Raw genomic sequence first — 69,231 nt, forward strand, 5'->3', positions numbered from 1 at the left:
TTGAGGTCAGGAGTTTGAGACCAGCCTCGCCAACATGGCGAAACCCCGTCTCTACTAAAAACACAAAAATTAGCCGGGTATGATGGTACAGCCTGTAGTCCCAGCTACGTGGGAGGCTGAGGCAGGAGAATCGCTTGAACCTGGGAGGCTGAGGCAGGAGAATCACTGGAACCCGGGAGGTGGAGGTTGCAGTGAGCTGAGATCCTGCCACCGCACTCCAGCCTGGGTGACAGAGTGAGACTCCAACTCAAAAAAAAAAAAAAAAAGAATATATATATATATATATGCATTTATATATGTATGCATTATATATATAAATGCATACATATATATGCATTTAGGCCAGGTGCAGTGGCTCATGCCTATAATCCCAACACTTTAGGAGGCCGAGGAGGGAGGATCATTTGAGCCCAGGAGTATGAAACCAGCCTGGGCAAGATGGCAAGATTCCGTCTCTATTTTTTTTTTTTAATGCATTCAGAGCCTTCTCCAAGTGGGCTGAGTTGGCAGTGAGAGGCATTACCCGCTGAGAAGCCAGAAGCCACATAGCTTTTCTCTCCCAAGGGAAGCCAGCCTGCTGGAAGAGGACCTGCTCAGCCAGGCCAAAGGCCAGAGGACTCATCTTACGACCGGGAGATGAAGACTAGCTCTGCAGCATGGGGTCAGCTGTAGGTCTGAGGCATGCACTGTCCCCAGGGTAAGAGGGGCCCCCTCAGTTCCCTTGCTGCCCCTGCAGCCACTCAGTCATCTGTTCCACATATTTTACTGAGGGTCTCCTATGAGCCAGGCACAGGCAAAGATGGATAAGACATGATATCCAATAGTTATGATGTAGCCAACTCAACACTGCTGCAGACGGATGGTCCAACTGGGGGCCTAGAAGAGCAGCCTCAGAGGCTGGACCAAAAGGAAGCAGCATTTAAACTGGGCCTTGAAGGATAAATAGGAGTTTTGCTGTCAAGTGGGGTCTGGTAATGCAGGGCATTCTGAGCTTACTTGGGAAACTGGAAAAGATTGGTGGGTTGTATGCTGGGTGACAGCATGGGAAAGGGAAGGAAGTGGCAAGCCAGGAAGTTGGAAATTGGTTGGGGACAAATTGTGAAATAGGCCACACAGAAGAGACAGCTTCTGTCCTGTCTCAGTAGGGGAAGCAGTGTAACAAACATCAGGTCTGTCTTTTAGAAAGATGTCATGACCTGGCTTGGTGGTTCACGCCTGTAATCCCAGCACTTTGGGAGCCAAGGGGGACAGATCATTTGAGGTCAGGAGCTCGAGACCAGCCTGGCCAACATGGCAAAGCCCTGTCTCTACTAAAAAAAAATACAAAAATTAGCTGGGTGTGGTGGCACTCGCGACTGTAGTCCCAGCTACTTGGGAGACCGAGGCAGGAGAATTACTGGAGCCCGGGAGGCGGAGGTTGCAGTGAGCAGATTGCTCCATTGCCCTCCAACTTGGACGACAGAACAGTACTCTACCCCACCGCCCCTCATCCCCCCAAAAAAAAGAAAAAAGAAAGATGCCATGGGCACAAAGGTTGAGCATGAAGGAGAGAAGAGAGACTGGCGGTAGTTACCAGTTTCCTGGTCTGAACCCAGGTAAGCTTCATTCCTCCTCAGCAAAATGAGAGGGGAGTTGCGTGTATCTCTGTGGTTGCTCTGAGGGTTAAATGAGAACGCAGGTAAAGCGGTCGCACGGAATAACAATAATGTAAAGCATCGTTAGCCTCCATCACAGGCAGTTAGGCCTAGTAGTTAAGTCCGTGGGCTTTGCTTCCTCTTGGCCCTGGGTTTGTGTCCCAGCCATGTTAGGTAGCGTATTTTGAATCTGGGCAAGACAGGAGGATGCCAAGGAAGGGTTGGATAAAAGAGGGTGTGGACAATAAGCTTGTGCCGAGTGGGACGGGTGGCGGTGCCTCTGGTGGGTGATGGACTCTTACTCCGACACGGGGAACTTGGACAGCTTTGGACAGGACAAGGCGGGCCCTGGCAGGAGACTGCGGCGTCCAGGTGACAGTGGATGTCAGTTCAAAACCAGCACTGCTCTCCTCCCGCGCCCAGAAAGAGCCCAGAGGCCCGGTGTGGGCGCTATGGCAGGAAAGAGGGAAAAGGAGGAGGCAGGGCGAGTAGGGGCGGCCCCAGATGTGGCAAACTTGGCGCAGCAGCGCACGGGCGGGCAGGGCGGAAGGCCCTGCCCTGGCCGGAGGACGAAGGAATCCGAGCTGGGGGCCTGGCGCGGAGGGGAAAGTGGGGCGCCAGGGTGGTGAGCGAGATGGAAAGAGAGATGGCAGGAAGCCGGGAGAAGCGCGCGGGGGAGGAGACAGCCGAGGGGAAGGGGAAGGGAAAGGGGCGGGTGGGAAGGGTGGAGAGCGGGAGAGAGAAGGCGAGGAGGGCCGAGGGGAGGAGAGAGTAGAGGAAGGGTGGGGAAAGGAGGAGAGGAAGAGAGGACTAAGAGGGGAGCAAGGCGAGGAGGCCGCGGCGGGCGCAGAGGGCACCTGGGCCGGGCTGCCCCCGCGAGCAAGGCGCCGCCATTCCGCTGCTCGGGGCGCCGCCGCCGCCGCCACCGCGCCCGGGGGCCATGCTCCCGCCGCCCCCGCGCCAGCCGCCGCCCCAGGCGCGTGCGGCCCGCGGCGCGGTGCGCCTGCAGCGGCCCTTCCTGCGCAGCCCGCTGGGCGTGTTGCGGCTGCTGCAGCTGCTGGCCGGCGCTGCCTTCTGGATCACTATCGCCACCAGCAAGTACCAGGGCCCCGTGCACTTCGCGCTCTTCGTGTCCGTGCTCTTCTGGCTGCTCACCCTGGGCCTCTACTTCCTCACGCTGCTGGGCAAGCACGAGCTGGTCCCCGTGCTGGGCTCGCGCTGGCTCATGGTCAACGTGGCGCACGATGTGCTGGCGGCCGCACTCTACGGCGCAGCCACCGGCATCATGAGCGACCAGATGCAGCGCCACAGCTACTGCAACCTCAAGGATTACCCGCTGCCCTGCGCCTACCACGCCTTCCTGGCGGCCGCCGTCTGCGGCGGCGTCTGCCACGGCCTCTACCTGCTTTCGGCGCTCTATGGCTGCGGGCGTCGCTGCCAGGGCAAGCAGGAGGTGGCGTGAGGCCGCCCGCGCCCGCCGCGGCCCCGATCGGGGCGGGGGAACCCCCGGAGACCAGCCTCCTTAATCCCTCCCCCCGCCGCCGCCCCGCGCGGGTGCGCCCTGGCACCCTCTCCCTGCCCTCCAGCGTTTCCACTGTCGCCCGCGCCCAGGGACCCTGACGCTCAGCTCCTGCCCGACGGCAGCGCCGCCGCCGCCCAGAATCCCGACCGCCGCGCCGGACGCGCCGTCTCCCGGGACAAGCGCAGGCTGCGATCCGAGGGGCGGACACACACTCGCAGACGAGCCGCCCCGAGGCGAAACCTCGCGGTTCCTCTTCCCTTCCCTGCTGAGACTAAGACGTGGACAGGCGCCGCGCAGATCCGGGGGAGGCTCCCAAATTGGAACCAGGCTTCTGGCTGCCCCCTTCCCTCCCGCCCCGTGGTCGGAAGAGCACTCCCTTCCCCGGCCCCTCGTCCAGCCTCCGGTGCTGTAAAACGCAGGCGCTGGGCCGCGGGCGGAGCTGAGGACAGGCCTTGGCTGGTCCCAGGATGAGCGATGAGTTTGGTTTTAGCTGGGGATTGTGCTGGCATCCTGCGAAGCCGCTCCCAGCCCGTCACTCTGTGCTCGGTTGTCTTGGGGTGGGGCCCATCCGCCGAGGTGGGGACCGATAGGAGAAGCCGGTGGGCTATACCCTTACACTTGTGGAGTCTCCTCTTGCCTCTACCTACTCCGCCTTTGTCCTTAAGGTTTTTGCAGGCCAGTCCCAAATACACACTAACTGTCCTGGCCTCTCCGTGACACAAGTCTCTTCCCAGCCTTCCTCACAGGCTTCTGCCGCCCCCCTCATCCCCACCCCCCCGTATCTGTTTGCATTAGGAGTTCCACGACCATGGTGGAATGTTAAGGTGAACCCCACCCCTTCTTACAGATGGGGACCCAGAGCCTGCTCTTGGGAACAGCCAGAGTAAGATTGGAACCCAGACTTGCACTCCAGCGCTGTTTGCATTAAAAGGGTGGGTGAGTCAGGACCCCTGGCTCAGGAGCCGCCTCTGCTAAAAGAGGGTTTCAAGGCCAAATGGGTTTGTCAACGGTGCTGTCTCCCTTTCTTGGAGATGCTCATTAGCTTATCAGAGACTCTGAGAAGTCCCGCTGTTACAGAAATAATTTAGTTTACTGTATTAACTGCTCTTGGGCCTGGAGCAGTATTCCCACCTTGAGGTTCCCAGCATCCCTGTGCTGTCCGGGCTCTCATTCATGCCGAAGGGCCCAACCCATTGGCTGTGTTCTGTTTGAAGATTTGGGGGGCGCCTTCTCTTTCTTCCCCAGGGAATTTCTCTAGCAAAGGGAGGGGACCCACCCCAGTGAGGAAGTAGATTGCTGCCTCTAGCCAGAGACCCGAACTGGGGAATTTGAACATTCCTTTACATTGTTGGAGAAATGAAGCCAAAGTTATTCAGATGGTTTTCCCAGTCTAAAGGAAAGTCACCTGCAAGAGATGCCGGCACTGACCTGGAGCAGCTGGCAGGGTGGGTCTCCCTTACCAAAGAGAAGAACCACTCTCTGGCGCTGGGGTGACCTGCTGGCTGGGCCTGTAAGGTAAGACGCTTCTTGGTTTTCTGGAAGGGGTCCTGGGCATTTGAATAAAAAGCACAGAGCCTCCTCCTTTTCCAGAAGTTAAAGGGTTTTTATTCAGAGCAAGTTGGAGAGGTGATAGTAATAACCACATCTATGGAGTTGTGAAAATTCAACCTTTTTGCTAAACCCTTCAATGGTCTGCTCTTTTATTTTTTCTTTCTTTTTTGTTTTGTTTTTGAGGCAGTCTTACTGTGTCACCCACCCTGGAGTGCAGTGGTGTGATTATGGCTCACTGCAGTCTCGACCTCCCAGACTCAAGCGATCTTCTCACCTCAGCCTCCTGGGTAGCTGGGACTACAGGCACATACCACCATGCCTGGCTAGTTTTTAAATTTTTGTAGAGACAGGGCCCCATTGTATTTTGCATGCTGGTCTCAAACTCCTGGGCTCAAGAGATCCTCCTGTCTCAGCCTCCTAGAGTGTTGGGATTACAGATCTCAGCCACTGTGCCTGGCCAGGTCTGCTGTTGAAAAGGTTCAACCTTCTCTGGATTAGAAACTAGAAGAGGGGAGGCCGTGTGTTTTTGTGAGCTTGTTTTTAAAGCTTAGGTGTACAGGTGTTAGATTTCTCTGTGGAGGTTGCGAAGGTGTAGTTTCAGGGTGTGTGAAGCATGAATGTAGTTCTAGATATGTTGCCATCAGAGCACCTATGTAGCTCTATTATGTGGTTGGCTACACATAATAGCATTTTACAGGTGTCCATTGATTCTCTCAGTAACCCTATTGAGATGGGTTCTAATGTCATTCCCATATTCCAAATGAGGAAGATGAATGCCAGAGAGGTTAAATACCTTGCCCAAGGTCTCCCAGCTAATGAGTGGTAGAGGTAGGATTTGAACCCTGGCAGCCTGGCCTCTTCATGACCAGGCTATACTCTATATAGTAGGGTATCAATACATGTTAGATAGTGTTAATGTAGCTATTTTTTAAATTGTGGTAAAATATACATAAAATTTACCATCTTAACCATTTTTAAGTGTATAGTTCAGTGACATTAAGAACATTCACAGCTAGTTGCAGTGGCTCACGTCTGTAATCCCAGCACTTTGGGGGGCCGAGGCTTGAGACTAGGAGTTCCCTCAGCCCCAAGTGCTGGTGCAGTGAGAGCCTGGGGTGAGACACTTGGGGTGCCTTGGAAGCCCTTTGACTTTGGTTCTCCTGTTGCAGGTTTCCATGTTGCTGAGGCCATGGAGATTCCCAGAGCTGGTCACACCGACCGTTCTCAGGGCCCGCTGCCCTGGGCTGGCAACACCATTCTGGCCTTGACCTGCAGAAGCTTTCAGAGTCTTCACTGGCAATAGGGGGAGATGGGGAGAGGAATGACCTCTGCCCAGCCCCTTCCTTTCCGCACCATGCAATGGAAGAGCCCAGATGGGTGAAGATTGATTTTGCCTTAACTCAAGAGAATTCCTGTTTTCCTTGTGCTATGATTTGGACACAAGATTCTGGACACCTGGAACTTAGCTGTGTACTCCTGTACCCTAAACAGTGGGTTTGAGTTCCAGCCTTTATTCTTTTTTCCTTTTTTCAGATCACCATCTAAGTTACATCTTTAGCTCAGGTCCATCCTTCTCAAGATCTCCTTCTTAGCCCCCCAGGCCCTGGTGCTGTCTGTGGTCAGGTGACCTTACTCAGGAGCAGATATCTCCTTGGCCGCCATGGAGCCTCATCCATCCACACGTGCCTGTAGCATTCCAGAGCTCGCTGCTCTTCTAGATGTGCCTTCCCGCTTGGCTTCCAGCAGCTTGTGCTCACTCTGTCTGCCAGGTACGAGAAGGACACGTAAGACTGCCACCACACTCACCCTCCCTCAAGGCCCTGTGCCATGGGGGTGGCCACCCGACTTGCCCCCAGAACTTTTGGATACTGGAAGCAGTTGCATAGGCCTCCCTCTCTGGGCACCAGGACTCAGTCCAGCCCAAGACCACTCTGGGCAGCTCCCAGACCAGTCTGGGGCCATTTGCAGACTCAGGAAAGAATTTCTACAGTGTTCTATAAAAGCCAAAAGAGAGAGTGGGTTTGGGAAGAGTGAGGGTGGTTGGGGAGAGGGGACCAATGTTCCTCATTGTTGAGTGGTGATTACAAATATGCTTTTCTGGATAAAGTTTGGTTGTTTGCTCTTGGTGTTTGTGTCTTCTGTCCTGGTCCTCCATAGTATCCCTCCATGTGAGGTCCTCCCATTCTGTCTCATTGTGCCTCACGCCCTGCTGCTGGCCTCGTTTCGGCCTCTCTGGCTTCCTGTTTCCTTCTAGGAGGGAAAGAGAGTGAGTTCACAGATCTCTAGTGCAGTTAGGAGCCTGGACCAGGGGTTGCCTGAGGACAGAAACCAGAGGGAAGAAAACTGCGGGTGTCCCTGATGGAGGCTGGAGGGAATTCCAGAGGCTTTAGTCCCTGCTCTCAATGGGCCCTCTGTTAGGGAGCTCCACTGCCTCTCATTCTGTGTGCAGAAAGACCGTGGTTGTGGAGCTAGAGGGTCCTGTTCTAGTCCATCCCCATCGTTTTACAGAAGGGGAAACGAAGTCCAGGGCGTGGTGGCAACCTGCCTGATGCTACACAGCTGATTAGGGGCAGAGTTGGGGTCTCCTGTAGCCAGGCCCTGTTTTTTTTCCCTGCACACCACTGGTGTTGCCTCCTGGACCACACCCCACCTGCCTTTCCCCCGATTCCCCGGAGATTCTTTGTCCAGCCAGCTGCTGGCTGCTGACGGATGCCCTGGAAAGGGTGTGAGGGCAGAGTTAAGAGGCTTCCTCCCAGGCTCCTCCTCCCTGTGCCCTGGGCGTGACATCTGCAGCCTGGAAAGAGGATTTTTCAAAACTCACCTGGAACACTCCTCCTCCCTGTGCCCTAGGCGTGACATCTGCAGCCAGGAAACAGGAAGATTTCAAAACTCACCTGGAACAGCTCCAGGCTGGGATCTGATGCCACGTGTGTGCGCCACACCCACTGTCTTCCAAAGAACCATTCCAGTGCCTGCGCACACAAACATACACACAGGCACACACACTCTCTTCATAATTTGGTTTGTGACTGGAGAGTGGGCGGAGGAAAACACCATCAGCTGCCAAGGCCCCTCCCCTACTCCCTTCTTCCTTCTCCTGTCTGTTGGTGAATTTCAGGCAAAGTAAAAAGTGGCTCCGCTTTCTGCAAAGGCTGGTAAGCCCCTGCTCTACTCTATTTTAGCAGTGGAGCGTTTTGCAGTTGAAAATGTGCTTCCCCCTGCATTAGCCTATTTGATCTTCTCTGTAGTCTTTTGTTTTTTTTGAGATGGAGTCTCGTTCTGTCACTCAAGCTGTAATGCAATGGCATGATCTCAGCTCACTGCAACCTCCGTCTCCGAGGTTCAAGCAATTCTGCCTCTGCCTTCCGAGTAGCTGGGACTACAGGCGCGCACCACCACGCCCTACCAATTTTTGTATTTTTAATAGAGACTGGGTTTCACTATGTTAGCCAGGCTGGTCTCAAACTCCTGACCTCACATGATCCACCCGCCTCGGCCTCCCAAAGTGCTGTGATTACAGGCGTAAGCTACTGCACCCAGCCCCTTCCCAGTAGTCTTATGGGTTGGCATTGTTGCCCCCCACATCTCCCACCTCATTCAGTAGAGGAAATGGAGCCCAGAGAATGGAAAGGCCTTATCCGTGGTCACACAGCTGGCTTCCAGGGACTGGAAGGCAGAGGTTTCTTTAAGCCCTGTGGTCCTCTGGCAGGCTCTAGAGCTTATGGGGAGTTTGGTTTTCCTTCCAGAAGACCAGGTGTTTAGGAATGGCCTAATCTGGCATTTCCTGCTTAGTGCACTTTGAAATAAGACACTGCATCTCAGTGACATAATGAGCTCCTATGAGTGGGAAATCTCAGGGTTTATGTCTATTACTTTTCCTGCTTTTCTAGGGATGGAGGTGGGGTGGTCAGTGGTAAAAAATGAGAATTAATAAATGAATATTTTCAGCGATAAAAGGAAAAAGCAGGAACATGAGAGAGAAAAGTTTGGTTAGCATGATTTATTTACGTGTTTTTTGTTTGGTCACAATAGTTATTTGTAAAATAAAATAGTAATATATATCCATGAAAATATAATACCAATATGCACCATCAAAAAGCGTAAGCAGTATAGATTTGTAAAAAGTAAAAAGAAGCTGGGCCAGGCTCAGTGGCTCATGCCTGTAATTCCCAACACTTTGGGAGGCTGAGGTGGGCAGATCACTTGAGCTCAGGAGTTCGAGACCAGCCTGGGCAACATGGCAAAACCCTGTCTTTACAAACAATATGAAAAAAATCGGCTGGGCATGGTGGCGTGTGCCCATGGTCCCAGCTATTCAGGAGGCTGAAGTGGGAGGATCTCCTGAGCCTGGGACGTCGAGGCTGTAGTGAGCCATGATTGTGCCACTGCACTCCCACCTGGGTGACAGAATGAGACCCTCAAAACAACAATGAAAAAAACAAAAAGTAAAAAGAGGCTGGGCGCGGTGGCTCACGCTCTGGGAGGCCAAGTTGGGTGGATCACTTGAGTTCAGGAGTTCGAGACCACCCTGGGCAACATGGTGAAACCCTGCCTCTACCAAAAAATGCAAAAATTAGCCAGGCATGGTGGCATGTGCCTGTATTCCCCAGCTACTCGAGAGGCTGAGGCAGGAGAATTGCTTGAACCCGGGAGGCAGAGGTTGCAGTGAGCCGAGATCATGCCACTGCACTCCAGCCTGGGCAACAGAGTGAAACTCAGTGTCAAAAAAAAAAAAATGTAAAAAGAAGTCATTTGACCATTCTAATCTCTCTCTCTCTTTTTTTTTTTTTGACATGGAGCCTCACACTGTCGCCCAGGCTGGAGTGCAGTGGCGCGATCTCGGCTCACTGCAAGCTCTGCCTCCCGGGTTCATGCCATTCTCCTGCCTCAGCCTCCCAAGTAGCTGGGACTACAGGCTCCCGCCACCACACCTGGCTAATTTTTTGTATTTTTAGTAGAGACTGGGTTTCACCATATTAACCAGGATGGTCTCGATCTCCTGGCCTCGTGATCCGCCCGCCTCGGCCTCCCAAAGTGCTGGGATTACAGGCATGAGCCACCACGCCTGGCCTTGACCATCCTAATCTCATACCCCAGAGAAAAATCATTGTGTTTTGTTGTTGTTTTGTTTTATTTTGTTTCGAGACAGAGTCTTACTCTATCGCCTAGGCTGGAGTAACAGTGGCATGATCTTGGTTCACTGCAACCTCAGTCTCCCAGGTTCAGGTGATTTTAGTGCTTCAGCCTCCTGAGTAGCTGGGATTACAGGTGTGTGCCACCACAACCAGCTGATTTTGTATTTTTAGTAGAGACAGGGTTTCACCATGTTGGCCAGGCTGGTCTTGAACTCCTGATCTCAGGTGATCTGTCCACCAAAATCATTGTTAACTAGTAACTCTCCTTCCTCTTTTTACTTTTTGAGACAGGGTCTTCCTCAGTTGTGCAGGTTGGAATGCAGTGGTGTGATCATGGCTCACTGTAGCCTCGACCTCCTGGGCTCAGGTGATCCTCCCACCTCAGCCTTCCAGACACACGCCACCACACCCAGCAATTTTTTGGGTTTTTTTTTGTATTTTAGTAGGGACAGGGTTGTACCCTGTTGCCCAGGCTGGTCTTGAAGTCCTAGACTCAAACAATCTGCTGACATCGGCCTCCCAAAGTGTTGGGATTATAGGCATGAGCAACCGCGCTGGACCTCTCTAGTTTTTATAACTAATCAAACATTTATGGATGTGCACGCACACACACACACACACACACACACACAGACTCTTGTACGACTTAACTTTTTAAATGTAACAATAATATATTTCTAACTCTCTATGTCCATAGAAACAGTAGTAAGGGACTGCAAGAATTCTATGGGCTTTCTAGAACCTTTATAATTTTCTTACACTGGTTAACTTTGTTAGTCCCTTGGGTGTTCCCTGTAGAGATCTTAATAAAACCCATAAAAGGAGGTGGGTCCTTTTCTAGTGATGAGGAAGCCGATAGTGAGGGCAAGTGGTTCCCCAGGCCTGTGCCCTTTCTAACCCTTATGCTGCCAAGAGTAGCAAGGATGGGAGGAGCCCTGGAGTGGCTGCATCCCACTCCATAGCCAGTCTTGAGGATAGGAGTCCCAGGGACTAGGGTTAGTGGGGGCAGCTGGAAAGAGATGGGGAGGGCCTGAGACTTTCTGGGCCCAGTGGGGCAATGTATGCTGGGGAGGTGGTCAGAACCCAAGAAGAGCACTTAAGACATGCCTGGCAGGAGGTCTGTGGGACCAACCCAGGCCAGCCTCAACAGCCCATGGAAATTCCAGACTGGTTTCTAATCTGAAGGCCCTTCTGCCCTCCCTAATCCATGGCCTCATGTCCTCATTCCTTTATTCCTTTTTTTTTTTTGAGACCAAGTCTCACTCTGTCACCCAGGCTGGAGTGCAGTGGCACGATCTCGGCTCATTGCAGCATCTGCCTTCTGGTTTCGAGCAATTCTCCTGCCTGAACCTCCCGAGTAGCTGGGATTACAGGCGCGTGCCACCACGCCCAGCTAATTTTTGCATTTTTAGTGGAGACAGGGTTTTACCCTGTTGGCCAGGCTGGTCTTGAACTCCTGACCTCAGGTGATCACCCAGCTTGGCCTCCCAAAGTGCTGGGATAACAGGCATGAGCCGCCACACCTGGCACCTCATTCCTTTTGAACTGGGTGGCTGTTTGGGATCTGGTAGGCACCAAGGCTGTGCCATTCCTTTCGCAGCACAGATGGGGACAGGAAGCTGCTGGAGGCTGGAGGCTGACCCTCCAGGCTTCATACTTGCCTGTCCCTCCAGCTGGAGGCAAATTATCCTTGCTGCCATCTCCAGGACGCCTGAAGGCAGTGCTCTGACATGCAGTTGTGAAGCACTTCTGAGTCAAGGCTGGGAAGAGGGAGAAAGGGAACCAGCTTTAGGAAGGACCTACCATGAACCAAGAACATAATGGGTGCCTTATATAACATCTGTTATCCTCCCATTTCCACGAAGTAGCAAATACCCCCATTTAACAGTCGTGGAAACAGGCTCACAGGGGTAGGATGATGTGCCCTGGCACTTGAATGCGTAGTGACCGAAACAAGATTCAAACTCAGGTCTGTGCCACCATTGCCACCATGCCACTTCAAGGATTTCCTAGCAGACAAGCTTTTTCCCAACCATCCGTATACTTCATCCAAATTTCATCCGAGTTTTGAAATATTTACATCTTGAGCTAATGCAGGAAAGAAAGACTAAAGAATAGGCCAGGAGGCCGGACGCAGTGCTTCATGCCTGTAATCCCAGCACTTTGGGAGGCTGAGGCAGGTGGATCACTTGAGGTCAGGAATTCAACACCAGCCTGGCCAACATGGTGAAACCCCATCTCTACTACACACACACACACACACACACACACACACACACACACACACACACACACACACAATTGGCTGGGCATGGTGGCGGGCATCTGTAATCCTAGCTATTCAGGAGGCTGAGGCAGGAGAATCACTTGAACCCGGAAGCCAGAGGTTGCAGTGAGCTGAGATCGTGCCACTGCACTCCAGTCTGGGTGATAGGCTGGGTGTGGTGGCTCATACCTGTAATCTCAACACTTGAGGAGGCCAAGGCAGGGGGATTGCTTGAGCCCAGGATTTCGAGACCAGCCTGAGCAACATAGCAAGACTCCATCTCTACAAAAAATAAAAAAATTAGCTGGGCATGGTGGCATGCAGCAGTAGTCCCAGCTACATGGGTGGCTGAAGTGAGAGGATTGCTTGAGCCCAGGAGGTTGAGGCTGTAGCGAGCTATGAGTGCACCACTGTACTCCAGCCTGGGTGATAGAGCAAGACTCTGTATATATTTAAAAAAAAGTTATTACAAATCTGAATTATGTCACTTCTCTCTTCCCAGGCTATAATGAAATTAGCTAGTTACCTTTAGGTATAATCAGCTTATTATGCTGAGGTCACTCTCCCATTCCCTGGAGACCGTCCCTCTGTCCACAGGATGTGAGAAGGATATGTCAGAGGGCCTCCCAGCCCCTCCTCCCTCTCGTGGCCCTGTGCCAGAGGTGTGGACACCTGACCTGACTCCAAACTCTGGATACTAAAGCCTCTGCCTTTTGCAATTTTGTCCTGTACTCTGTTCTGTCTCCTTTTGTGTCTCCCAGGCAGTTAGCATGACTCATTCTAATTTTTGGGTGAGCTCAGGCTGTGAAGTCAGAGGTGAGCTCTATCTCTTATTAGTTGTCTAGTCTTAGGCAATTTATGAAACCTCTTTGCCTCTTAGCTTCCTCACTTAGTAAACGGGATAATATTAGTACCTACCTCACTGGGCTGTTGAAAGAGCTTCATGAGATGAGGCGTGCCTGGCAATTTCGTCAGTGCAATTCAGCTCTCAGCAGTATACGTTTGTTGGGAGGATTTCATAAGATATACGTAAAATGCTGGGCTCAACGCCTGACCCACAATGGTAGTTAGTGCTCATAAATGCGAATTCCCTCCTGCCCCATTCCACTCTGGGTCTCCCTGCACCTAAGGAATGATAATCTCACCAGCCTTGGCTGATCCTTCTTTCTCATTGGTGTCTATTGTTCTTTCTTGAATTCTTTCGTGTGTGTGTGTGTGTGTGTGTGTGTGTGTGTGTGTGTGTGTGTGTGTGTGTGTGTTTTGAGATGGAGTTTCACTCTTGTCACCCAGGCTGGAGTGCAATGGAGTGATCTCAGCTCACTGCCACTATGGAGGCTGAGGCAGGAGGCTCAGTTGAGCCCAGGAGTTTGAGGTTGCAGTGAGCTATGACTATGGCACTGCACTCCAGCAAGACTCTGTCTCAAAAAAAAAAAAAAAAAAAAAAAAAAAAAGAGAAAGAAAACATATTCATAATGTCCAAAAGCTTCCCTGTGCTCTTTGTACTCCCTCTTCTTTCCTTCCCATCTCCCCCACACCAGGGAACCACTGATCTGCTTTCTATGATTATAGAATTCTAGAATTTTATATATAAATGAAATGTATACTATGTGCTCCTTTTGGGAGAGGGCGGTATCTGGCTTCTTTCACTCAGCTTAATTATTTTGAGATTCATTCATGATGTTGCAGTAACAGTAGCTCATTTTCATTGCTGAGTGAATATATAGATACACTATAATTTGTTTAGCCTGTTGATGGACATTTGTGTTGTTTCAAATTTTTGGTTATTGCAAATATAGCTGCTTCGAACGTTCATGTACACGTCTTTGTGTGGACACATATGCTTTAATTTCTTTTGGGTAGATAGCTAGCAGTGGAATGGCTCATTTGTGTGGTAGGCTTATTGTTTTTATTATTTTAAAATTGTCTATATCCCAGATGAAATCTGGCGTGTGTGTGTGTGTGTGTGTGTGTGTGTGTGTATTTGTGTTCTTGCTTGGGATTTGCACCAGAGGGGGTGATTCTGGACTCACAGACTAAATTAGGAAGTTTTTCATACTGTTCTATGCTCTGGAATAGTTTAACTATATCATTTTAAAAAATGGGTTCTAGCCGGCACAGTGGCTCATGCCTGTAATCCCAGCACTTTGGGAGGCCAAGGGGGGCAAATCACCTGAGGTCAGCAGTTCGAGACCAGCCTGGTCAACAAGTGTTCAATAAATACATCTTTATGTATTTACTTACTAGACGAATAAGTTTAGTAGCGACCAACCCTGCCTCTCCAAAAAACAGAAAAATTAGCTGGTTGTCTATGATCCAGGCTCCTTCCACCCCATGGCTTGGCCATCTGCTCTGCACTGAGCTCACAGGTGAGGGATGAGAGGCAGGAGAAGGTTTCCTGCCTCCTGCATACCTTGATCTAGAAGTAACAGTCAGCGCTCCCACTCACCTCCTTGGGAGTAACAGGACCTGACCTATAAGCAGAGGATGCTGGGAAATGTAGTCCCTAGCCAGGCAGCTGCTGCTTAGCAACAACTCTATATCATGGTAGGGGGCACAGGACTTTTTGGTGGACAGTTAATCGTCGCTTTCAAGGGAGGCACAAGGTTTTATTGCTGAGGTTTTCATTGCCTTGCTCTGTGAGACTCTTTTAGTGCCAGTGTTTGATGAATGGTTGTTTTCATGGCTGCCAAGAGCTGTTGAGTAAGAATGTAACTGCAGACAGTCATTTCCTTGCTGTGTTTGTCCAACAACCACTGTCTCACAGCTGGAAAACTCATTACTCATGAGTACTTCTTTCCCAGGTACAAGAACATAAAGATGTATTTATTGAACACTTTTTAGGGCAATGACACTGAACTGTTAATCCAAAAATATACACTGGTCAAACGATAAGTTTAAATACTAGAGAAAATCCAAATATTAAGGAGAATTTAAAGATACATACCAGTCAAATATTTCTTTCATTTGTCTATTCATTTTTTCTTTCTTTTTTTGTTTTGTTGCATCTATTCATTTTAACAATGGAAACCTAATTCATATACCATAAAATTTCACATAATATGACATAAAAATTCCCAGTTTTATTTTTATTTATTTATTTAGAGACAGAGTCTTGCTCTGTTGTCCAGGCTGGAGTGCAGTGGTGTGATTTCAGCTCACTGCAACCTCCGCCTCTCGGGTTCAATAGATTCTCTTGCCTCAGCCTCCCGAGTAGTTGGGATTACCACCACCATGCCAGGCTAATTTTTGTATTTTTCATAGAGATGGGGTTTCACCATGTTGGCCAGGCTGGTCTTGAACTCCTGACCTCAGGTGATCCACCCGCCTCGGCCTTCCAAAGTGTTGGGATTACAGGCATGAGCCATTGCATCCGGCCAAAAATTCCCAGTTTTAAAGTGTACAATTCAGTGGTTTTCAGTATATTCAGAAGGTTGTACAACCATCACCACCATCTAATTCGAGGACATTTCCATAACCCCAAAGAGAAACCCTGTACCTGTTAGCAGTCACTCCCAGTTCCTCCCTCCCCCCAGTCTCTGGCAACCACTAATTTACTCTGTCTCTATAGATTTGCTTATTCTGGCTGGGTGCGGTGGCTCATGCCTTAATCCCAGCACTTTGGGAGGCTGAGGTGGGAAGATCATCTGAGGTCAGGAGTTCAAGAGCAGCCTGGCCAACATGGTGAAACCCCATCTCTAGTAAAAATACAAAAAAATTAGCCAGGTGTGGTGGCGGGCACCTGGTAATCTCAGCCAAGATCGTGCCATTGCACTCCAGCCTGGGTGACAGAGAGAGACTCTGCCTCAAAAAAAAAAAAAAAAAAAAGATTTGTTTATTCTGGACATTTTACATAAATGGAATAATATGTGGCTTTTATGTTTGGTTGCTTTCACTTAGCACAATGTTTTCTAGGTTCATTCATGTTGTAGCATGTATTAATAACTCATTTCTTTTTTTTTGTCTTCCAATATGATCTCAAGACTCTTTTTATGGTGAATAATATTCCAGTGAATTGATAGAATATATTTTGTTTACATCATTCACTAATTTTTAATTTTTTTTTTTTGAGACGGAGTCTCGCCCTGTTGCCCAGGCTGGAATGCAGTGGCACGATCTCGGCTCACTGCAAGCTCCGCCTCCTGGGTTCACGCCATTCACTTGCCTCAGCCTCCTGAGTAGCTAGGACTACAGGCGCCCGCCACCACGCCCAGCTAATTTTTTGTATTTTTAGTAGAGACGGGGTTTCACCGTGTTAGCCAGGATGGTCTCAATCTCCTGACCTCATGATCCACCTGCCTCAGCCTCCCAAAGTGCTGGGATTACAGGTGTGAGCCACTGTGCCCCATTTTAATTATTTTTTTTTTTTTTTGAGACAGAGTTTCCCTCTGTCACCTAGGCTGGAGTGCAATGGCACGATCTCAGCTCACTGCAACCTCCGCTTTCCAGGCTCAAGCGATTCTCATGCCTCCGCCTCCTAAGTAGCTGAGATTACAGGCAAGCGCCACCATGCCTGGTTAATTTTTGTACTTTTAGTAGAAATGGGGTTTCGCCATGTTGGCCAGGCTGGTCTCGAACTCCTGGCCTCAAGTGATCCGCAGGCCTTTGCCTCCCAGAGTGCTGGGATTACAGGCATAAGCCACACCGCCCAGCCTCTTAAAATTTTTTTAATTGTAGTAACATACACATAACATAAAATTGACCATTTTTAAGTGTACAGTTTGATGGTATTGAGTCCATTCATATTGTTAAACAACATGGTCTATACTGACTGTTGTGCAACCATCACCACCATCCATCCATCTCCATGACTCTTCTCATCTTGCAAAACTAAAACCCCGAACCATGAAACAATAACTCCCCCTTTCCTCCTCCCCACAGCCCCTGGCAACCACCATTCTACTTTCAGTCTCTGAATTTGACTATGCTAGGTACTTCATAGAAGTGGAATCATACAGTACTTATCTTTTTGTCACTAGCTTATTTCATTTAGCATAATGTATTCAAGGGTCATCCATGCTGTAGCATGTGTCAGAATGTCCTTCATTTTTAAGGCTGAATAATATTCCATCTTCCGTTTATACCGCATTTTGTTTATCCATTCATCCATTGATGGACATCTGGGTTGCTTCCACCTTTTGGCTATTGTGAATAATCTGCAAATGAACATGGGTGTACAAATATCTCTTTGAGACCTTGCTTTAAATTCTTTTGGGTATATACTCAGAAGTGGAATTGCTGGATCAAATGGTAATTCTATTTTTTAATTTTTAAGGAACTGCCACAATGCTTTCTATACCATTTTACATTTTCATTGACAGTACACAAGGGTTCCGATTTCTCCACATCCCCAACTTCTTTTTTTTTTTTTTTTTAAGACGGAGTCTCACTCTGTCGTCCGGGCTGGAGTGGCACTGCAACCTTCTGCCTCCCACGTTCAAGCTTTCTCCTGCCTCAGCCTCCTGAGTAGCTGGGATTACAGGCGTGCGCCACCATGACCAGCTAATTTTTGTATTTTTAGTAGAGACGGGCTTTCACCATGTTGATCAGGCTGGTCTTGAACTCCTGACATCATGATCCGCCTGCCTCAGCCTCCCAAAGTGCTGGGATTACAGGCATGAGCCACCATGCCTAGCCCCCACCAACTTCTTATTTTCCATGTTATTTATTCATTTTTAAACAAGCATTCATTGAGTACCTACTATGCCACAGCTCTATACTTGGTAGAAACTGAGGCTGCCAAAATGTTAAATCTGTTTCCCTGATCTTAGGAACTTAGGAAACAATGGAGAAACAGTCATGTTCAAGAGATAGAGTGAAATGCAAGGTGATAGGTGCCTAATAGAGATGGAATCAATGGTAGATTGGATAAAGAAAATGTGGTACAGGCTGGGTGCTGTGGCTCATGCTTGTAATCCTAACACTTTGGGAGGCCCAGGCAGGTGGATAGCCTGAGTCCAGGTGTTCGAGACCAGCCTGAGAAACATGGTGAAATCCCAGCTCTACAAAAAAATACAAATATTAGCTGGGCTTGTTGACGCGTGCCTGTAGTCCCAGCTACCTGGGAGACTGAGGTGGGAGGATCCCGAGCTGAAGGAGGTGAAGGCTGCAGTGAACCATGATTGTGCCACTGTATTCCAGCCTGGGTGACAGAGTGAGACCCTGTCTCAAAAAAAAAAAAAAAAAAAAAAAAAGAAGAAGAAAATATGGTACATATATACCAAGGCCATAAAAAGAACGAGATCATAGCCTTTGTGGCAACATGGATGGAGCTGGAGGCCATTATTCTAAGTGAGCTAACACAGGAGCAGAAAACCAAACACTGCATGTTCTTATAAATGGGAGCTAAATACTGAATACACATGGACACAAATAAGGGAACAGACACCAGGGAGACACCAGGGCCTACTGGAGGACGGAAAGTTGAAGGAGGCTAAGGATTGAAAAACTACCTATAAATACACAGATACTATGCCTGTTAACTGGATGACAAAATAATATGGACACTGAATTCCCATGACGTGGAATTTATCTATGGAACCAACCCGCACATGTACCCCTAAAACAAAAATAAAAGTTAAAAAAAAAAAAAGAGAGAGAGATGGAGCCCGGGCGTGGTGGCTCATGCCTGTAATCTCAGCACTTTGGGAGGCCAAAGTGGGCGGATCACCTCAGGTCAGGAGTTTGAGACCAGCCTAGCCAACATGGCGAAACCCCATCTCTACTAAAAATACAAAAATTAGCTGGGCATGGTGGTGGGCGCCTGTAATCCCAGCTACCTGGGAGGCTGGAGAATCGCTTGAACCCAGGAGGCAGAGGTTGCAGTGAGTCGAGATCATGCCACTGCTCTCCAGCCTGGGTGACAGAGTTAGACTCCATCTCAACAACAACAACAACAAAAAAAAAAAAAAAGAAAGAAAACGGTGTGTGATTTCTGAGGATGCATCAGAAGAGATCTTTGGCTTCCTTCCTGGCTCCCTGGTGGATCTCTTGTTCTGGGTTAAGGCATCCGCCATGTCAGAAGGACACTCAAGAAGCCCTCAGGAGAACCCCAAGAGAGAGGACCTGGCACCTTCTGCCATCTTGTCACTATGAGAGAGTGCCAGCATCACCTTGTCAGCTGTGTGAGGAAGCCACCCTGGGAGCCAATCCTCCAGCCCCACTAAGCCTTCAGATGATTGCAGCCTTGGCCAACATGTGACTGCAACCTTATGAAAGCGCCTGAGCCAAAACCATCACCAAGCTGCTCTTGATTTTCTGACTAAAAACACCCAGAACCCAAAAAACTGAGATAATACGTGCTTATTGTTGTTTTAAGTCATTAAGTTTTGAAATACTTCATTACACAGCAAGAGATAACTAATGCAGCTAGAAGCATGAAATTATCTGGCATAGTGTGGAAATGGCGAGAAATGCATTGAGGCTGGCACGAGAGGTTAAAGCTAGAAACTTGGAGTTGAAAGAGATGCTTCTGAAATGCCGTGTTTCTCCATAAGAGTGGGCAAGGGAGCCATCTGGTGGAGGAGGCATGCTTAGACATTCCCTTCTCTCTTCCCTGATTTCTCCAGCCTGTTCTCCTCAGCATTTCCATCTAGTATTTCTCCAAGGGCCACAGTGAGGTTTATGAGTCAAGTATGTGGGCCATAAACACACTTGCTTATTGAAGCAAATACTAACCTCTGCAAAATGTCAGGGTAAGATATTATCTTCAGTGATTATTTAATTTTCTCCCTTAGTCTCTTTCACCTGTCTGCTATTGAGGGGAAAACATCAGTATTACCAGGAGTTGAGGCAGAATGCTGGAGGAGGGAAAGAAGCAACTAGAACTTGATTATGGAAAAATCAGAATTAGACTTGAGAGAGCACAGTCAAGCTGGTCCGTCTCTTAATTATAAGGGGAGGCCTTTGTTCATTGCTACTGGCCACGACTATTGTCCCTTTCTGGTTTTTAGAGCCTGCTTGTATCTTCCAATGTTCCCTCCAAATAATGTTTAGAAGCTCTTGAATAATATCCCTCAATTCTATAGCTGCTGGAAAAGAAAACAAATACTGCTACTCTCCACTGTCAGCCTGAGGCCAAGGAGGAGGAATTGCAAAGAAACTAAAATTTACCTTTGGAGTAAACTACCAGTGGGACAATTTCAGTTACTTAGGCTGTATATATTATTATTATTTGTTCGAGACAGAGTCCTGCTCTGTCGCCCAGGCTGGAGTGCAGTGGCATGACCTCTGCTTACTGCAACCCCCGCCTCCTGGGTTCAAGCAATTCTCCTGTCTCAGCCTCCTAAGTAGCTGGAATTACAGGCACGCGCCAGCACGCCCGGCTAATTTTTATTTTTGTTTATTTATTTATTTTGAGATGGAGTCTAGCTCTGTCGCCCAGGCTGGAATGCAGTGGCGCGATCTCGGCTCACTGCAATCTCTGCCTCCCAGGTTCACGCCATTCTCCTGCCTCAGCCTCCTGAGTAGCTGGGACTACAGGCGCCTGCCACCACGCCCGGCTAATTTTTTTGTATTTTTAGTAGAGCCCAGGTTTCACTGTGTTAGCCAGAATGGTCTCAATCTCTTGACCTTGTGATCTGCCCGCCTTGGCCTCCCAAAGTGCTGGGATTACAGGCATGAGCCACCGTGCCGGGCCTAATTTTTATATTTTTAGTAGAGACGGGGTTTCACCTTGTTGGCCAGGCTGGTCTCAAACTCTTGACCTCAGGTGATCTGCCCGCCTCAGCCTCTCAAAGTGCTGGGATTACACGTGTGAGCCACTGTGCCTGACTGGTACTTAGGTTATTAAAGAAAAAAAGTTTATTCTTCTTAAGAAGGGTGGGGACTCCTTAGCTTAAATACTACATTGTTGAACAGAAAACTTTCCCTATCCTCTCACTTAGATTAAGTCTGTCTCTTCTCTCTGCTCCTACTGTTACAATAGGATCCCCTGCTTTGTATCATGGCTCAGTCAAGTCAGTGTCTTCTGTTGAACTAAGAGTTCATAGAGGGCAGAATTTCTGTCCAGTTCATTCTTGCTGGTTTCACAGTCATTGTTTTAAGAAATGATTCATGACCAGCTTGGGCAACATAGCGACACCTCATTCTAAAAAAAAAAAATCGGCCAGGCACGGTGGCTCACACCTGTAATCCCAGTACTTTGGGAGGCTGAGGCAGGCAGATCACGAGGTCAAGAGATGGAGACCATCCTGGCCAAAATGGTGAAACCCCGTCTCTACTAAAAATACAAAAATTAGCTGGGCGTGGTGGTGTGCACCTGTAGTCCCAGCTACTCAGGAGGCTGAGGCAGGAGAATCGCTTGAACCTGGGAGGCGGAGCTTGCAGTGAGCCGAGATCGTGCCACTGCACTCCAGCCTGATGACACAGTGAGACTCCGTTTCAAAAAAAAAAAAAAAAAAAATTAAATAGCTGGGTGTAGTGATGTGTGCCTGTAGTCCCAGCTCCTCTGAAGGCTGAAGCAGGAGGATTGTTTGAGCCCAGGAATTAGAGTGAGCTATGATTGCACCATTGCACTGCAGCCTGGGCAGCAGAAGAAGACCCTGTCTCAAAAATAAAATTAAATTACATTAAAAAAAGTAAGAAAGAAAAGAAAAAGAAAAAAGAAATGGGCATTGTTCTGGGGCTTTTGTTGAAAGAGATGTGAATTCTGTGCTCCAAGAGGAAACTGACATGCATGCGCTCATTGAAGGAACATTTGTTGGTACCTCCTTTGTGCTAGATGCTGGACACACAGAAATTATAGGCAGTTCCCTCAGACCTCTCACTGTCTAGAGAGAGGAGGAGCCACCAAGTGCTGGGGTGGGGCAGGCCCACGGAGCCAAATCAGAAGGGCACCTAATCCAGACAGTGGCTGCTGATGGGGAAGGTGTCAGAGAAGTCTTTCTTCAGGCGTGAGATCTGAGCTGAATTTTGGAGGAAGAATAAGAGCTGGCCAACTAAAGAATATGGGGCCAGGCACGGTGGCTCATGTCTGTAATCCCAGTGCTTTGGGAGGTTGAGGCAGGTGGATCACCTGAGGTAAGGAGTTTGAGACCAGTCTAGCCAACATGGTGAAACCCCATCTCTACTAAATACAAAAAATTAGCCAGGCATGGTGGTGCATGCCTGTAATCCCAGCTACTTGGGAGGCTGAGGCGGAAGAATCGCTTGAACCTGGGAGGCAAAAGTTGCAGTGAGCCAAGATTTCTCCATTGCACTTCAGCCTGCGCAACAAGAGTGAAACTCCATCTCAAAAAAAAAAAAAAAAAAAACCCAAAAATGGTGAGAGTAGTCTGTAGAAAGGTACAGTAATGGGAGAAGGTGTGACACATCTGGGAACTGCCAGAGTTGAATATACCAGGCTTTGGTTTTATCCTGCAGGTCACAGGGTGCCACTGAAACTATCCAGCAAGAGAGTGGTCTGAGAAAGATACAGAGGAGTGGACAGGGTAGGGGATGGGGGTGGGTGGAGAGTGGCGATGGCCTACCCTGGAATTCAGACCTGAGGCCAGGTTAGGAAACGAAGAAGAGGGGCCTTCAGAGGCTATCTGCATGAGAGACCCAGGAGCCTTCAGGGATAAGACCCATCTGGCCCAGCCACAAAGCTCAGTCCATTTCTCTAAGGGGTGGTGAGTGGATTTCTGTATATGGCTTAGTGATATGTGTGGCAATTGGATCTTTCTACATTTTGGCCTTTCGTGGATTCTTGTCTGATTTTTGGGCTAGGGGTGGTGGTCGTAGGGCTTTGAGTAAAAATAAAAACCACAATGATTGCTAATGATTTTTGAACACTTATAACATGTCAGGAATTTACATACTTTAGCTCATTTAATTCTCATCACAGCCCCACACTGAGGTTACCACTATGGTTATCCCCATTTTACAGCTGGAAAAACCAACCAAGCAACTCATCTGAGGAGAAGCCCTCCTACCTTACTCATGTTGGGACTGGCGCATGCCAGGTAATTGACAAAGTCAACTAAAGCAGGGAGCTTTGAGAAAAATACCTACATAGGGTAAGCATTTAATTTTGGGACAATCGTCAATTTATACATAGTTATAAGAACTAACACAGGGTGATCCCACAGACTACCCCCCAATGGTAACATCTTGCAACCCTTCTTAACAGAATGCCTACTATGTGCCAGGTACTGCTTTAGGTGCTGGAGACATAGACACGGGAAACATTAGCTGACAGAAGCCACAAGAGTGAATGATATCCTCAGGGAGTGTCTTGAGTCAGAAGAAAGAAGGGTGGCAAAAGGAGCCCCAGCATTTGAGGGGTAGGAAGAAAAGCCCTAAGGAGACCTTGAAGGTCGGAAAGAGAGAAGGAGAGGGTGGTGTCATGGAAGCTAAGGTGGACAATGGTGCCAAGAAGGAAAGAGATTCCGGTGCTTCCAAGGTCATCTGCAAGGAGGACTGGGAAGTGTCCATTGGATTTAGCAGCCAGGATGTCACAGGTGAGCAGGCAGGTAGCCCAGAAATATGGAGGGGAGCAGGACCACAGTGCAGTGAGGAGTGAATTGGGCGAGGAAGCAGCGGTAGACAGCACTTCACAGTGAGTCTTCCAACTCATGTAGGAAAGAGGGGGTAAAGTTAGGCTAAAGGAGAAATTTTCCATGAATTTTGTCTCTAGAATGATGATTAAGAGTTAGCGAGAGTCAAGATTTCAGGCCTGTTAGAGCAAAGCTCCAAGGAAATAAGAGTTGGACCCTGGAGCACAGCTGAGTCCTGGCTGGAGGGGTGGGCCTGTCTTTCTGAAAGGAGATAATGGAGGAAGAGGTGCAGATAAAGCTCTGTGGCTACTTGAAGAGGGAAGTGATTACTTCCAGCTGGGGCACTCAAGGAAGGGATACAGACATTTGAGTGCCAGGGGCATTTGAGGGTAACAACGGAGGGGTTCAGTTGGCCAAAGTTAAAGGCAGCTGAAAGATGGCAGGAGACGAGACCAGGAAATGCAGACCAAGGTGGGTGGTGGTATGGTTGGGGCACTGGGGTCAGATGACACATAAGCTTCAAATTCCAGCTCCCAGTTGCTTCTTAGCTGTGACACTGAAGAAGTTCCTTAACACGTCTGAGATTCCCCATCTGTCAAATGGCGACAACCCTAATAGGGTTGTTGGAGGAGGACTAGATAATGTCTAAAAAGAGCTCAGTCCGGTCCAGTGCTTGGCTCCTCTGCACCTGAGTGCTAAGTCACTAATGTAAAGACATCGGATGTGTGCTTTAAGGGAAATTAACTGGGCCACACGGTGTGAAGTGAACTGAGCTGGGAGAGGCCTGCACAGGACCTTGTACACACTAGCTACTCACGAAACAACTGCATGCTCTGCTGGGCATCTCATACACGATAGGGTGTCTTTCCTGGGCTCACACACAGTCCCCAGTTCAGTTCCAAAGTTGGAAGGAAAGAGGATGAAGACGTAAATTCTTCATTTAAGCCTCTCGCCAACTGTTTCCTGCGGCGAGGCAGGGCAACGAGCTGCAGGGTCGCCAAGCACGTGCTCCCAAGGGTCCTCAGGGCTTTGTGAACGGCGGCCGGCCAAGGACAGAGTTAACTCCAGCCTGGAGCGCGCGGGAAAGGCGCGCAGGCGCACTGCTGGCAAGGGTGCTCACCTGTGCTGGGGTGGGCGAAGCTAAACCCGGAGCGGGATGACGTCATGAGGACGCAGGCGCAGAGCGATTCGCGTCCCGGAAGCGGCGGTGGCGTAGGCGGAGGAGATTTTCGGACCTGCGACTTCCGAACAGCCCTGGCAGGAGGAGCGGCGTTCGGCCGGGGCAGGCCAGAGGAAACGCCCCGGGGCCCAGTGGCTCTACCCCTGCTCCTGCCCGACCCTGCCGCCTCCCTCACGGAGCCAGCGGCCGGGTAGGTGAGGTGCCGCCCCCCCGCGTCCCAGTGTCTCAGCAGGCTGTGTGTAGTTGGGCGCTTGGGCGCAGCGGGGGCCGCCACCTGCTGGCCCCAGGACCCTGGGCGTGGCCTTCCCTGTCCAGCCTCACGGGCTCCATCAGGCCCCCCTGGCTGCAGAGGTGTTGGCCAAGGCCAGTGCGGGCGCCGATCTACCTCGCCCCTTCCTGGGCTCCTACCTGGCGCCGCTCTGTGCCCTTTCGCCTTGGCTTGGCCTGCGGGGATTTCGGGCTCCCGTTGGCCCCTTTGTCCCATCCCCTCACCGTCCCATCAGGTCGCGGCTAATTGCCTGGGACTGGTTTATGTTGCTCTTCGCCGAGGTTCCGCCCCCTCGTTTGCTGCTTAGCGTTGAGGGTAGGACTTTGAACTGGGAAAGACCGTAAAGGCTCCTGGGTTTCCTCATCAGAAAGGGCAGACGGGAATGGGGCGTTCTGATGCCGACTGCCCTGGGCAGAGATGGCCCAGGAAGTTGTTGGGAACCGAAGGGAGTGGGAAGGGTTAGAGGATGGGGCGGGAGTCCTGGAGCATGGTATTTCATTCACTCATTCAGCAGGCATTTGTTAAGCACCCACTGTGTACAGAACAGTCGTGAATGGAGGCCAGTTAAGAGCAGGGAGTTTTACTTTGAAGTGGTAAGTGCCCTGCACTTGATCTTAGCCACAAGGCCAAGAAGCGATGTGATGTGATAAGTGCTCTGTTAGGGTGAGTACGTGATCCTTTGGGAGCATTGGGGAGGGTCTCCCAGTCCAGAGTTGGGAGTGTTGGCAGAGACTTTCCAGAGTAAGGGAGTGATGTTTAAGCTGATACCTGAAGGATGGGTAGGAATTAACCAGGTAAAGAATGGGAGAAAAATGTTCCAGGACATCATTTCATTTCAGCCCATGGGCTGCCTCGCTGCAGTGATCATTTATGCTTGATTTTTATGATTTTTAGTTTTGATGGATCTTTGGGGAGAAGAGCATTGGATGGAGAGTCCAAAGAACAGGATTTTAGGTCTGAATAATTCACTTTGCCTTGCTCACAGGTTTACTGTGGGCACCACCTGAAGCAGTAGGTAGAAGTGTGTTGAGGACTAGACGTGCAGTGCAAATGTTGGGAATTATTGTGGTTACAGGATGCAGACATCAGAACGTGAGGGGAGTGGCCCAGAGCTGAGCCCCAGCGTGATGCCCGAGGCTCCCCTGGAGTCTCCACCTTTTCCTACCAAGTCCCCAGCGTTTGACCTTTTCAACTTGGTTCTCTCCTACAAGAGGCTGGAGATCTACCTGGAACCCTTGAAGGATGCAGGTGATGGTGTTCGATACTTGCTCAGGTACAGACTTTGTGGAGTTGCTCTGGTTTGCTCTGCCTTCTGCCGTCCTGCTCTGTAGTAACTAACACTGACCATTTAGGCAGTGGCTGGGCTGTCCTTTCTGCCCTAGTGAGGAGCAGTTCTGGGAGATCTGTTTGGCTTCTGGGTTTATCTAGGCCTACCCTGTGTCTCAGGCCCAGCCCAGGAGAGGCAGATACTGGGAATGATCCTGCCTTTCAGCAAGGTTCTTCTTTGTGACTGAATAAGCTCCTTCCTCTGGACTGCTGGACAACCTTGAACATCAGGCCTTCTACAGCTTAGAGCAGGCTTAATTTTTTCCTTTGCCCCCAATATTAGCATAATTAATATTAAAAAATTAGGATATAATTTTGAACAAAAATTAAAGAAATACAAAAACCTGTGAATAAGCAGATACCATTTTCACTATTTTTTTTTTTTTGAGACAGAATCTTGCTGTGTTGTCCAGGCTGGAATGCAGTAGTGTGATCATGGCTCACTGTAGCCTCAACCTCTTCGGCTCAAGCGATCCTCCTACCTCAGCCACCATGCCTGGCTAATTAAAAAAAAAAAAAAAAATTGTAGAGAGGGTCTCGCTGTGTTGTCCAGGCTGGTCTTGAACTGTTGGGCTCAAGTGATCCTCTTGCCTCAGCCTCCCAAAGTGCTGGGATTACAGGTGTGAGCCACTGTGCCCAGCCCATTTTCACTAATTTATTGAGATTATGGATCTTAATTTTTTCCCTCCTATCCTGCTTTGATTTTCATTCTCTATAATTTTCTTTTTTTCTTTTGGCTCATTTTATTATGTTAAAATTATTTTAAATTACTTATATGGCATTCTGCTCCCTAAATATGTCAGTTTTTATCTCTAAATAAGGACATTTCTTTCAAGATCAAAGTAATACCATACCTAACAAAATTAATAACTCCTTGATATCATCCTATACTCAGTTCATATTCCATTTCCTCAGTTGTACCATCTATTTTGGCTAAATCACATTTCAGTCCAGGAGTGTGCATTGTTTGTAGTTATTATGTCTTTTAAGTCTTTTTTTAGTGTAAAACAATCTCTCTCATGACACTGATTTGCTGAAGAGACTGAGCCTGAACTGACTTTCCTGGAGAATTTACTACCGAGATTTGTCTGGTTTCTTCCTCGTGTTGCAGACTAGAAGTTAGATTTAAAGGTTGGATTTTATTCAAGTTAGAAAAGTATTTTTTGTTTTTTTTTTGTTTGCAAAGGTAAATGTTGTGCCCCTAGTATTGCATTGCATCAGGAGTCACACAAAAACCTGATTGTCCTAAAGAGCAGAGGTTTTTAACTTGGAGCCTGTGGGTGAGTTTTAGGGATCAGTGAATCCCCTGAAACTGCACGTAAAATTGTGTGTCTGCACATGTGTATGTTTCTAGGGAAAAGCTTCTAGTTTTCATCGGATTCTCATAAAGACCCTCAGTCCTCTGAAATACATGAGAGAGACTGGTAGGAAGCAGGGCGAATGGAGTTATGTTAACCTCTGAGGATGCCGCCATTGAGTATTTATCCATGCCTCAGTCTGGAAATAGTGGATGGTTTGTTACCAGTTCTCTGGTGAAGGCCCTACATTTTTCTTGTTCATGTAATTTATGTCTGTATCCGTAGAGGTGAGCTAGTCAGTGTTCCAGAGCTGTGTTCTCTACTGTAAGATCGCTGTGCTCTTGGTACAAGGGGTAGGGAGACAGTATGAGGAGAGGCTGTTTTCTCCTCTTATAATCTCAGCATGATATGAAGTTTGGTCTTCTTTAGGAGAGAGGCTGTGCCCCTTGGCACATTCTTTGTATGTATATGTATTGCCCTTCTGTGGCAAAGTACAAAAGTTAAGTGTATCCTGCCCTGCCCTTCTCCTTTTCCTCTACTAGTCTGTAGTGCATCTTAGCACACTAATGTGTTAGGGTTTTTCCATTTTATGGAATTAGAAATTGGAGGACGTCGTAGGATTGGTTAAAGCTGGATGCAGGAGGAGCATTGGACCTAAAAGCCCCCAGGAGCCTGCGGTTTCTGTGCTGCTGGGAGAGGGAGCACTGGTCCGTGAAAGTGGCTGTCACATTAGTTTGTGCTTTTGATTGTTCTTTTCTTAGTAAAGAGGATTTGACTTTGAAGAGGGACCTAATCTTGGGCTCTGGCTGTTAGTTCTGAAGCCTAGAGCTTCAGTAAATTGTTAACAGACTCTCTCCTGGGATCAGCTACTCTACTGCTTGGGTCTCCTGGGACCAAAGTGTCAGTAAAGACATTTTATAGAAGGGAAGAGGCTTTAAATTGAAAGTGACTTAAGTGGTGGTGTGATGTTTTTATTTCCAAAATCGGATTGGCTTTTATTTCACTTTTACCCTGGTAGCTGCCACTAGAGGTTCTGAGGCCTAATTAGGGTGGTACAGTTGGAGTGTGTTAAATTTCAGGAGAAAGAGATGTCATTACATTCCGTTACTCATAAATTTTATTAAAAAGTAAAAGCCCCTTTACACTGTTGGTGGCAGTGTAAATTAGTTCAACCATTGTGGAAGACAGTGTGGCGATTCCTCAAGGATGTGGAAGCAGAAATACCATTTGAGCCAGCAATCCCATTACTAGGTATATGTCCAAAGGATTATAAATCATTCTTCTATAAAGACACATGCACATGTATGTTTGTTGCAGCACTATTCACAACAGCAAAGACTTGGAACCAACCTAAATGTCCATCAGTGATAGACTGGATAAAGAAAATATGGCACATATACACCATGGAATGCTATGCAGCCACGAAAAAGGATGAGTTCATGTCCTTTGCAGGGATATGGATGTAGCTGGAGACCATCATTCTCAGCAAACTAACACAGGAACAGAAAACCAAACACCACATGTTCTCACTCGTAAGTGGGAGTTGAACAGCGAGAACACATGGACACAGGGAGGGGAACATCACACACCGGGGCCTATTGAAGGGTGGGGGCTAGGGGAGGGATAGCATTAGGAGAAATACCTAAGGTAGATGACGGGTCGATGGGTGCAGCAAACCACCATAGCACGTGTATACCTATGTAACAAACCTGCACGTTCCGCACATGTATCCCAGAACTTAATAATAAAAAAAAGTAAAAGCCGTGCATAAACTAGTTAACCTCATTCAGTAACTCTGAAATACTCCAATTAGAGCACAAGAAAATATATTTAGCCCCAGCATGGTAGCTTACGCCTTTAATTCCACCACTTTGGGAGGCCAAGGTGGGCAGATCACCTGAGGTCAGGAGTTTGAGACCAGCCTGGCCAACATAGTGAAACACCCTATCCCTACTGAAAACACAAAAACTGGCCAGGCGTGGTGGCGTGCCCCTGTAATCCCAGCTACTAAGGAGGCTGAGACAGGAGAATCGCTTGAAACCAGGAGGCAGAGGTTGTAGTGAGCCTAGATTGCACCACTGCACTCTAGTCTGGGCAACAGAGCGAGACTCTGTCTCAAAAGAAAAAAAAAAAAAGAAAATATGTTCAATGCTTTGCTTGCCAGCAATTTACCTGTTTATTTTTCTGATATTTGTCTTTCTCCTAATGGCTCACCTATATATTGACACTGCCTTTAGAATTTGGGTGTCGTGGCTTCATTGTTGCATCTGTGCTTCTCTTTCCCTACTAAATGTCCTTTATCAGGGACGGAGCCAGCAGCATTTGCTTGTTCTCAGCAACCTGAGTCTCTGGGTCTTCCTTCTTCCCCATTTGGGGGCTTCTGCATTGCCCTTTGATGGTGGTGATGGTGGCAGTGATGTATCTGTGTTTGCTTCTGTCTGTTTCAGCTCACTTAAGGTGTGATTGCTAAGTGAATGCTGCACCCTACTTTCATCTTGATTTTTAATATATTAAAATAAAATCTTTATTATTGTTTCTCCTTTTGAATTAATAGGTATTCAAAATAAACTCTCAGATAAACTCTCAAATTTTCAAAAACACAGACATAAGAAGATAAAGGCACAAATGGGGCCAAAGAAGTCCACAATTTGTTCTTTCTTGATTTCTGTATTAGTTGAATCTTGTGCAATGATTATATATTCTTATGAAATTATAAAAAAGAATAGAGGAAAATATTAAGAATGTTTGTCAGTATCACCTCTTAAGGAGAATACAACCTTACAAAACACAGGTTAAATGGTATTAACTGGGTTTCTTAACTGATATTTTATAAATTCTTCTTCCTTTTGGGAGAAAGCACTACAGACCTACCAGTTTCCTCACCCCAGGTGCTAATATGTGACATCTTACCTCCTCTCCTGGTCACCAGTCCAAGTGAGAGGCCCCCTTTTCGTTTCTCCTTGACCTTCTGTGTTCCAGGCTTCCTCTTCTGGTTTGATGTCCCATCTGTGCTGCCCGGTCTCCCCTCCCCAGCTGGAGGAGTGACTCTCTGTAGTGATCAGGACTCTCTGTATTGTAGGTGGCAGATGCCTTTGTGTTCCTTGCTGACCTGCCTGGGCCTCAACGTCTTGTTCCTCACTTTGAATGAGGGTAAGAACTGCCTTCAGGGGCCAGTGGTTTTTGTGAATGAATGTGGGGGAAGAACACTTGGATGCAGCCCCACCCTATGTGTGGGAGCTGCTCTTGTTGCCCTGTAGTTAGTGTTCCTCTGTGTCTGCTTGGAGTCAGAAACAGGCTCCAGAGGGACGATCCAGGCTGAGCAGCCTGCTGTGACCTTGGGCAGGTTATTGAACTTCCCTGTTAAGGCCTAATTTTCCTTACCTCTAGAGGGAGGATAAAAATGATGCTTTCCTTCTAGAGTATTTGTGAGGAATGCGGCAGTCTAGGCATAATACTTAGCGCAGTGCCTGGTGTGGAAGATGCAGCCAGTGTATTGTAGCTGCTCTCAGTATTATTGTTGTTTCCTTCTTGACTTCCTGCTGAGGATGCATTGACCTTTTTCCATTTTGGTTTTCAAGCTGATTCAAGGGTCATCTGGGGACATGGCATGGGTAAAGGTACTGGGATGAGGAGCTGATAAGGGATTTTTGCCATATCTGTTGCTTTTCTCTGGTTCAGCTAGTGAGCCTAACGGGAGCTGCTGGGCAGTCACCAGCAGTGAGGAGTGGCATGAAGCCTTTGAGATAGAAGTGTGGACACATGGGTGTCTGTTGGGGTCCTGGGTAATGTCTCCTATGAACCTCTTACTACAGTGCATGCCGTGACCCTACGCTGTCCGTGGTTGGTGCTGGCAGATGGCCATGTAAAAAGCCAAACCCCTTAGGGGGAGAATAAAGAGTCTGGGACAGAATGTTTGGAGGAGCTGGGCCATTATTCATGTTTTTGTTCTTATACTTACCTTGTATTTCTCAGGTGTCTTCTTTGTTTCCTCTGGAGATAGGGATTGAGTAGATCGAAAATAAATCCAGTTCATATAAGATCTCATTTTCTGTTTCTTAGTTGGACTCATCTTTACCTGTTCAAAACTTCCTAGGATGTTTGATTTTTCTATATGTGCTCCCAAAGTAAATCAATTCCTATGACAGATGTTTAATAAGCACTTATTATGGGCCCGCTGCTCTGTTAGCTTGTTGTTGGGGTGCCATGTTACATGGAAGAAGTTCCTTCTTTGAATTTTATCTCGGCTTTGCCATTTCTCAAGGCACAGTCGTCTGCAGTGTCCTAAAAGCTGAACGAAAGGCTTCCAGTCTTCCTTAGTGGCCCAGAGGTCCGAGTGCAGGCATCAGGAGCTCCTGGCAGTCACATTCCAGCGTGAGCCTCTGGTGTGCTAACAGCATCTTAAAATGTATTAAAAGTGAGGATGGGGCCACAGCAGTGACCAAAGGGACGAAGTCCCAGCCCTCAAGAGCTTATTTCAGTAGAGGAGACAACAGACATGCCTGCAATGTGTCATGTGGTGATAAGGTCTATGAGGAGTGAAGCTGGGTTAAGGGGGCTGGAGAGTAGGGGTGAGACACTGTGTCATACAGAGCTATCAGGGAAGGCCTGACTGGCAGAGCCCTGGAGGAGGTGAGGAACAAGCAGTGGGCGTCTGGGTGGGCCGACTCCTGGTCTTTGCTTACCTGTGTTACCTGCAGTGTTTCTGATTCTGTAGGTGCGTGGTACTCAGTAGGTGCCCTGATGATTTCAGTGCCTGCCCTGCTGGGCTACCTTCAGGAGGTTTGCCGGGCACGGCTGCCTGAGTCCGAGCTGATGCGGAGGAAGTATCACAGCGTGAGGCAGGAGGACCTGCAGAGAGTTCGCCTGTCTCGTCCTGAGGCCGTGGCTGAGGTGAAGAGCTTGTGAGTATGGAAGAGAGGCCAGGGAGGTGGGGAAACAGTAACAGCAGCCATGACACTAAGTGCTAGCTTTGTGTGCTTGACATCGTATTAGGCAAACCACAGCTGTTATTTCATTTAACCTTTTTAACAGTTCTGGGAGGTAGTTAATATTAACATCTTCCATTTATGGGTAAAGAAAAAGGCTGACTTACTTAGCTAGAAAGTGGCCAGGCTGGGATGAGAATCTAGATCTAGCTGTTTTCACAGCTTCTGTTCTTTCTTTCTTTTTTTTTTTTTTTTTTGAGACAGAGTTTCGCTCTCGTTGTCCAGGCTGGAGTGCAGTGACGCGATCTCGGCTCACTGCAACCTCTGCCTTCTGGTGGTTTCAAGCGATTCTCCTGCCTCAGCCTCCCAAGTAGCTGGGACTACAGGCACACACCACCACGCGCAGCTAATTTTTTGTATTTTTAGTAAAGACGGAGTTTCACCATTTTGGTCAGGATGGTCTCTATCTGTTGACCTTGTGATCCGCCCACCTTGGCCTCCCAAAATGCTGGAATTACAGGCGTGAGCCACCACGCCCGGCCCTGTTCTTTCTGCTGGAGAGATAGTTTAGGATCTTGACTAAGCATGTGCATGTATAAGCCACTGCCTGGGTTCGAATCCCAGCTCTTCCATTTACTTGCTGTGTAACATTGGGCAAGTTGCTTAGCCTCTCTGTGTCTCAGGTTTCTCATCTGTTAAATGGAATGATAACAGGGCTTACTCAGAAGGTGGTTTTGAAGATTGAACAGGTGTCTGGTACCGGGGAAGTGTTGAGTAGATATTAGTTATCATCACTACACTGTGGAGAAACTTCCTAAACATGACAGAGCTGGTACTTCTGAGGAAGCATTTTAAGACTTGAAAAATATTCATCTAACAACTTCAGTAGCAGTGGGCATTTACACCTCCCTTCCCTGGAGTGGGGTCTCTGCATTCTCTTGAGATACAGTAGGGGCAAGAAAAGTTATAAACAAACAGATCGCTGGGCCTCACCCCAGAAATTCCGAGTCAGTTATCTGGAGTGGGGCCTGGATATGTAGTTTTTTTAAAAAAGACTTTCTTACTTTGAAATAGTTTTATATTATATATATATATTTTTTTTTTCTTTTTTTGAGACAGAGTCTTGTTATGTCACCCAGGCTGGAATGCAGTGGTGCGATCTCAGCTCACTGCAAGCTCTGCCTCCTGTGTTCAAGTGATTCTCGTGCCTCAGCCTCCAGAGTAGCTGGGATTAGAGGCGTGTGCCACCACGTCCAGCTAATTTTTGTATTTTTAGTAGAGATGAGGTTTCATCATGTTGGCCAGGCTGGTCTCGAACTTCAGCCTCAAGTGATCTGCCTGCCTTGGCCTCCCAAAGTGCTGGGATTGCAGGCATGAGCCACCGCACCCAGCCTGAAATGGTTTTAAACTTAAAGAAGTGCAAGAATAATATCAAGAATGCCTTTTACCCAGATAGAACAATTATTAACATTTTGCCACGTTGGCTTTGTCTGTCTCTCTACATATACATATTCTTTTCTTTTTCCTAAACCATTTGAAAGTAAGTTGCAAACAGGACTTAATACTTCAGCATGTATTTCCTAAGAACAAGGACATTCTCTTAAATATCCACAGAGCTGTATTAATAAAGTTCTTTTTCTTCTTTTATTAATTTTTTTCTTTTTTCTTTTTTTTTACTTTTTGAGACGGAGTTTTGCTCTGTCATCCAGGCTGGAATGCAGTGGCATGATCATGGCTCACTGCAGCCTCGGCCTCCTGGACTCAAGTGATCCTTCTGCCTCAGCCTCCTGAGTAGCTGGGAGCACAGGCACATGCACCATACCCTGCTAATTAAAACAATTTTTTTGTAGAGATAGGGTCTCATTGTCTTGCCCAGGCTGGCCTCGAATTTCTGGGCTCTAGCAATCCTCCTGCCTCAGCCTCCCAAAGTGCTGGGACTGCAGGTGTGAGCCAGTGCGGGTGTCCTAATAAAGTTCTTTGTATCAGTTTCCCTGATCTGGGATCCAATTCAGGATTATACATCATGTTTAATTTTTTTATGTCTCTTTAGTCTTCTTTAATCTGGAGCAGTTCCTCAGTCCTTGTTTCTTGTGACCTTGACGTTTTTGAATAGTGCAAGCTTATTATTTTGTAGAATCTCCCTAATTTTTGGATTGTTTGGTTCCTTGTGATCAGATTTAGGGTGTGACAAGTGATGTGTCATGTTCAGTACATCTGTATCAGGAGGCACCTGATGCACCTGATATCAGGAAATACTGACTTTGATCACTTGGTTAAGGCATCCATACTGTAAATTATCATTTTACTCTTCATTAGTAGTAATTTGAGGGGAGATACTTTGAGACTATGTAAATATCTTGTTCCTCATCATTTATCCACTGCTTTAAAAATCCATTGATGGGTCTTGCCTTAATCAGTTTATTACTATGATGGTTGCAAAGATGATCTAATTATTCTGTCTACATTTTTTTTTTAGCTAGCTTTCTACTATAAGAAAGCTCTTTCTTCTTCTTATCAGTATGAACTCATAGATTTGTATTTTATTTGATGAGTTAGAATCTATTACTGTCATTATTTATTTTGATCTCAAATTGTCCTAGATTTGGCCAGTAGGAGCTCTTTTGAGTTGGCTCTTGTTTGCATCGGTCCCTGTCATTTTTGAATGCTTCCTTGCTTTGTGGTACAACAGGATGGTCAAATTCATCTTACACTTCCCTGCCCCAGCCCTGGAATCAGCTTGTCTCTATGTTTCCTGGTTTCCCTTCAGAAACCCAGATCTGGGTTCAGACTGTGCTCATGGCTTCTGTGGTTCATCCATGTTTAAAAAAACAACGAACAGAACTCCCCAAGTGAGTCTGTTTCACATCCCAGGTGGAGAATATCATGCCATTTATTCTGACAGCTGCTGTGTACCCGTGAGGTGGGTCCTCTGATCCTCAGTGTATAAATACAGAAGCCACAGCCCTGGAGAAGTTCAGTAGCCTGCCTGACATCAACAGTTAGGAAGAGACCAAAGCAGGAACATTTATACTGTTTCCACCTCAGCAAGAGGCTCCAAAAAGGGGACTGAAATGTAGCTGGGGTGGCTTAGCCAGGCCCGTTTCTCCCGTGCTCTCTCGACCCCTCTCTCTTTAAGCACATGGTGAGTGTGTTTAAAGAGATTGACCATCCCTAGCCAACTGCACCTGCAAGGCCCCAGGCTTCACTTCCCAGGGCTTCTGTCCTGCCCACTCACCAAAGCCCCTGTGTCTGTAGCTTGATCCAGCTGGAGGCCTTCCTGAGTCGCTTGTGCTGCACCTGTGAAGCCGCCTACCGCGTGCTGCACTGGGAGAACCCCGTCGTGTCCTCACAGTGAGTGACCCCTCCTCTCCCGCCACCACCCTATAGGAATTTGCAGCTTGAGCCCGAGCAAAGCCAGCTGCCTTGAGAGGACCTCTGCCCCTCTTACCTCAGGGGACGAGCTCGCCTCCTGGGCTCTTGTGTGTATATCTGCACATATGCTTGTGAGCTCTAATGTACTGCTTTTGTTTAGGTGCTTTCTTTTATATGTGGTAAAAATAATAATAGAAAAATAACTCACCATATAATCCACCATGCAGCCGAATCTCTTGTTTGTTTTGCCTGCTAGAATTTGTCATATGCATCTACTTTATGGATGTGTAGTTTCTTAGTGTATGTTCAATTTTTCTTTCGTTTTCCACTTATCATTATATTAAAGATGATTTTCTTTGTTGCTATATAGCCTTTGGAATTATTTATAATACCAGATTAATATAGATGGCAAATATAATTTATGGAACCATTCTGTTACAGATTTAGTCAATTTCTCTTTTCATTACTAACCCCATGGTAAACATTTTTATGGATTTAGCTTTAGTCTTTTAGAAAATTTTTCTTAGATTAAATTCAAGGATGAAACTACCATATCAAACAGAATGGGTGTTTTTGAGGCTCTTTAATATGAATAATAGTGATAACTAATGTTTGTTGTCTTCACCGGGTGCCAGGCACTGTTCAACACTTCCTCTGTATTATCTCACTCTTATAGTAACTCCGTTAGGTAGGCGCTACTTCAGTCCCCATCTTAGACGGGAAGGGAGCCGTGCCCAGAGAACCAAGAGACTTCTCAGAATGAGAAGTGGCAGAGCTGGATTCAAATCCCAGTCTGTCTTACTCTAGACTTCAGAGTCTAGACCTTGAGGAGTGATAATGGTTGAACCAGTTTATATGCCACCAGCTGACACCACCTTGGCCTCACCAGCATCAGGTGTTTGCACCGGGGACTTGGGGTAGTTCTCAGTCTTCATCGCCATTTTCCGCTGGTTTGATGAGCGGCTCTTGTCAGTTTATTAACGTGCCCAGAGCTGTGTCTCACCTGGACCCTGCTGTGGGTGTGCTCCAAACCGGTCTCCTTCTGCTGTTAATGAATTTCTGATCTTGTGGTTCTTCCCTGTCATCCAGGTTCTATGGTGCTCTCCTGGGCACGATCTGCATGCTGTATTTGCTGCCACTCTGCTGGGTCCTCACCCTTTTAAACAGCACGCTCTTTCTGGGGAATGTGGAGTTCTTCCGAGGTAAGCCCTGGAGGGCCTGAAAGACGGGACCCAAGCTGGCTCTGAGGGCTAGGCTAGGCTCCCCAGTTCTTCTGTCTCTATAGCTAATCATCAGTTTGCTGTGCTTCCACAAGGGGCAGCACCACACTGGGGTCCTCTCTCATGGGCTCTGAGTCTCTGAGATGTTAGATGAAGCTGGAATCTCACCAGGGGAGGCTGCTACCATTGGGCTCCCATCTCCCTTCCCTCCCTTCCCAAGGCAGATGAATCACTGCTTACAAGATATGATGGCTTCTGGAAGATGAGGGAAGGATGTTTTCCCAAAGCTGCCACCCATCCCCTGGGGTGCAGCCACCTGCAGTTGCTACCACATCTCTGTGTGATCCCAGAGTATCCGTCTGTTGTCTGGCTTCTAAAGCGCTGAAGCAGTCTGGAAAGGCACTGAGTCACAGAGGCCTGAGTCTGTACATATGTTTGGGTGATTGGTGTATTTGTTTTCCTCCCTGTGGTAGAGTTATTAATTACAGAAGCCATGATTTATTGAGCATTTACTACATTTAATCTCTGTAGCTGTCTGGGGCAGGTGGTGGTATTTAAGTTTTGTTTAAGAGGCTTAAGTTAGGTGACTCGCTCAGAGTTAGGAGGGCGACTCTTTTCTGTAGTGGAGGGAAGAGAGGCCAGCCAGCTGCAGAAGTGGGTACCCCCAAAGTGCCACTCACGGTGTCTCATTTTTGCCTCCTACCCTGTTCTCCGTTCCCTGGGTAGTTGTGTCTGAGTACAGGGCATCTCTGCAACAGAGGATGAACCCAAAGCAGGAAGAGCATGCCTTTGAGAGTCCTCCACCACCAGATGTTGGGGGGAAGGGTGGTCTGATGGACAGCACGCCTGCCCTCACACCCACGGAGGTAAGTGCCACTGTCAGGGCAGAGCCTGCTGCGGCCGCTTGTGGGCCACCCTGTTATCGCTTGTTTTTGGCTCCTGGGCTGGCCTCTGTTGTAGTTCCTGCTGTTTCCCAGGCCTTATCTCCCCTGAAGTGTTCAATAATAATAATTGTAATAAAAACAGCTACTCCATACTTCATTGAGTGCTTACCCTGTGTCAGATGCTGCTCCAAGTGCTTATAGATAGATATTCACATCATGGAATGCAGGTTCTTTCTTTCGTTTTCTTTTTTTTTTTGAGATAGGGTCTCCCTCTGTCGCCCAGGCTAGAGTGCAGTGGGGCAATCACAGCTCACTACAACCTCCACCTCCTGGGCTCAGGCAGTCCTCCCACCTCAGCCTCTTGGGTAGCTGGGACTGCAGGCAGGTGCCACCATGCCCAGCAAATTTTTTTGTATTTTTAGTAGAGGTGAGGTTTTGCCACATTGCCCAGGCTGGTCTCAAACTCCTGGGCTCAAGTGATGTGCCTGCCTCGGCCTCCCAAAGTGCTGGGATTGCAGGCGTGAGCCACCGCACCAGCCTGGTTATTTCTGAGAAAGAGATCACTCTCATTTGTGGAAGAGAAGGCGGAGGCACAGAGTGGCTGGTAAGTGGCAGGGCTGGGTCTAAGACCCCAGCCCTGTGGTTCTAGAGCTCGTGCCCTCAACCACCGTGCGATGTGTCCACTGTAGGGCCAGCCGTGCTCGTGCTTCCATCTCCCCTGCCCTGCCAGGCTAGAGGTTGCTCCTTCCTGTGAGTTCCTTCTTTCTTGCAGTTGTGCCATTTCGTAGTGTTTTGGGTAGCCTGGATGCTGGCTCGGGGAGGTGGTCCTCTGCCTTAGGGAGCAGCGCTGCCATCCTTCTCCTTCTGTCATAGAGTCTCTCTTCCCAGGACCTCACACCGGGCAGTGTGGAGGAGGCTGAGGAGGCTGAGCCAGATGAGGAGTTTAAAGATGCGATTGAGGTGGGTGGCCCTTCTCCAGCATCCTCTACTGAGCAGGCCAGAAATTGGGTGGTCCTGGAGCTGTTTTTTGTTTTTGTTTTTTAATGTCCAAGTGAGAAGCTAAAACTTGCTGTGAGCTAGAACTCACTGGTTGAAAGAGTGCCACTGAACCCCTACCCGCTCCTGTTTCTGGTTGAGCCAGCTGTCCTGGGTGCCCAGGGCAAGAGTGGCTCTGGAAGTCTCCGGGTAATGCCCTGCTAGGGGAGCTGGATGATTTCTGGCCTTTGCTGGAGACCGTGGGCTTGGTGCCTTTGATATAGGAAGGGCAGCTTTTGAGGAGGCTACTGCCCTGGGTCTCTGCTCTTCTGCAGAGTGAGTTCCGTAAGATGTCCCTTTGTGGGGCAGGGAGGGGAGATTGGAGAAAGTAGTTGCATGGCCAAGTGCTAGGTCAGGGGAAGTTAAACAGCCTTCTTGATTTTAGGATGGTAATTCAAATTGGTAGTTTGCAGAAGTGTTTTATTTGGCATGCAAAGTTTCAAAATAATTTTTTGAGCCAATATTTAAACATGGAGAGATTTTTGTTAGAACTGCAGGTTTCCAGTTTCTGTGGTAGCCCTGAGTCTGCAGCAGTAGGTTTATTTAAGGAGCTGCTGTCCCCTTTATGCAGGTCACATGCTGTGGCTACAGGTGGTCCTCAACACCCTCTGCTGTATTTTGTCACTGAGGTCAAGTGGCAGTTGCCATTTGTCACATTTGCGTTTTTGTTTTTCTTAGAGTAGGATATCATTTCTCTTTATTTCTCTTTGTAAAGTGGGAAATTGAGATATAAGAAAAACAACTTGTGGATTTCCACCAGGCCTGTGATTTACCCCAACTCACCTCAGTCATACAATCAGCCCAGGCCATGCAGGCATTTGACTTTCTGATGGCTAAAAGATTGCTCCAAAACTTTGATATATGACTGTAGACCGTGAATCTTGGCGGAGGGAATATGTAGAGCAGGGGTTTTCAAGCATTTTTGTTCATGACCCATAGTAAGGAACACATTTTGCATCTTGACCCAGTTCACACTTAGGTCTATAAAATATGTAAAACTTAAGTGAAACAAAAGTTTCCTGAAAATACGTTGTAAGGGATATTTTCTTTCCTTTTCTGTTCTATTCAAATAAAGACCTACTAAATTAATTTCACCCAGTTTGAGAAACAGTAGTACCCAGCTTTCTCCAAGGCTGTTTGATGCTGGGATCCTCTTGGGGGTGGTGTCTGTCAACGTCACCATTTGGGAAGTGTACAGAGCTCAGAGCAGCGCTTCCATGCTTCCCTCTGCTTGGGGGCCCCTCCAGGCAGCTTCTTTTTTCTTGCTATCTTTTTCTCTCTGTTTTCTCTCCTCTTCCCCGCACCTTGGGAGGCAGGAGACCCACTTGGTAGTGCTGGTAAGTGGAAGCCTTGGTGGGTGGGCAGGGGCTGGGCTGGGGAGGGTGGCTGAACCGGCTGCTGCCACACCTCGTGGGGGCTGCTGCTAAGGATGCCTCTGCACACGGGTCCTGCAGCCTTGCAAGAGGTGGGCAGGACTGGAAGGAGCTGTTCCCACAGGAGGATGATGAGGGTGCCCCGTGCCCAGCAGAGGATGAGCTGGCCCTGCAGGACAATGGGTTCCTGAGCAAGAATGAGGTGCTGCGCAGCAAGGTGTCTCGGCTCACGGAGCGGCTCCGCAAGCGCTACCCCACCAACAACTTCGGTGCGGCCAGGGGACAGGGCTGGGCTGGCGGGGGAGTGGGGGTGGACTTCTGGGACTCTAGGTGGGGACACCCAGCCACAGGGGCAGAGTCTCAGAACTGTGGGTACTGACTTGTGACAAGAGCAAGGAGTGAAGGTGTGTCCGCGGGACCCTGGGGAGCTAGCAGATGCCCGGCAGGACTGCTGAGGGAGTGGGTGTGGGTTCCTTTTTGTCCCTCCGTCCTGATTGGACATTCACTTGTGGGAAGACAAGGAACTTAGTTTGGGAAATGCCATCCCAGGACTGCAGAGAACCGTAATCCTGACAGAACTTCAGAAGGCAGTGTAGCATGATGGTGAGGAACAGAGTAGAGTCTCATTACCTGCTGCAAATCCCAGCTCAGCCAGGTGTCCTTGAGCAAATTATTTCACACCCCGTGCCTCAGTTTCCCCTTCTGTAAAAGGGGGATCATCATTCTTACCTCATAGGGTTGTTACAGGTCTCATGTCAAATGAGACAAGTAGTACTTATGAAGGGCTAGCACAGTGCTGGTTGGTTCATAGTGAGTAGTGGGTGCGGTTAATATGGGAGGCCCTGACCCACCCTATGGGTTCCTAGGATCCTGTCTTGGTCTTTCTGATCCAGCTGGAAGCAAGTTGAAGCAGACGTTGTTTCTCTGGACATGATAGAGGCCTGAGTTCACCTCTCCCCAGCCAGTCCTTATTTTACTGAGGGCCGGGGGAGAGCGCTCAAGGAAGGCAGCTTTGGAGAAGGGTGGACTTGAGAGTTAGCACAGCTTGGAGACCTGGCTCAGATCAGCAGCGCTGGGAACTGAGCCACATGTAATTATGGTGGAAACCTAGAGTAGCTAGGTTGACTTGGGAGCTGCTGTGCTTCTGAGGAAGGGCCCTCCTACCTGCTGTCAGATGGGAGCAGGGGAGGGGGGCAGTACTGTGTGTTCTGGTGTCGAGTGAGTTCTAGGGTCTGTGCCCTGGAAGAAGACAATGGAGTTTATCTTGAGGAATTTGACCCAGGACCCCCAGGGTCCTGCCTTCCTACTCCCGCAGCAGCCAGGGCAGTTGTTTTCTCAGGATGAGATGTCCTGGACAGGCTCTTTTCTTCTGCTGTGTGAATGTGCCCCAGTTATTCAAAATCCCCCCCTTTTTTTTTTTTTTTTGAGAGAAGTTCTCACTGTGTCTCCCAGGCTGGAGCGCAGTGGCATGATCACAGCTCACTGCAGCCTCAACTTCCTGGGCTCACGTGATCCTCACAGCTCAGCCTCCCGAGTAGCTGGGACTACAGGCATGCAGCACCATGCCTGGCTAATTTTTTGATTTTTTTTTTTTGTAGAGACAGGGTCTTACTTTGTTCCTCAGGCTGGTCTCGAACTCCTGGGTTCAAGTGATCCTTGTACCTTGGTCTTCCAAAGTGTTAGGATTACAAGTGTGAGCCACCACGCCCAGCCCCTTTGTTTTATTTATACTGCCTGCTGACTTCTGTAGGGCATTCTGTATGTTCAGTGATCTGTTTACCCTCCATACTTGCACATGTGTGATCTCATTTCATCCTTACCGTAGGTGTGACAGGAGCAGGCAGTTCTTAAGGGCCCAGAGCAGCCAGGTTCCAGCAGTGCCCAGTAACACTACACACAAGAAGTATTACTCTGGTCCAGCAAATAATTTGTCTATGTCTGCAACTTCTAAGTAAAGGTACTTAGCTGTTCCCATTTTACAGATGACTAACCTGAGGTAAAAAGAGTGCTTTGCCCAGAGACTTTAGCCTGGAAATGGTGGAGCTGTGACTCAAATTCAGGTTGTCTGATTCGGCTCTTGTCTTCTTTCTACCTCTTCATCCTCCCTCTCTGTTTTCCCTTTGCCCTCGTGTGTGAAGTCCCTTGTTTTATGCCTGTCCCGCTTTTGTATTTGATTTTTGGTTTGGATAATCTCTACCAGCATGGGCAGAGGCCTTTTCAGGCTCCCTGAAGGATGGCAAGGGCAGAAAGTGCTTCTTTTCCTAAACTCCTCTTAGTTCCTCATCCTTCAAGCCCACTCGCTACTTTCCCTTTTCTGAGATGTTCCCAAGCTCTTTGCCGTGAGGGCAGGTGTAAGCAGCTCTGCTCCTGCGGCCTCTGCTCCTGAATCTGGGTCCTGAGAGCAGGGCAAGGGGAGCTGCTTTGGGGGCTGTCTTTCTCCATTTCAGCGACTATAACGAAATACACTAAGCTGGGTGGCTTTTAAATATTGGAAATCTCTCATCACAGTTCTGGAGGCAGGAAGTCCAAGATCAGGGTGTCAGCAGGATCAGGTTCTGGTGAGGTCCATTTCCGTCGTCATAGACAGCACCTTCTCACTGTGTCCTCACGAGAAGGTGGGAGGGGCACGGCAGTTCTCTGGGGCCTCTTTTATAAGGGCACTAATCCCATTCACGAGGGCTCCACCCTCATGACCCAGTCACCTCCCAGGGGTCCTGCTTTGGGTGTTAGGATTCCACATGTGAATGTTGGGGGACTATAGTGGGGGCTCTTCTATTTACCTCTGCCAGTGGATGAGGGGGGTGCATGGGGAGAATGAGGGTGGACTGCACAGGAGCTTCTCTGTGGCCTCTGTATGGGAGAGGTCTTGGTGGGGAGGGCCCCGCTTTGTCCTGGAGGCTCCATGACTGTTGTCCTGGCAGGCCCCACTGGGCCTTAGTGCCCCTGCTGTCATGGCCTCGGTGGCATCGTCATGTGGTGAGTGAGGATGGGTGAGTCCAGGCTGTTGCCGAGAAGGGGCAGAAAGAGTTGGTAGGTGTTGGAAGGGAACATCACCTGGCTGAGCTGCTCTCAGCTCCCAGAGCCCTCCCTGGCTCCGGCCGGTGAGTGGGTTCACAGCTGTCTCCCCAGCCCACTTGGCTGCCCTGGGGTGCTTGGCCCTGACATTCCATTCAGTTTAGAGGAGCCCTTGGGCTCAGGCCAGTGTCAGTCTTTGAGTAGCTCCTTTTGCCTGTCCCATTCCCCTGCGTCCCTTGCTAAGGAGAGGCTGGGGCAGGCTGCCTTCCCCAAATTCTTAGTGTAGGGACAGAATCTTAGAGCAGCCAGTTTCCTGGTTTGGCACCAGCAGTAGGCTTGTTCGTTTCTTTCCCTGGCTGACTGACAGGGTGGGCATTTACCTGAAGCACCTTGGCCTCAGATTTCCCCTGGCTCTAGCTGAGGTCTTCCTTTCCCTGAACCTAGGGAGTCTCCTTTAGCAAGAACTTCAGGTGATTTTGGCTGGACAGAGGAAGGGACCACATGTAGCCGTCAATAAAGCTTTATGGCTTTTCTGTGAAAGTGAGGCCTGGTGCTCTGTACTTGCCAAGACAGGTGGTCCGGCTGGGTCACAGCAGGCCTATGGGCCCCACATCCCAGAAACCTCCTCCTTCCCTATCTTTCCTCTCCCCTTATACCCCCTTGTTGTCTTCTAGCCATTTTCTAAGCTGCCATTGTCCCTCCACTGTTGCCGGGCACTTGGCCATCTTGGCATCTCTGGTGGTTTAGGCAGGACCTCGCCCTGCTCTGCGTCCCCCCATGCCACTCACTGCCCACCACAATTGAGCGTTCTACCCTTCGTGTCTTCTCGGAACGTGCCTGGCTCTGAGTTTCCCTCCTGCAGTCTTCAGGGGACACAAAGCAGAAGTTCAGGTTTTTAGGAGTTTCTGTCTTTAGCCTGTGGGTGGAGTATTTGTAAGGCGTTGCTCCGAAAAGGGTCATGTTAGGCAGGTGTCATTTGGGGATGCCTGTGGTCAGGTCCCTGCCAGCTTAGCTGGCTTTCCAGGAGTGGATTCTGCTGGGTGCTCTTTGATTTCTGTTGAACCTGGAGGTGGGGCCACTCAGCTCTGGAAGGGTTCAGGGACTGGTAGCTATGTATGGCTGGAGACATCAGTCCTCAGGGGCTATCAGTCTTCTTAGTTTCAGTCCTTCTTTCTGGCTCTGAATCTGGCCTTGCTCCCTGGCTCACTGTGTCCAGCCAAGGAGGCTGGGCTGGTGTCCTGAGTGTCCCATTTAGAAGCGCCAGGAGCAGGTGAGCCTGAGAGTCCTGGGATGGGCGGGGTCTGAGCTGCTGCCTCTGTTTCTCAGGGAACTGCACGGGCTGCTCGGCCACCTTCTCAGTGCTGAAGAAGAGGGTGAGTGTCTGTGAGGGTGCATTTGTTGGGGACAGTGTCCTTGGGACTGTCGGGTGGGGAGGAGTTGAGGGGAGTCATTGAGGAAGTCTGGCTCAGGTCACATTGGGCCTGGCAGTGGCTTTCTGGAATGAGTGTGCCCTCCTCTGCTCCTGTGCCACCTTTTCCAGCCCCCTGCTGTCTTTCCTGCTCCATTTGGGCACCCCCCAGTCCCAGTTTCTGTGGGTGGGATCAGGTGGTGGAAAGGAGGGAGGTGCTGAGAACTCCAGGTGCTTGAGGGTGGGGGACACATCTGACCTTGGCTCTTGTCTGCAGCGGAGCTGCAGTAATTGTGGAAACAGCTTCTGCTCTCGATGCTGCTCCTTCAAGGTGCCCAAGTCCTCCATGGGGGCCACAGGTGAGTGGTGCAGGTGGTGGGAGGGCTTGGTTGGTATCCCGCCGAGGGGATGCCACATTGTGGCAAAGGGGCAAGGGTGTCAGAGGTCAAGGGAACTTGGGATTGTAGTCAGGCCTATGGGAACGTTTCCTCCATCCCCTTTAGCAAAATCCTGAAACATTTGGTATGTGCCGAAGAATAGATACGATGTACCTGTGAATTGTGAAGGGTAATAACAAGATGAATACCTGTGACCGCTTCACTAAAGTTGAAAAACAAGAGCCTTGGCAACACCCCCGCAGCTCCCGGCACTGCTCCTGCCTTCCTGGAGTCAATCACCAGCTGCAATTTTAATCTTTTATTTCCTTGGCACTTTGAACAAAATTAAAAATTCATTTTTTTCGTTTTATAAAAGCTGTACATACATACTGTAAATAAAAAACACAGATAAGCAAAAGGGAGAAAAATATTCCTGATTTCTTCCTGAGAGAACAATCGGGCGTGGACCCTGCTGCTCATTAGCTTGCATGTAGAATAAAAGCGCATGCATATTCCTGAAAAATGTGGTCACATTTCATGTACCGTTTTGTAATACAATGTTAAACCAAGTTTTTTTTTTTTTTTTTTTTTTGAGATGGAGTTTTGCTCTTGTTGCCCAGGCTGTAGTGCGGTGGTACGACCTTGGCTTACAACAACCTCTGCCTCCTGGGTTCAAGCGATTCTCCTGCCTCAGCCTCCCGAGTAGCTGGGATTACAGGCATGCGCCACCACACCCGGCTAATTTTGTATTTTAGTAGAGACGGCGTTTCTCCATGTTAGTCAGGCTGGTTTCGAACTCCTGACCTCAGGTGATCTGCCCGCCTCGGCCTCCCAAAGTGCTGGGATTAAAGGCATGAGCCACCGCCCCCAGCCCAAGTTCTTTTTTCTTCCGATGCAAGTAACATAGGCTTACTAACTAGAAAATTTGGAAATTATTATACAGAAGAAGAAGGAAGAGAAAAATAACCCTGTAATCTTACCACCCAGAGGTAACCACTGTTAAAACATTTTGGGAAATTTCACTGTGATATTTTAGTTATTCTATTTTTTTTGAGACAGAGTCTCGCTCTGTCACCCAGTCTGGAGTGCAGTGGCGCCATCTCGGCTCACTGCAACCTCTGCCTCTTGGGTTCAAACAATTCTTGTGTTTCAGCCTCCTGAGTAGCTGGGATTACAGGCGTGCACCACCACGCCTGGCTAATTTTTGTATTTGATATTTTATTTAAAAATTTTTGAAGGTATTCTGTTGGTGCCACAGTAATGTCTAATTCATAGCACAGGAGTGGCCTGCTGCTGGCATCATCACCCCCGGGATCCCCAGTTCCCATGGGAAGAAGAGTCTCTGTGGGCAGGCTAGCAAGCTGGGCAGGGAGGGTGTGGGCTGGGTGGGGGTTCTGTGTGGGGCATTTGGGAGGGTGGTTCTAGTAGTTGAGGCCATGAACCAAAGGGTGCAAGGAAATGTCTCACCAAGTTCTTCCTCCTTTTCAGCCCCTGAAGCCCAGAGGGAGACTGTGTTTGTGTGCGCCTCGTGTAACCAGACCTTGAGCAAGTGAGAAGAGAGGCCAGGGTCCAACCAGGCACCCGTCCTTGGGGCCAGCAGTAGGCCCCCCCCTCTCCCCACCCCTGGCCCCCTGTGGTGTATGCTGGGCAAATGTGGCCTGAATGCTAGGTAGACTTCCCCTTCCTTCCTCGCTCTCTCCAGCTGGATTCTGGAGCTGTTCTCCACCCCTGAGAGTGGCAGGCAATGGCTGCTCTCAATCCCTTGGGGAGAGGAGCCCCTGGAGGGCCTGGCATGTTTGCCCTGCTCTGCCTGGGACTGAGCGAGTGGACTTAGGGCTGGGCAGGCAGTAGCCACCAGAGGGCAGCAGTGAACTAAGCCAGGTCTGACTGGGGTCTGAAGACCAGGGTCAGTGTGGCTATGCCTGGGAATTCCAGACCTGAGTCTGGGAAAAGTTTTTCTCCTGCAGGGTACTGGGCCAGGCCCTCAGCCTCAGAGAGCCTGCAGAAGGGCTTGGGAGTGCCACACCCCATCTCTGCTGATTGAATGTCCCTCCAGGCACCAGGATCTCATCATTTCCCCATCAGAGGGTGTGGCCAGGCCTAACAAGACCATGGGTGCTTCTAGAAAGGGTTGAAGTTCCCAGATTCCCCGAGAGGAGAATGTGTATAGGAGAGTTTGGCTGAGTCCTTCAGCGTTAAGTGGAGGAAAGCTTGGGGAAGCCCCAACAGCTGGACAGACCTCAGCCTCCCCTCGAAGACACCTCAATTCACAAACTCTCAGCCCACACAATGCCCTAGTGTCCCCAGCTCCGCTGGAGCAGCTGCAGGGCACTCGGATCACAACTTCTGCACCCTCTGCCCAGAGTCTAGGGCAGTCCTCCACTGGCCCAGCACTCCAGTTTCCTTTCCCTGCCTCTTGTCCAATGGAGTGGGAGGCCAGGTGAGTACAGCAGAGGTCCTGAAGCCCTTGACCCCTGGGGGCCTGGGTAGTGTAGGATCTCGCTGGGCTGGGTCCTGGATTCCGGGGCTGTTTCCTGGAGGACAGTCTCAGTTATGGGATAAGGCCCCTTGGGGGTCTCCATTTTCTTTCCAACAGTTTCATGTTCACTACTGGACTCTTACAGGCTCAGTATCTCTCCCTTAGCCATGAGCTGGCTCAGGCATCCCTTCCCTTCCCTGGAGCTGCCCTGCCTTTCTAAAGTATTTATTTATTTATTGCATGGTTCCTGGGAACATGTAGCATAAGTAATGGGATGAGGAGGAATTAGGGGTGGGGGTCTCCTACCTAGGACTCTTCCATGGAGTCATGGGCTGCCTGGGACCCAGGACCCATGAGGGGGCTGAGAGGTTTCTAACTCGAGGAGCAGGGGTCCAGAGAGGCAGGTTGGGGAGGCAAGGGACCTATGCTAGGCCCGCTTTCTTGCCGAGCCAAGCAGTTTAGCTGGGGCTGTGCAGCCAGGGGCCTACCCAGGCCAGTGGAGGTGCCACAGCCCTGGGGAGCAGGGCAGGCTTTGGTATCATATCGCCTCTGTGTCCTGTTAGGAGAGTTCAGTACCCCGTGCTTTCTTTACACTGGAGAGGAACTAAAAGGATCTCTGTGTCTATGGAGAATTGTCAATAAAAAGGCCTCAAGCTTCTTGTTTTTGTCATGTCTTTGTGTTGGCATTTTCCCTGAGGCTGGAAGACCAGATCTCTGGCACTGCTGGAGTTTTGCAGGCCTGGGCAATTCCTGCAGGATCAGACTGAGGGGCGGGCCTTTGGGGCACCGTAGTGGCAGGGGCGTGGGGGATGCAGCCTGGTCTGGGTGTGAGCTGGGGGCCAAGAGGAGGAAAGCTGTGCCTTGCACGCAGGAGAGGCTCAGCACATGCTTGTCGGATTGACTTGAGGCCCAGTCTTGTGACCAAACTGTGAGGGCCCAGCACTGGGGGTTGGGGTTGGGACTAGAACTTGGTAAACGCCGAACAATGCAGGCTTTACAATGGAAAGATTTTAACTAATCCCTCTGAGAAAGCCAGAAAGGGTCAGCCTTCAGGGAGGCTGAGAGCGGCAGGAAAGAGGATTGGACATGAGATAGGAAGTGCAAGCCATGCCCTGAGCTGGGGCAGGTGGGTGGTGGGTGACTGGGTGCTGGGCACTGGTGAGGGCTTTGCGTGCAGTATCTCATTTATTGCTCGCAACAACTCTGAGGTAGGCACTGTTCCCCTGAAGTACGAGCAGAGTCTCCACAGCAGTAGAGGGTGGTGCCTGGTGCCTGCTGTGGCCCATCTTCATGTTTGGCCACCTTTACCATCTGTTGGAGCAGTGCTGGGGCCCATTGGCGTAGGGGTGCTTCCCCCAGGCTCACTGTGCTTTCCTCCTCTGGGAAGTGCACCTGATGGTGATGCATAGCTCATGCAGGTGCTGTGAGAGAAATGAGAGAGTCCATGGGAGGCATGGGGCCCGGTGCCTGGCATGCTGGACATGCTGGCTCCTGTCATCCTGGCCACCTTCAGAGTACAAACAGCTCTGTCCTGGGTGGCTTAGAACAGTGATTTATTTTTTTTTAAACCAGAGAGTAATTTTAGATTATTCTTCAGAGAAGAGTATCAGAGAGGCACAAGTGTAGTTTGGAAAAGCAGTCAATGCATTTTATTTTTGGAAAAGGAAAATGCCAAATGTTGGTGAAATCTCGACCATAACAGCAGTAACTTGAAGCCTGTGCCTGCAGGCATGGATTACAGAGATGGGAGAAGCATGGGTTTCCATCCTTGGGTAACAGCCTCAGAGAAGGGGACGCTAGAGGGCCTTGTCCCCTTGAGGTGCCCCTGAGAGTAGGCAGGGGACATAACTTTAAATTAGAGGTACCACTGGGAAGCGAAGTCACGGAGGGATTGTGCTTCACAACTGGCTGCGTCCACAGCATGGAGAGGACCTGCACGTGGGTGGCCTAGAAGACAAACTGTCCATGTTTGAAAAAACCAATTTGTTCTCAGGCCGCTGAGGAGGGGATGGGGAACCAGACTCTGCTGCAGCCCTGGTGCCTGCTGGGGCAGGTCTGGGGCTCCAGCTCCCACAGCCTGGCGTGGGCTGAGGGCTCTGCCGATCCTTTTTGTGGTTGGTTGTGTTGAGCAGCCTCCCGTGAGCCATGGCCGACCTTGAGCTGGCAGTGGTTTCTGGGATCTTCAGGATTTTCAGCCCTTGGGGCTGAAGCCATATGAAGTTCTCTTTATCCCCTTGTCTCCCTGGAACCTTTGAGGCACCCCCTAAGAGAGGCCCTGGCCCAGCATCTGTCTTTCAGCTGGTGGCCCTCAGGATAACGCCTACACTGATGGAGCACCTGTGCCAGGCACCATGCTGAGTGCATCATCTCATCGAGACCTCATGACAGTCTCCAAAAGTAGGTTCTGTTGTTAACTCTGTTTAACTGATGAATAAAAGGAGGTGTGGGGAGGTTAGGGAACCTGCCCAAGGTCACATAGCTAGTAAGTCGTGGAGCCGGGATGTGAATTATGCCACATGCGCTTGTAGAGGCCTCACGAGAGAACCTTTGGAGGAACAGAGCAATCCTGGGTGCCATCCTCCCAATTGTCTGCCTGGCCCCCACTGGCTCCAGGAGCTAGCCACTGAGCTAACAAGAAGGCCTACCCACTAAGCACGGCCTCTCTCCTCTCCTCCCTCCCATCCCCAGCCCTAGTGAAATGGGCTCAGCCTCAAGAACAGAGGCAGCCTTGTGGCCGGAGCTCCCCCAGCTCCCAGCAACCCCACCTCCGGCCTGGTCGGGTATGTTTCAACACCCCAGAGCAGCACATTCCATTCTCTGGCACAGCTGGGGGCTGGGGATTCCGGATTCCCCTGGCTGCCTGTGTTCTTCACAGCCCCAGCAGAGCCTGCTCTCTGGGCTGGGACATGGGGTCCCAGCCACACACATTCCAGCAGCAACCACCCCCCACGTTACATTTCCCCAGGAGTGAACTTCAGCCAGGATTACAGGCGACTAAACAGTTGTGGGATGTGAGCTTCCTTTGTGGAGACCTAAGGCTGGATGCTGGCAGGGCTGAGAGGGGAGAAGGGGTTGGGGGTGGGCTGTCTTTGGGAATTAGGAGAAAAGCCACTGGCTTCTCTGCCTCTGTCAGGACCCTTGGAGTGGGATTGGAACAGGGCTCCCAGAAATCTTCCTGTGAGGCAGGCTGGCAGAAGCATGGCTGCCTGTACCCCCTGGCCTTGGCTTTGCCCCTACCGATAGTAGTATAGTAGTTAAGAGCATGAAGTCAAATTCTAGCACTGCCATGTGCAAGCTGTGTGACCTCCAACAAGTTCCTTAACCTCTCTGAGCCTCAGCCACCATCACTGAAATGCCACTGCCTCAAATGGCTGTTGGGAGGCTTAAATTAGAATGCAAAAGCTGGGTGAGGCACAGTGGCTCATGCCTGTAATCCCAGCACTTTGGGAGACCAAGGAGGGAGGATTGCTTGTGTCCAGGAGTTTGAGAGCAGCCTGGGCAACATCATGAGACTTCAACTCTACGAAAAATAAGAGATTAGCCGGGCATAGTGGCATGCTCCTGTGGTCCCAGCTACTTGGGAGGCTGAGACAGTGGGATTGCTTGAGCCTGGCAGGTTGAGACTGCAGTGAGCCACGATTGTAATACTGTGTTTAGCCCAGGCAAAAAAAAGAAAAAAGAGAAAAGATCAGAGAATGCAAAAGTGTTTTGAGTAGTGCCTGCCACCCATCATGGCCTTGATATTTATTGATATTGGCTTGATACTGGCTTATACCACCACCTGTATTTCTGAAGCAAAACCCCAAATGTAGGTTCTAGCTTTCTTCTGAAAGTAGCGTTCTGGCGTTTAGATAAGATACTCTTGTCTTTTCGCTGCCTTCTTGCCAGTATTGTTTCTTAGTTGATTAATGAATCAATTAGGAATTTTACTGAGCACCTACTATGGACAGGCACTGCTAGGCTTTTGGTTAATAAAAATACTCATTACCATTTAATGGACATCTACATGCTGTGCGTTGTACTTTTCATGCATTTTCCCACTTAACCCTCAGCAACCCTGTGAAGTAGACATTTTTACTCCATTTTACAGCTGGGCACTATTCCCGATGTCATGCAGTCACTGTCACAGGATTAGAAGCCAGGACTGGACTGTATTTGCCTCTTCTCACCCCAACACAGAGTGTTCAGCTGCCTCCTCCCCAGTCTGTCCTGTTCTCTATTAGAACTCTGATTTTGTCCCCAGCTGAAAAAGCTTGACTTCCTTTGCTCTCTTGCACCTAGGGGTGGCCATGTGACTTAGTTTTGGCCAGTGAGCTAGAAGTGGAAATCTACTAGGTGGGATTGCTGGGGAAATTTTTGTTTTCCTGATCAAAGGGGCCAGAGGCAGCTGACAAGCTGTGCTCCTCGCCCTTCCCTGCCTTGCTGTCTGGAATGTGGTGGAGAAGTTGGAAGGAGGCATTGTCTATAACCATGAGAGCAAACGTCACCCCATGGCAGGGCAGGAAGGCAGTTGGACATAGACCTCCCACCTGTCCACCTCCACCCCTCTTGTGTGGAGAAGCTGGGGTTTCGGTTCCTGGGGTTTCTGTTATGTGTGGTTTGGGGCCGCATCATTCACTGCACCCAGGTGCTCTCGCAGCAGCACAGCTGCTGGGTCTCCAGCCAGCGGGAGGGAGCCTTGTGTGACTGAAGGGAATGAAGGGTGGGGCTCGAGCCTGGAAGGACCTCCCTGGTCTTTGGGAAGATTCTTCTTGGTCCCAGAAAAAGAGATTCTTGGTGAGTCTGAGGGACAGCAGATGTTTCAAGCTGGGCCCTGACCCCTTGTGGGGGTAGAGGAGTGCCTTCCTGGGCTTCACGGGATGGGCTAAGGGAGTCCTCCCCTCGCCCTGCTGCCCCACGGCTGCCAGCATCTGGCAGAAGTCAGCATAGTACTTCAGCCAGGGCAGACCCAGTCCTGTGTGTGCCATGGAAAATCATCCCTGGTCCTGGTTGACCACAGAAGTGTCCGTAAACATTTGGTCAGGGTAGGAGGCTGGGAGACAAGGCGCAGATTCAGGGAGCCAGGTGCGCTGGGCAGGGTTTGGGCGCGGGTGGGTGAGGGAGGAACAAGGCGGCCTGTGCGGCTGCTGACCTGCGGCGAGGCCACCTGCCTGCCTGGGGTGATTTATGGGCGTGCTATTGGACCACCTGCTAGCCAGACCTCAGGGGAATGCGCGCTCATGGCCCACAGCAGAACTCAGCCCCTGGCCCCTCTGGAGTCATTTCCCTGAAGTGACGTTCACCTTTGGGAGCGGAAGCCAAGGCTTTCCTCAGCTCCAGAGAACGAGGCTCCTTTGTCTTGGAGGAACACCAGGCCTTGACTGGACAGCATCCCAGCTTTACCCCCACTGGTGGGGAGAACCCCTCAGGGGGTGCCCCTAGCCCCCTGCTCTGGATACATCTGGCATCTGCTGACAGACCCCCCTCCCCCAGGGAGCTCCTTCCTGGCACTGCCCTGTCCATAGTCTGCCCATTAGAGTGGGGGTGGCTTCTCGCCTCCCAAGCTGTCTCTCCTCCCTGACAATCCACCTCAAGGCAGCAGCCTCTATCTGCTCTGAGCCCACTGGGGCACCCCCTCAGCCCCTTGCCCTCTCACTGTCTCAGTTGTCACCTTATCTAGATAGTTCTCAATCCTGGCTACACATCACCCCAGGGAGCATCTAAAAACACCAACTCCTGGACACCCTACAGAGATTCTGATTTAATTGCATTAGAGTAGGGTGCAGGATTCTGTAAAAGCTCCCTAGATGATTCTAATGTTTATGTGTTGAAATGCAGATTCAGATACAGCAGGTCTGCATTTCTTTGTTGTTTTTGTTGCGTTAGGGTCTCACTATGTTGCCCAGGCTGGTCTTGAACTCCTGGGCTTAAGGGATCCTCCCGCTTCAGCCTCCCAAGCTGCTGGAATTACGGGCATGAGCGACTGTGCCCCCGGCCAGATGCTGCCTTTCTAACCAGCTCCCAGGTGATGCTCATGCTGCTGGACCAGGGACAGGTAAGGAGCAGTGCCTGTGGTGTGTGAAAGCCGAAGGGGAGGAGTGACACGTCTTCGGCCTCAGGCTTTTCACGATAGTTCCCTGTGGCCCCACCTTCTTGGACTCCTCCGATCAGGCCCTGACCTCCTCGGGGAGCTGCTGCAGGACCATGGGAGTCTTCTGACTGTGGGAGAAAGCTGGGGAACTTGGCACCTCCATTCCTCCTCAGGGACAAAAGAACGGCCATCTCCATCCCTCACTTAGCGGTCAGAATGACAGGGTGACCCTTGCTATGTACTACAAAAACACAGGCCTTGCTTTTCTTAGGCATTCCAAGGAGGTCTATGTGGCCAGGCCATGGGTTAAGATAAGGGCTTCTTTCTGAAGCTCCATTCTAAACTTCCCTCTCCCCCCACCTCTTGGGAACCAGCTGACAAAGAAACCACCTGGTCCAAACCAATTATTGTTTTCTTTGATTTAATTAAAAAGTTAAAAAAATTAGAAAACCCAACCCTGCATGTATTGGTTGTCTAGTACCTATGGCCTCACAGCAGTAGCAATAACTTATCGGGATAAAAGGGAGAAGCAGAGGCTGAGGAATGAACCCCGGAAAGCGAGCTGCGGGCGGACCAGAAGGGGGTCTATGCCGAGGCTGGGCTGGGCTTGCTCTCCAGTCTGTGGGGAGCTCTGGGCCTTGGGGCAGGGAAATGGGCAAGCTGGGGAAGGCAGGGGGTGTGGCTGGAGGCACTGAGACCCTAACTCCTTTCCTTTAGGGGGCTAGGATGACGCATACAGGGGCCGTGGGGAGAACTGTCTCCCAAATAGCTTAGCCTAATATTGAGACTTCCCTCTTCAAGGTGAGGCTCCACCACCGACAGAGGTGAGCTGGAGCTGACACCATCGTCTACTCTGAAACCTCTGCCTCAGGATGCCCTGAGCCCCTCCACCCTTCCCTCACCCTCTCCTCCCCTGCCTACTTCTGAGACCCTGAGGTCTTCTCCCAGATGAAGAAGCCCTGCTCCTGAGAGAGGAAGCCCAATATCTCAGGGACCCCAGGACCCCTGGGTCAAAAAGGACAGCCTGGGCTCCGTGCCCATCCCTTGGGCCCTGTGCTAGTAACAACATTCGTGAAAACACCCTCCGGTAGGGCCGGGTCAGCCTGGAAGCTGGGGCGGGGCCAGAGGGCAAGCAAGGCACAGCTGGCAGGGCAGGGAGGAGTGCCCTTCAGTGGGGCTCCGGTAGGGCCGGGTCAGCCTGGAAGCTGGGGCGGGGCCAGAGGGCAAGCAAGGCACAGCTGGCAGGGCAGGGAGGAGTGCCCTTCAGTGGGGCTCTGCTGCCCCGTAGAAGAAAGGGTAGTAGAGGGAGCAGGGGTAGGAGAACATGAATTTGACTGCAAACTTCATCTCCTTATTCTTCTTGTCCCAGCGGTAGACGGCCATGAGCAGCAGCTGTCCATCCACTTTGCGGCCCATGACCAGGAAGCTGCCCGCCAGGCTGTCCAGCTGCGGGCAGGGGCAGCCCGCGCCGTTCTTCATGTGCAGCACCAGCCGCTTGGTGTCCTTGCGCTTCAGGGGGCCCGGCTTGAGCAGCTTCTTCTTTTTCTGGGCTCCAATCAACTTCCGGTCCCCATTCTCTATCATGATCTCCTTGATGCGCATTTTGGCCACTGTGGGAAGAAAGGACGGGCAAGTTGGGAGTGGTCAGATCTGCGTGGGATGCTGGTGGGCCCAGAGTTGGTGTGTTCTGGACCTTCGGGCTCGGGGAGCCTGATGCCCTGCGGGGCTTGGGAGGGTGGAGCTCATAGGGCACATTTTCATATTTATGAAGCACTTATCATGCTGCACTCTCACGGACAACATCACGTTTCATCCTCAAGGTACAGGAGAGGGGAAATGAGGGGTAGAAAGCTTGTGACCTGCGCGAATCGAGAGTCCAAGCCCTTCTGAGACACCAAAGGCAGGGTGGAGAGCACTTGATGGAGCAGCGTGTGGGTCTTCCCAGGGAGGGGATAAGGAGTGGATGGGACTGGGGCTGACTGCTTGGAAGGGGATCCTTGTGATGGAGAGAGGCTGGACTTCCTGATCTCTGGGGATGATTCCCATTGGGATTTCTGGCTGTGTGTGAGTGTATGGTATGGAGTATATATGGGGTGTGTATATGTGTGTGCATGCACACACGGTGAGTGTGGTTGGAACAGTGGTGGGCTGGTAAATATTTAACAGCCGGCTCTGTGGACAGGGAGCCCTGCTTTGCATTCATTGACATCCATGGGGTAAATACTCCCACCACAACTGACCGCATGACTGGGCGTGGAGCTGGGAATAGATACACACAGTTCAGCTCTTGCTGGTGTGAACACACCACTGTACAGTAATGTGTATGTGTGTGAGAGAGAGATTGTACGGTGGGTGGGAGTGTGTTTGTGCTATGTCTAGGAGTGGGGCAGGGGGTGTGGCTGGAGGCACTGAGACCCTAACTCCTTTCCTTTGGGGGGCTAGGATGCAGGCAGGGTCTGCGGCCAGAGAGCCACGGTGCACGTCACCCTGCACTGGATGTAGAGAGCCTAAGGAGTCCTGGGCCTCAGGGTGGGGTGGGGAGTCCCTTGGGCTGGTCTCTCCCTTCTTCAGGCTTCTGGGCCCCCATCTCTGTGGGGCCAGGGAGAAGTCAGAGAATAACTCTGCCCACTCTTGGCAGGAAATTGTCATAAAATCTTGTTCCTTCTCTTCATGTCCCCTTCCCCCTCTCTTTCTCTCTCTGACACACACATACACCCCTTGCAATAGCAGTATTCTCTTTCCAAACAGGCTACCAACATAAAAGACTCCTCTGAAGAAAGGGCTTCATTATCATCTCCTTTTTTCTTTTTTATAGACAGGGAGGCTAAGACACAAAACAGGGAACTGACTTGGCAAAGATCACACACTGGACTGCGTGGCCCATGTGTGAGCCAGGTCCTGACCGGACTTGGCTGGGTTGTCCCAGAAAATGGGAAGGCTCTGGGATGAAGCTGTGGGGACAGGTGACCGCAGCTCCGCTGGCAGGATGTGTGCTGAGTCCCAGGTGGAGGTACCCATGGACAAGGGCGCTCCACTTCCATCCTAGAGCCATCACTCCCCACCTGGCTACATCCATCTCTGGGCTAAGCCTGCACTATCCACAGAGATGATCCAGTCATGGAGGGCCCTCTGAAAACGACACCAAGGGAGGGCTGTGGGAGCCCTGGCCGGGGTGGTTTCTGAGGCCCAAGGCCCATGGCCTTAAGGCACTTGTGATGGTCCTGAGATGATGCAGAAAGAGGTGCATTTCTCTTGGGAAAGGGTTTATGGTTATCATTGGCTTCTAAACGGGAGCCATAATGCAAAAACTGTTGGAATTCACTGTGATGGATGTGGGCATGTATGTTCCCGTGTGTGTCAAGAAAGAGGGGCTGGGGGTGATGCTGGGGCAGTGGCAGCGTGGGCCCCACACTCACCAAAGTCACTGGAGCACATCTGCTCCATGAGGCCGTCAGCGCTGTGCTCCATCTCACACTGGGCGCAGATCTTGGTCACTGAAGAGAGAAAGTGGGGTGGGGTTGGGGGACAGTTGGTGAGGGGATTGGAGTTCCAAGAGCCACTTGGGGTGCAGGCTTCCTCACTAACCAGCCACTTCCCCTTGCCAAGCCTCTACTTCCTTATCAGGAAATGGGATGATGGCAATCATATCACTACCTACTCACAGAGTGATTGACAATCACCAGACAGGCTGTGCAGTGACAGAACTGCCAGGTGGGCACAGTGACTGCCCCACGACCCTGGCGGCTGCAGCCATGATGTGCATTGTCTTTTAACTTTTATCTCCTCTCATCCTCAACCTATGAAGTAGGGATTCTTATTCCTATTTTATTTTTGAGACGTAGTCTCGCTCTGTCACCCAGGCTGGAGTGCAGTGGCTCTCTAATCTCAGCTCACTGCAACCTCCACCTCCCAGGTTTAAGCGATTCTTCTGTCTCAGCCTCCCGAGTAGCTGAGATTACAGGCGTGTGCCACTGCACCTGTCTAATTAGTGTATTTTCAGTAGAGATGGGGTTTCACCATGTTGGCCAGGCTGGTCTAGAACTCCTGACCTCAAGTGATTCACCCACCTTGGCCTCCCAAAGTGCTGGGATTACAGGTGTGAACCACTGCACCCAGCCCTTATTCCTATTTTGGAGAAAAGGGAACCGAGGCCCAGAGCGGTTACTCAAGTCTGACAGCAGACAGGGAAGAAGGGGGAGAGGGCGTGGAGCCAGCCTGGAAGAGCTATGTGGACCAGCACAGAAAAGGGGAGGCTGAGACCAGGGAGAAATTAGGGTTCAGGGGACTGAGGGTGTGGGTGGGAGGAGGGACTTAGGATCTCATAGGTTTCATGAGCCTGGGATGGCTTCCTATTTTATGGATGGGGAAACTGAGGCTCAGTGAAGTCAAGCAACTTGCCTAAGGGCTTCTCTTTAGGGGCAGAGCCTAATCTGCTCTTCCTTCCGCACTGAGCCTTACCCAAATGACTCCCAGCCAGGGGAACTGGGGAAGAGGGTGGAGATCTTAGGGTTCCAGGTACAGAAAACGGGGACGCAGATCATAGTCCAGGAACATTCTTAGTCCCCAGTCTTTCCCCACATCCCTTCTCTCACCTCTCCTCTCTTCCCAAGGTCCCAACACGGGGTGGGGGTGATGCTTGCTTTGGTGCCTCGGGATCCAGGTGAAAGGCATTGTTTAACGACCCCAGGCATTCTTGGGCTGAGAGGGGTCATAACGCATTTATCAGGACGTCCCAGGATGGGGGGACGGCATTGGGGGATTCTCAGCAGCTTGGTTGGGTGGGTACTGAGAGGGGTGCCAGGGGTTTCCAGGAAACGAGAGCCAGAGGGAAGGTCTGGAGCCGCAGGGAGGCACTACGCTGCCACTCCCTAGGGAGGTGGGAAGGCGGGAAGGCTGCGGGGGATAATTCTGGGGGCTCTGGGCTGAGCTAGGACAGCGTGTGTGTGTGTGTGTGGGGGGGGGGGAGCTGCACCTCTTGGGGGGTTCGCAGAGCTGTGCTAGGGGAGCTGCAGGGCCGTCGGAGCGCGCGGGGACGGCGGCGGCGGCGCTACCTGGAGGCGCGGTGGCGGGCAGGTGCCCGAACTGCACGGCGATGCAGAGGTCGTTGTCCAGGGGGAACTTGTGGCAGTGCAGCATCTCAGGCCAGGGGAAGCCGTAGGCCTCCATGAGCGGCGCGCAGCCGGCGCGCACGGCCTCGCACAGCGAGCGGCACGGGTAGATGGGCCGGTCGAGACAGACGGGCGCAAAGAGCGAGCACAGGAAGACCTGCGTATCCGAGTGGCAGCGCTTGGCCAGCAGCGGCAGCCAGCTGCTCGCCTGCTGCTTCACTTCGGCCAGGCTCTCGTGCTCCAGCAGGTTGGGCAGCCGCATGCGCTTGTAGCCCACCGTGTGGCAGAGCGGCAGGTCGGCAGGGATGTCAAGGCACTGCGGCGGCTTGGAGTAGGAGCGGCCGTGCAGCGGCTCGGCCTGCCAGCCATAGTAGTCGTACTCCTCGCAGCGCGCCGGCGCCCAGTGCAGCGCCCCCAGCAGCAGCGCCAGCGCGGCCGTCCGCACGCCCCCCGCCGCCGCCCGCATGGCTGCACCCTCTCCAGGCGCGCGCCGCGCAGACCCCCGACGCTCGGTGCCCGGCGGCCCAGGTGCCCCGGCGTGCGCCTCCGGCCCTGACTCTACCCAGCCGCCGCCGCCGCGGAGGTCGCCCAGGTGGGTGGCAGCCTGCGCTCCGGGCGCCCCGACTGATCCTGGCGCCTCCCACCTCGGGGCTCCAGCCCGGACCTCGCCGTGCGCCCCAGCCAATCTCCGGCCGCCTGGCCCTAGCTCCAAGGCGGGGAGGCAGTGGGGGCGGCCCTCAGCCCCTCCCGCACCCTGCCCGCGCGTCCCGCCCAGCGCCAGGTCTTGCTCCCCTCTCCCGGCTCGGCTCCCCTGCCGCGGCCCTGGCCTCGCCCAGAGCTTCTCCCCGGGGCTCCCTGCCTCCCTGGGCATTTTCCTCGACCCTCGCCTTCTCCATCCTTCCTCCTTATCTCTCTCCGCCACAGCCTCTCCTGTTCCTTTTCTCACTCACTTCACTTGCTTATCTCTCTGCCTTGGCCTTTCTCTGTCTGCTCTGTTTTCTCTTCCCCGACACCTCCGTTCCTCTTCTCCCTGGTGGGAGGCTCGTGCCACCCCACACCCTCCTGGATCGTCTGGTCCTCCTGGCAGGTCTTCATTGAGCTTGGTGCCAGGCCCCATGCTGGCTGCTGGGGAATCAAAGATGGATATGACCCAGAACCCACCTCCAGGGCCAGGATAGTCTAGTGGGGGTGAAGGTAATCATAGCTTCTATTTAGTGAGCTCTTACTACCTGCCAGGGACGGTGCAAGGTGCAAGGTGCGGTGCAAGGTACGTTCCAAGCTTATAAGCTATTGCTTGCTAATGATAGCCAATACTTAGTGAGTGCTAATTGTGTGCCAAGTCTGATCTAAGCACATTGCATAAACTCCCTCAGCTAATTCTCACAATAATGCTAGATGGTGGGTAGGTACTATTATTGTCCCCACCTTACAGATAAAGATCCTGCGGCAGAGAGGTTAAGCACGGATTAGAGCTGGGATTTGAACCCAGATAGTCTGTTTCGAGAGTCAGAGCCCAGAAACAACCAGGAGGCCTGGATTCTGAGTCTGTAGGCCTAATGACCAAGGGGATAGGGAGTTCAGAGAAGTGGAGTAACTGGCTCTTGGCCACACAGCTCATATGTGAAGGAGCTAGGATTTGAATCCAGGTGTTGGGCTCCAAAGGCCAGGGCTTAACCACCCTGTGGTAAGATAACTTCCAACCCATGGTCGGGAACACGGTGGGAGGAGGGGGAATTGATGGTGTCTCTGAGCGGGGCACCCAGGCAAGCATCAGAGGGGAGGAGACCTTCAGAAGCCCCATGCTTGGTGCCTTTCTCTCCTGTCTGAGTCCTGCCTTTCATTGGCTCTCCCTTGAGAGGAATTTGGACTGGAGGCTTGAAGGGAGGGGAATTCCTTCCTGAGAGCCTAGCCTGACACCTGCCCTCCCAGTCTTTGGTGGGGAGGGTACCCTGGGGAGGTGTCTCCTAGGAGGGCGTAGGGAGCTGCGGGCTGGCTCTGCTGGAAGGCAGGAGTGCTGGGCACTTTCCCCCTCTGCTCCTCCCCTTAGTCCCACTAATGGATGTTTCCAGGGCTCCTGTCTTCCTCTGGGTCTGTCCTTGCAGTGGTAGTGGAGAGGGGTGAGGGGCCACTCCTTAATATTCATGGAAAACGCATGGAGTACCTACTATCTGCAAGGCATGGGGTAGGGTATGTATGGGGACACAGAGGTGCAAAAGACATGGCTCTGTTCCTTCTGATCTAGTTGTAAGAAAAAGACACAAGGCAGGCAGAGGAGACAGGAGAAGCCTCATCCCACTGAGCCCCAAGGGTGGGACAGGCCGTGTTTGACGTCCAGGATGACCTAGTGGGGTCCAGGTGGAGTAAACTTTGGCCTTCTTTTCCCCTCTCCGTCTCCCAGCCCCCAGCATGAAGAGGTTATGCAGATGGCCACTCAGAAGGTGAAGGACTGGTCTCTGCAGGGCCAGGCAGTGCAGTGTAGCAATGGTGCGAGAGCCTGGGCTCTGCAGACGATGGAGCCAGGTTCAGATCCTGGCCACATACTAGCTGTATGACCTTGGGCAAGTACTTAACCTGATTTCCTTCTTTGTAAAATGGACTTTCTTCAGCAGTTACCGTGAGAAGCAAATAAGGTGAATGGAAAGAAAGCCCCCTGCACAGTGCCAACACACAGATTGAACACCTAGGAATGTTAGATCCCCAAGGGATGTGTGACTTTGGGGTAAAAATGTGGTGTGTGGGCTGGGTGCAGTTGCTCTTGCCCGTAAATCCCAGCACTTTGGGAGGCTGAGGTGAGAGGATCACTTGAGCCCTGGAGTTTGAGACCAGCCTGGGCAACACAGCAAGACTCCATCTCTACAAAAATTAGAAGAGTTAACTGGGTATGGTGGCATGCGCCTGCAATCCCAGCTACTCAGGAGGCTGAGGTGGGAGGACTGCTTGAGTTCAGGAGTTCGAGGTTACAGTGAGCTGTGATTGCACCACTGCACTCCAGCCTGGGCAACAGAGCAAGACCCTGTCTCTTAAAAAAAGAAAGTGGTGGCTGGGCATGGTGGCTCACGTCTGTAATCCCAGCACTTTGGGAGGCCGAGGTGGGCAGATCACCTGAGGTCAGGAGTTTGAGACCAGCCTGGCCAACATGGTGAAATCCTGTCTCTACTAAAAATACAAAACTTAGCCGGGCGTGGTGGTGCGTGCCTGTAATCCCAGCTACTCAGGAGGCTGAGGCAGGAAAATTGCTTGAACCCAGGAGGTGGAGGTTGCAGTGAGCTGAGATCATGCCACTGCACTCCAGCCTGGGAGACAGAGCAAGACTCCGTCTCAAAAAAAAAAAAAAAAAAAAAAAGAAAGTGGTGTGTGTTCTGAAAGCCCTTGGATGCCTTGGCTCTGGCTCTGGTTTGGGGCTCTGAACAGCAGTTCTGCCCTGTACCCTGACTCTCCCACCCCTCCAGGCTTGGCAGGCTCCTGCCCTCCAGGGAAGGTGTGGCCTTGGGCACTGACAGGGGTGTTAGAGCCCCCCAGGTGGTTGTGCAAGGTGCTGCCTCCTTGGGCAGCTGGTTGGCTGTACTGTTCTTGGCGTCCCAGTGCCTGGCCTGGACAGAGCAGGGCTTTGTTTCTACTGGTGGTTATATAAGAACTGCGCATGACCAGAGAGCTGTGAGTCCATACCTGACAGCTCCGAGGGCTGTAACGGGCAGAGGGGCCTGGCTGAAAGCCTCCTGGAAGAGAAGCATGGACAGTCTTTACCTGGCAGCTCTGTCGTGGGGACCCCTGAGGGCCCTTGACACGGGACAGGGTGAATGCAAGGAGGGAAACTTGACAGGAACCAAGCCGAGGTGAGGGCTGCACCATGGGGCTGTTGTCAGGGGAGCTCTCTCTCTGTGGCCTTTTGACCTGGTTCTGCAGCCTGGGCAGGAGAAGGCTGCTCTCTGATGTAGTGCCCCTTCTTGCTGAGGCCAAACCAGGGCCTAAGGAGCACATGGAACACCTGGGCACTGTGCTGGGCATCTGTCCATCTTGGAGCATCCACAGCCTGTCCAGACCTTTCCCCCAGCTGATAAAGGGACCATTTGTTCAAAAAAAAGTGTATTCATGGTTTATTGTGAGGAAAGTTCTATATAAATACCTCTTAGATCAAACTTGCTAATTATGTTATCAAATTCTACATTTTTCTACTCTTTTATTGTCTATTTCAATGGTTCTCAAAGTGTGGTCAGTGTTCCCCAGGGGGACCCCGAGACTCTTTCTGGAGGGGGTATACAGGGTCAAAACTGTACATAATTCAAATGCCCATTCAAGGTACAAGATAGTCCAGTGGATTTCAGGTAATTGGGTAAGAGAAGCTTATTGATATGGTTTCAGATTCTGCATTACATTTAAGAAACTACACATGTCAGGCCAGGCGCGGTGGCTCATGCCTGTATTCCCAGCACTTTGGGAGACTGAGGTGGGTGGGTTGCTTGAGCCCAAGAGTTTTGAGACCAGCCTGGGCAACATGGTGAGGCTCTGTTCCTACTAAAAATACAAAAAAAAAATCCAGGCATGGTGGTGTGTGCCTGTGGTCCCAGCTATTCAGGAGGCTGCGGTGGGAGGATCGACACTTGAGTGGGGGTTGGGGAACAGGGTTTGTTGAGGGGAGGCAGTGGAGGTTGCAGTGAGCCAAGATCGCCACTGCACTCCAGCCTGGGTGACAGAGCGACACCCTGTCTCAAGAAAAAAAAAAAAGAAAGAAACTACACATGTCAATCTTTGGGGTAGTATCAAAGAAGCATACTCACAATTAACTGAAAAGGCCATCAAAATACTCCTCCCTTTTCCAACTACATTTATGTGTGAGGCCAAATTTTCTTAATATACTTCAACCAAAACAACATATGGCAACAGACTGAATGCGGAAGCATATATGAGAATCTGCTGTCTTCTGTTAAGCCAGACATTAAAGAGATTTGCAAAAATGTAAAACAATGTCACTCTTCTCACTAAAATTATTTTTTGTTTTGAAAAATACAATTATTTTTCATAAAAATTTATATTAACATATAAACATTTATTATTTTAAATGCATTAATGCATTTAACTTTTTCCTCATTTTTAATTCCAAATATGGTGAATAATGATAGGTATAAACCCACGTAAACAAAATCTCTTTGGGATTCTCAATTTTTTTTTTTTTTTTTGAGAAGGAGTCTCGCTCTGTCACCCAGGCTGGAGTGTAGTGGCGCAGTCTCAGCTCACTGCAACCTCTGCCTCCTGGGTTCAAGCGATTCACCCACTTCAGCCTCCGCCTCCTGGGTTTAAGCGATTCTCCCACTTCAGCCTCCCGAGTAGCTGGGATTACAGGTGCGTGCCACCATGTCCAGCTAATTTTTGTATTTTTAGTAGAGACGGGGTTTCACCATGTTGGTTGGCCAGGCTGGTCTCAAACTCCTGACCTCAGGTGATCCACCCGCCTCAGCCTCCCAAACTGCTGGGGTTACAGGTGTGAGCCACCGTGCCCAGCCTGGGGTCTCAATTTTTAAGAGTGCAAGGAGGTTCTGAGACCAACATGTTTGAGAACTGCTGGGCTACTTAATCTGTCCATTTCTGATAGAAGTATATGAAATCTACTGTGCATGTGGGTTTGGCAATTTTTCCTTTTTTTAAAATCAATTTTTGCTTTATATACCTTAATGCTATGTTGTCAGGTGTATAAAGCTTTATGATTATTATAGCTTCTGGTTGAATTGTAACTTCTATCTGTATGAAATATCCTTTTTTGTTCCTTTTAATGCCTTAGGCCTTAAGAATAATGATTTCATGAACCAACACTTAAATAGAACCTGCTGTGGGCCAGGTATGAATGTGAAAGAGACTTGGTCCTTGTTGGTGTGGAGTACACAGTCACGAGAAGGCAACGTATGTAGTGCGGCAGGCACAGTCTAGGCTTTGGAGTCAGACTGACCTGTGCTGAATTCTGAGCACTTCCTAGTGGTGTGTCCTTGCGCCTGTGTATGTTGGACCTTGAACCTCAGTTTCTTTATCTATAAAATAGAGTTAATAGCATCTATGTACTGGTAGTGCTGGTTGCTGAAGTCTTCCTGAGATAATGAGTGACAGCAGCACCCTGCAGAGTGCCTTGTATAGTAGCTCTGTGATCAGTGCCGCAGCAGATCCACCAGCCAGGAGATCTGCCCTGTTTATGCCTCCTGACAAGGCCCCCAGGAGAGGCACTGTGGGGCAGTGGGGAGTGCACCAAGCTGGGATTCAGAAGATCCTGAGTTCCCCCTTTTTAATTTACTAGCAAAAGTAATTTAATTACCTTTTAATTTACTGAGACCCTGAGTCTCAGTTGCCTCATCTGTGCAGTGGCGGGGGGGGACCACATTGCCCTGCATTCTCTGTGTGTTTATCTTGAGGATCCAATGAGATAATGGAAGGGGCTTGGGATGATGATGGAGGTGGGGCCGAGGAATGGAAGGAGGCCCCCAGGGCTCGCTGTTGCCTCCCCTGTCCTGGGCTATGAGGAGGCCTTGCCAGCACAGGCTTGCCTGGGCCCCCAGGAGGGCTGGGATGACTGAAGTGGTAAGACAGGGTATTGTCATTATTTCAGACTCCTGGAATTGTCTGCCTTTTTTTTTTTTCCTTTTTGAGACGGAGTCTCGCTATGTTACCAGGCTGGAGTGCAGTGGCATGATCTCGGCTCACCGCAACCTCTGCCTCCTGGGTTCAAGCGATTCTCCTGCCTCAGGCTCCTGAGTAGCTGGGACTACAGGCACGTGCCACCACGCCCAACTAATTTTTGTATTTTTAGTAGAGACGGGGTTTCACCATGTTGGCCAGGATGGTCTTGATCTCTTGACCTCATGATCTGCCCGCCTCGGCCTCCCAAAGTGCTGGGATTACAGGTGTGAGCCACCGCGCCCACCCAGCCAGTTGTCTGCCTTTTACAATCCCAGTGCTCCTCTGCCAGGGTGGTGTCTTCATAGTAGCTGCCATTAAGTGCCCATTAAAAAACTGGGATGAGTGGTCTAATTAATGAAACTATCAGTGCTGGCAGGCACCTACTGTCCCCAAGCATCACCCTTCTGGTCCCCCACCATTTTCTATAAGAGGAAACTAAAAATTGGCCTTCCCGAGCCCGCAGTCTAGAGCTCTTCCTACCATACCTCCAGTTGTTTTACTTTCCTGCATTTTACTTTCCTTCCTTTTGTCAATTGCAAAGTCTGTCCCAGAGGCCCCCGGCTGTGCAGGGCCTCCCTGCTGAGCAGCCTGTGCTCTGGTTGGCAGTTCAGGCAGGCCTGCTCAGCATCGCTGGGTAGGCTGGTTACAGAGGGGCTTGAGCGAGACTTACTGGCCACTGAATCAAGTGACCAGGGAGGCCAGCCTTGGTCCTCCCTTCCACGAGCCTAGCCACTGAGAGGCTCTCCCTCGGACTTGTCCTGATCTCACATGGCTTGAGGAACAAAAGCAGAGGAGAGGCTTCTCTTGGGCCTGGGGCTGAGTCCAGCTCAAAGTGTGCCCGTCTGAAGCATGAAGGCAGGTGGGATGGGATGGGCACTGCTGGCATTCTCTAGTTGGGGCTATGGATGGAGAGAAGGCTGAATACTGCTCTCCTCTTCTGCCTGGGTTCCCAGCGCACCCGGAGTCCCTGGGCTGTGGCCAGTTGGCAACACTGGTTAGAAGCACATTGGAGAGGCTGTCTAATGTTTTGGTTAAGAGCGTGAGCTCTGGGGCCAGACTGGGTTCTGATTTTAGCAATGCCACATGACCTTAGGCAAGTTATTTAACCTCTTTGTGCTCCATAATTTCTTAGAGAATTGTTGAGGTTAGAGTTAATTTAAAAAATTGTTTAGGACAGTGAACAGTAAGCACTGTATAATTGTTAGTTAATATTATTGAATGTGGGCATGACAGTGGTCTTTAGAGACCATCGCCAAATCCTGTAGCTCTTCACTCCCAGTTTCTCAGATATCCCCCAGTGTTCTCCCTCCCTTTGCTTTCTGCACATCCTCCCTGCTCCCTCTGCAGTCTCAGTTTTCCACTCTGCAAGAGCCAACAAGATCATTTCAAACTGCAAACCTGATGGTCTCACCCTTCAGCTCAAGCCCCTCAGTGGCTCTTACTGTTCTTAGGGTAAAGTTCTTACCCAGGCTCTGGGTAAAGGTCTTACCCAAGGCCAGGTCCCCTTGCTGGGCACTGTCTGGAAGCCTGAAGCTCCCTTTTCATATGTAATGACACTGGTCATTATATAACTGTGTTTATTTTATCAACGTCCTGGCTTCTCACTGGACTGAGAGATCCACAAGGGTATGCCCTCATCTTGTTCATCTCAGTTGCTCCCAGACCCCTGTCATTCACATAATGGGTGCTCCATAAATGTGTGGTGAATGAATGACTGAACGGATGGATGAATAGTTGGTGGGAGGAAGTAATAGAAGGAAGGAGTCTTTGGAGCCAGATGGGCTCAGGCTGGAGCCCAGAACCTTTTTCAGGACCTGTTGGAATTCTTGAGAGGCCCAAGGAAGATCAGGAAAATTCTAGCAGGGAGCTGGTGAGGACCGAGTGGAGTGGAGTGATACGTCAGTTGCGGTACTTGCTGCTGACCGGAGAGTGATGGACGTGCTCCCTAAGTGTGGGTCGGCCTCTCTTTCTCCTTCCTTTCATGAATACTTGTTTAGGGCCTCCTAGGTGCTTGGTATTATGTTCCCTGCTCTCCTGTATATTATTTCATTTCATCATCCAGATAGTACTGTGAGGGAGGCATTATTATTCCCATGTTATATGAGAAAATTGAGGTTCAGAGAGGGTCAGCAACTTGCCCGGAGTCACACAGCCAGAAAGCAGCAGAGTCAGGACTTGAACCCAGGACCTCCTCCTATGGATATGAGAAGTGACTGGGGGTAGTGCCACTCTGTTGAACACTGACCCAAACTGGCTTGCTGGAGAAGGCAGCCCTAGGGGAGCAGACCCTTCCGTGATAATCAAGTCACTGAGGTTGCAGCAGGTTTGACCCAGTTGGCTGGGTTGTTGCCTTTAGGGAGCTCACAGTCTAGAGGTAGAGGGGGAGCCAGCTGATATACAAATACACAAATAGCTTATCATTGCAACTAGGGTGACTTCCTGGGAGATGGGTGGAGAGGCGCCCCAGGGCCTGCTCTTTGTGGGAGCTGGAAAGAGCACCAGATGCAGAGTGAGAGCTGCCTATGCCTATTAGGCTTTGCCTCTACCACTTCTGGGCTGTGGGAACTCAGGCACATGAATCCCTGTGACTCAGTTTCCTCATCTGCAAAACAGGGACAGGAAGAACTTCTTTGTAGATTTTTTGGGAAGATTAAATGAGAGGTACTTGAAAGTGCTTAAAACTGCTAGTGTTAAGTATTCAAAGGGTTTTGTACAATCACAAGAGGTGGGTGGCATGCCCCCCCTCTTTGCCTTGGCTATGGCTATGTGGGGCCCTTGGGACCCCAGATTTATAAAATGTTGCAGCTGAAAGCTCTCCTATATTCTCCTGACCACCCAGGGGCTGTGAAGGCGGTACTAAAGGTTCATAAATGATTCTCCATGTTTCCCCAAATCAACACAGAAGGGTTCATTTGCCATAAACAAAACAGCAGACTTCTTTGCTTTTGGCTGAATTACAGCTTTCAGGATGGAACTCCTCTCATGCTGAACAGAAGTCGGCTGGCAGTCCCTGCATCTCTGATTAATATAAAAAACAGAGGCTGGGAGGGGGAACTGACTTGCCGGCACGGGACAATAGGTCAGAGAGGCTTCAGGCTACTTTGTGCTGGGCGCCAGGGGAGGAAGTGAGGAACCCCCAGGGAGGACCCTGGGGGCAGGATTGTGGAGGGGAAATCCAGGGCAGGAGTGTTAGGGGTGGGGGCAGGAGTGACAGGGAATCCTGGGCAGACAATGGCCTCATTAAGGAGAGGGTGAGGGTGTGGAGAAGCGGGCATGGCCACAGCTAGTGAGGGTGAGGAAGTAGCGGACTGAGGCTCTTCCCCTCAACCCCGGCCAATGGAGCAATTGTCCTCTGCTGGGAGGGAGCTGGGCCTGGGCCTGGGAAGGGCTGGATGCCTGCCCTTAGGGCCACCGAGGTGGTCCTGGCCTCCTTGCCTGGTCCCAGAATAGCTCCTCTGTGCAGGCTGCTGATCCTTCAGGCCCCAGTAGGGGTTATCCAGTCCTACTTCTTCCAGTTGGCAGTTTGGGGTATGGATGCCCACCCAAGGCTCTCTGAAGAGGGGCCCCCACTTCCCTTCTGCCCACTTCTGGGAAACCTGAGCCCTGTTTAGGCTGGTTTCTGAGGCCTGGGCTCAGCCCACTTCCTGAAGCTCT

The 69,231-nt window shown here is 50.4% G+C and overlaps 3 protein-coding genes across 24 annotated transcripts; 2 read left to right on the top strand and 1 right to left on the bottom strand.

The window, feature by feature from the left end:
• Positions 1–1,743: 1,743 nt before the first annotated feature.
• Positions 1,744–6,833, top strand: MARVELD1 (MARVEL domain containing 1). Its single transcript, XM_009245692.4, has 2 exons — positions 1,744–4,671; positions 5,877–6,833. The coding sequence occupies exon 1, from the start codon at positions 2,575–2,577 to the stop codon at positions 3,094–3,096; it is 522 nt and encodes a 173-aa protein (XP_009243967.2). The 5' UTR covers positions 1,744–2,574; the 3' UTR covers positions 3,097–4,671; positions 5,877–6,833.
• Positions 6,834–24,796: 17,963 nt separating this feature from the next.
• Positions 24,797–48,400, top strand: ZFYVE27 (zinc finger FYVE-type containing 27). 22 transcript variants are annotated; one of them, NM_001132850.1, is given in 13 exon segments: positions 24,797–24,952; positions 26,106–26,303; positions 30,734–30,804; positions 32,369–32,555; positions 35,835–35,930; positions 37,041–37,153; positions 37,898–38,037; positions 38,944–39,015; positions 40,407–40,427; positions 40,588–40,732; positions 44,805–44,851; positions 45,164–45,245; positions 46,752–48,400. In NM_001132850.1, coding segments are annotated over 12 exon segments (1,236 nt in total). In that variant the 5' UTR covers positions 24,797–24,952; position 26,106; the 3' UTR covers positions 46,817–48,400.
• Positions 48,401–54,271: 5,871 nt separating this feature from the next.
• SFRP5 (secreted frizzled related protein 5) lies at positions 54,272–59,386 on the bottom strand. Its single transcript, XM_024253771.3, has 3 exons — positions 58,864–59,386; positions 57,229–57,306; positions 54,272–55,422 (listed from the first exon to the last, which is right to left on the bottom strand). The coding sequence occupies exons 1-3, from the start codon at positions 59,384–59,386 to the stop codon at positions 55,076–55,078; spliced, it is 948 nt and encodes a 315-aa protein (XP_024109539.3). The 3' UTR covers positions 54,272–55,075.
• Positions 59,387–69,231: the final 9,845 nt, after the last annotated feature.

This window comes from Pongo abelii, chromosome 8 (assembly GCF_028885655.2).
Source record: "Pongo abelii isolate AG06213 chromosome 8, NHGRI_mPonAbe1-v2.0_pri, whole genome shotgun sequence".
Lineage (NCBI taxonomy): Eukaryota > Metazoa > Chordata > Mammalia > Primates > Hominidae > Pongo > Pongo abelii.

What these genes read in the sequence shown, in the direction of transcription:
- ZFYVE27 (XM_009245678.4), top strand. Translation starts at nt 26,107, where the DNA reads ATGCAGACATCAGAACGTGAGGGGAGTGGCCCAGAGCTGAGCCCCAGC. An exon ending in GTTCCTCACTTTGAATGAGG is followed by an intron (nt 30,805 to 32,368) that starts GTAAGAACTGCC and finishes CTGATTCTGTAG; the next exon opens with GTGCGTGGTACTCAGTAGGT. An exon ending in AGACCCACTTGGTAGTGCTG is followed by an intron (nt 40,428 to 40,587) that starts GTAAGTGGAAGC and finishes CTGTTCCCACAG; the next exon opens with GAGGATGATGAGGGTGCCCC.
- SFRP5 (XM_024253771.3), bottom strand. Translation starts at nt 59,386, where the DNA reads ATGCGGGCGGCGGCGGGGGGCGTGCGGACGGCCGCGCTGGCGCTGCTG. An exon ending in GCCCGCCACCGCGCCTCCAG is followed by an intron (nt 57,307 to 58,863) that starts GTAGCGCCGCCG and finishes TTCTCTCTTCAG; the next exon opens with TGACCAAGATCTGCGCCCAG. An exon ending in GATGTGCTCCAGTGACTTTG is followed by an intron (nt 55,423 to 57,228) that starts GTGAGTGTGGGG and finishes TTCTTCCCACAG; the next exon opens with TGGCCAAAATGCGCATCAAG.
- MARVELD1 (XM_009245692.4), top strand. Translation starts at nt 2,575, where the DNA reads ATGCTCCCGCCGCCCCCGCGCCAGCCGCCGCCCCAGGCGCGTGCGGCC.